The following is a 61,325-nucleotide window of genomic DNA, read 5'->3' as shown; positions in this document are numbered from 1 at the left end:
AGTGGCCCGTCCAAGTGAAAGGACTGCGTACCCGACACGAGTGTAGCCTTAGACAGCCCGCCCCACGGAAACTCCAGGGCAGCCACTGGAGTGATGCAGTGTCCACACAGGGTGTGGCCACATGAGGTACCTATATCAGCCGAATCTGGCAGAAGTGGCCCTGTGTATCCTTGTTCCTCTCCCAGCCTCAGTTCCTGCCTGCGGGATGGCGGGGCCCCTTCTCCAGTGAGGGCTGCCAGGCAGAGATGGGAAGTTGTTTCTGGGGCTCAGCCCAGGCACCCCACCAGACCTGAGCTGTGGCCCTCTTTCCCAGGAGCTGTGGGGCTGGGTCAGCAGAGTCAGCTCCCTCTGGGTTCAGTAGTCCCACGTGCACCCCCATCCTGGGGCCTTTCAGCCTCAGGGCCGTCAGCTTTGTCCAGACTGCGCTAGCCCTTTATGTGGCTGAGGCTGGAGAGGAAGGCGGGGGCAGCGACAATGAGGCCAGTGGCGGGAAACGGTCCTTAGAGACCCCATTGTGTGCCCCTGCCCACTAGAAATGGGCAACAAGCAGGACCCTGCAGAAGAGACCCCACAGCCGTCAGGATGCTGGGCACGTTGCAGGGGCCTGTGGACAGAGGGGCCCATTCTTCCCCAGGGGCAGAGTGGGGCCAGGATGATTCTGCTGGGCTTGCAGCGAACTATGCGGGGAAGTCGGTGGCCCGCCAGATTGCAGCTCCTTCCCTCAGATTGGGAGTGGTGTCGCCTGCCTCCCCCTACAAGGGCCTCCACCCACCTCAGACCTTGGGTGTTATGGCCCCCTTTCCACTCCCACTCTGAGCAGTGGAATCACCTGGCATTGGGGGCAGCAGAGCTGAGGGTGACGTGAGTGGGGGGTCCCTGCATGCCCCCACCCAGCAGCAGCCCCTCTCCAGGGCGTGGGCTGGGTAGCCTTAGACATGGCACCACTGTCCCAGAGCCTCAGTCTCTGGCTCTGTGAAGCGGGAACTGGGCAGTGCCAGGGGCTGTGGGAGGATAAAGTGAAGTGAGGCAGGCCCAGGGCTGGGCTCAGGCACGAGCACCCGATGCACATTGGCTAATGCAAGCAGCGTTCTTATTGGTTATTGCTATTACCTCGGAGGCAGTTGGTATTGTGATGCCATCTGGAGGCCACCCCCCCACCCTCCTACCCCCCTCCCGAGCACCCTGCTCCCAGGCCCCTCAGTCCAGCACCACCTCACAGGGGTGGAGGTGGTCAGCATGGGCAGCCGTGTAGGCACGGCTGAATTCCTGGAAGCGGGGTGCACAGCCCAGCCAGGCCTCACCAAAGCGGCTCCAGCCCATGAAGAGGAAGGTGCCAGGGCCAGGGTGGACGCCGCAGTGCAGTGGGGTGCGAATGGAGGCCTGCGCCTGTCCCCCAGGGCCCCCCACCCGGAACAGCGGCAATGTCTGGCGAAGGACACGGGCGGCGGCCACGGTGATAACAGACTCCTGCAGCTCTGTGTCGTGGGCAACCCCGTGGATGGTTCCATGGATCACTGTGGGGACACATGTTGGCCAGTGGCATTCAGGGGAAGGCAGGCCCCTGGCTCGCCCCACAGGGGGGACACTCACCAAAGTCGCTGGTGCACACAGCCAAGAGGAGCTCGGCATCACTGCAGGGTCTGCAGGCACCTGGCATGCAGGGGAGGTCATGAGTGGAGGCCCTGCCCTCTCCAGGACTACCTGAGCCTTCCCCCAGCTGGACACAGGATAGAGAGGGCAAGCTACCAGACCCCCCTCAGGGCCTGATGGCAACTGGGGGTCTCAGGGACCATGTGTACACACCCTGAAGACACCCTGTACTTGGAGTGACACTGCAGGCTCGTGCATGCATCACACACACGCACAGACATGAGCCTGGGGGCTGTGCCCAGCGTGCAGGCACAAAGACCCACCGAGCTGGAGCTCAAGGGTCTGGGTGCACGAGGCACACGCTCTCGCACACCCATCTCCAGGCAGCACCAGCAGGCGGTAACCCCTTGGTCTCCCAGAGCTGCTTCCTGGGGCCCAAAGTCACCGGCCCAGCCCACGTGGCAGGAGGTTATGGTGGATTCGAGGGTCAGGAGACAGAGCAGAGACCCCCATCCCCTGTGAGGTTAGGCTCCAAGCTCCAGGAGAGCAAAAAGCTGGGCCTGGTGCCCTGCCGGGAGGCGGGGCTGCATCTCCATGGTGACCGGGCTCACAGTGGACTTCTGTTGTACTGGGCTGGGGGAGGGAAGGGAGGTCACCGCTGGGCCAGGGAGCCCTGGACAGCTTTGGCCGTCATCCCCTCCCCCAACCCTTCAGGGACCACGGGCCCGGGTTGCCCTGCCCGGCCTCCCCTTCCGGGATTCTGCCCTCTGTCAGCAATTTCCCTAACCCGCAAGGTGAGGGCTTGCCCCTCCGCCCCCACCTGTCCTGGCGCTGCTACTCACTAGCTGTGTGCCTTTGACAGGCTGCCTCGGTTTTTCCCTCTATGCACTGGGGAGGACAGGCAGGTTCCCACCCAGCGAGGCCAGGGAGCGACTGCACGACTCCCACCCGTCCCCACCCAGACCTGCACTCACCATCCGCACTGAGGCCGTGGGCCTGCGGAGGCAGCTCTGGACGCCCGTCCTCCCGCAGTTCGAAACGGAAGGAGGCCACGCGACGGCTGATGTCGGGATGCGGGGTGGCCTGCAGGAAGAGGGCCCGGCGCTCGCGGGGACCCCAGCGCACGCATCGGCCCCCGGCCGGGCCTGGGCCCTCGGCCAGCAGCAGCTCCAGCACGCCGCCCGCCCGCTCCGCGAAGACTTGGGCGCCTGCGAAGGGCCGCGCCGGCCGCAGGCAGGCGATGCCGGGCCGCGCGCCGGGGTCGGAGCCGCCCAGGGTGAGGCGCAGCGCCCCGGCCGGGTACAGCCACTCGATCCCGCCCTCCGCACAGACCAGGGCGAGCTGTCCCACGCTGCCGGGCTCCTGGGTCAGGCCGCTGCGGACCGGACGGGCGGTGCTGAGGCGGGCGGCCGGCGTCCACACCCGGCCAGCCCGCTTCCCCTGCACCCTCTCCCCGCAGCCATCAACAGCTGCGTCCACTTTGTGGAGAAGGAAACTGAGGCCCAGCGTTCTGGGACTCGGCGGGGGGCGGGGAGGGCAAGGATTCGGTGCCGGGACGGAGCGCCCCCATCCCAAAGGGCTGGCGCCACATCTTCCAGCCCCCTCCTGAGGGGCGCGCAGAGTCCCAGGGGGTTGGCCCGCGCGGGGTTCCAGTGGGGCTCGTACCTGCCCCTCCAGCTGCAGCGGTCCTCCGAGTAGCCGGCGCGGGCGGCCGTGGCCAAGAGGCCGAAGCAAAGCGCGCAGAGCAGCGCCGGGGGCGGCATGGCGCGCGGGGACGCGCGGGGGCGCGCGGGGGCGCGGCGGGAGCAGCCGGGGCGTTGGCCCCAGCCCCGCGCAGCCCCCACCGCCCGCGCCTGCCGGCCGCCCACCCGGCCGGGAGCCTAGAAGCTGCCGGGAGGCAGTGGGCGGGCCGAGAGGCCAATCGCGCTGCGGTGCCCGAACTTTCCACCAATTGCAGCGGCGCTCTCGGGGGTGGGAGGACCAGCCCGTGGCCCAGGAGGCGCTGGGGAGGGGGCTCCACGGCCGGACGTGTTCCGTGTCACCTCCTCGAGGTACCCCCCTACTTCCCCCCGACCCCCGCCTCCAGCCTCGCCTTGCTTGCCGTCCTGGTCGGGCCACTGTCCTCCAAGCCGTTGGCTGGCCGGGGTGGAGGTGGTGCCCACTGGAACCTCTGGGGGAGGGGAGTTCATCTGGGTGGCTCTCTCAAAGACTGGTGCCTAGGCTTCCATCCCCCGTCTCTCCCTAACCTGGCCCTGGTGACTTCCCACAGGCCACGCGGTAACCCAGCGATGAGGGTCCAGGCACTGGGGCTGCAGGCACCGTGGAAAAGCAAGGACAGCTTTTTGTCCTTGCTCCTCCTTTTTGTCCAAGGAGCAAGGACAGCCCTGAGCCCCAGAATCAGGCCCCTAGTAGGTCGGGACAAGCTGACACGGGGCCCGCTCTCATAGAGGAAACCCCGCCCCCAATGTCAATGTGTAGGCCAGGGAGGGGGTGGGGAGTAGGTTGTCAGGTGGGGACTGGAGAGAATGCCAGACAACAGGGAGGAGCAGACAGCCTTGGCCAAGGCCCTGAGGTGTGGACCCAGTGGATGGGACCCAAGAGCCTGATGAAACCATGGGGTCAGATTACAGAGGCCTTAGGCACAAACCCAGGACTCCAACCTCACACTGGAACCCTTGGGATCACTGAAAACTTTAGGTGACATAGACTCTCTGCCGCCTGTGGGTGTGAAGTTTTTTTTTGGCTGTATTGGGTCTTTGTTGCTGTGCGCGGGCTTTCTCTAGTTGCGGCGAGCGGGAGCTACTCTTCATTGTGGTGCGTGGGCTTCTCTTGTTGCAGAGCACAGGCTCTAGGCACGCGGGCTTCAGTTGTTGTGGCACACGGGCTCAGTAGTTGTGGCTCGCGGGCTCTAGAGTGCAGGCTTAGTAGTTGTGGCGCACAGGCTTAGTTGCTCCGTGGCGTGTGGGATCTTCCCTGACCAGGGCTCAAACCCATGTCCCCTGCATTGGCAGGCAGATTCTTAACCACTGCGCCACCAGGGAAGCCCGGGTGTGAAGTCTTTACCCCACTGTCCCCCCACCCCAGCCCTCCTGCTGCCCTGGACCAGAAGTGCAGGCTGACAGATGAAGGCAGATGGCGCCAAGGGGAAGGGGGGCATTGGAGCAGCTGCCAGACTGAGCATACCACTGCCCCCTCCCCTGGCTCCAGGGCCCTTCAGGGCCAAAGAGGGTCAAGGCATCCTCAGGGCTCAGCTGGCCCCTCGCCCTGGGCAAGGTGGGGTGGGAACCAGCTATCAATCATGATAGCCCAAAGGTGGACACAAGCCAAGTATCCATTGACAGATGATGGGTAGACAAAATGGGGTCTATCCATACTGTGGAACATTATTCTGGTTAAAAAGGAAGGAAATTCTGCCACATGCTACAACATGGATGAACCTAGAAGACATTATGTTCAGTGAAATAAGCCAGTCACAAAAGGACAAATATGAGTCTATTCATTTGAAGTACCTAAAATAGCCAAATTCATAGAGAAAAAGTAGAATGAAGGTTGCCAGGGGCAGGGGGATGGGGAGTTGGTGTTTAATGAGGACAGAGTCTTCAGTTTGGGAGGATGAAAACGTTCTGGGGATGGTGGTGACGGCTGCACAACAGTGCGACTGTACTCGACACTCCTGCACACTTAAGACGTGGTTAAGATGGTAAGTTTTATGTGTATTTTACCCAATTACAAATTTTAAAAGTGGTACACAGGGCCTGGCGCTGGGCACATAGAAGGCAAAAGAGCCTCCACTAGAAGGAAGGGAGCGGGCACCCCAGTCAGCTGCCCTTGCTGAGACAGTGGGTCCACTTCTGGCGAGTCACTGGGGCCCTGACTGCCCTTGCATAGGCCTGGGAGGCCGACAGTGGGCTCCAGGCGCCCTCTGGTGGCAGTGTGAGGAGTCAGCCTCAGACCCACCTCCCACCAGTCTGGGGCCCCTGGCTCCCCACCCTCCTCCTCCCCCGGAAAATTGGCTAGTGTCCGTGGGTGCCTGGGAGGGGTTCCTAAAGGGTGACCTAGTCGAAAGGACTGAGCTGGCCCCCTCAACACCAGGCTTCCCCTGCCTTCTGCCCCAGCTGATTCTTCAAGGGGCCCAGTGGTGATGCTGTCACCCACAGAAGACCACAGAAGGCTGCCTCTCCTCACAGCTCCTGGCCCCACGCCCTGTGGGTGCTTCCCTGAAGTACCCAGTGTCATAAGCCATCAGAGGTCTGCCACCCACACGACAGGGCGCCCAGAAGGCCACGCCTGGTCTTGCTTGCTGTGGGTGCAGGAGCAGACATGCTCAGTAAATACCTGGAGAGTGAGTGCATGGATCGATGAATGATACCCCAAATCTCAGGTAACTCCCCCAACATCTGTGCTCGGTTTGGAGGCTCCTTCATGTGCCCCCAGATCCAGACCCTTCAGCGCCCTGACCCTCCAAAATGGGCCTCTCTGCATTCCCACTCAAAACCCAAGTCCTGGCAGAGGACTGGAGCAGATGCTGGGACAAGGAGCAGTCCAAGTGAGCCCTGCCCTCCAGCAGGGGAGGCAACCCCACGGGGTAAGGGGCACAGGTGAGGAGCACATGTGACCGAGGCGGGGGCTGGGCTGGTCCGGGGCCTGTGGGAGCAACACAAAGGCCAGATAGAGGCAATGGGGGTGGAGGGATGGGAAGAGTGCCCCAGGTCTGGATGGAGCTTAGGGCCAACCAGGGACAGGAAGCTGGCCAGTGGGAGGTGGAACTTGGCTTCAAGGGGACAGTGAGCCTAGCTCCTGAGGAAATGGTGAGAAAGCCCAAAAGGGTCAAGTTCTCCCAATTGCCCAAGACCTCCCACTTGGGCTCCCATTTCAGCAGAAGCGGGGGAGAGGGAGAGATGGGGGCTAAGCAGAGGCCAGCTCAGCCTTGCCCCCAGCTGAGCCTGTGGCCGCCCAGACCACTGCAGCCAGGACCTCTTGAATGTGTGCTCTAGTTGGCCCAGGGCTGGGCGCTGCACCCCTTGGAGGGGCTGGGAGCAGGGGACAACGGGGACAGTTCCCACAACTGAGAGCCAAGGGGTGCCAGGAAGCTGCCACCAAGTGACACGCTCCAGTGGTGCCCACCATGAACACTGGCCTGGAATGCTCCTGACCAGCCTGACCTACGGAGCCCTAGGGTGCTGGAGTGACCAGCCCTCCCAGAGACCCCATCAGGGAGACAGTCATATCTGCCAACTCTTCCGGGCAGCCTGAGCTGGTTCCGCTTCACCTGCACACCCCCCCACCTCCACTCCCAGGTGGAATCTGGCCTTGCCCACCTATGAGCCTGTACCTTGGGGCACATGACAAGTTTCCTCCCTTGATGAGAAATCCACCCCCCTCCCCACTCCACATACACCTTGCATCTTCTCTAGGAGCCAAAAACGCAGCTGCAGATTGATTTGCAGCTGAGCTAAAAATAACTGCCAGGTTCCAGCCAGGGCCCGGGAAAATATCCCATTGCTAGGAGACGTTACTGGGAGACCGCCATTGCTAGGCAACAGGGTTGCCATGGTGACAGCTGGGCCCTGAGTCATCCTCAGCCCCGGCTGCTCCACCCCCCTGCCCCTGGTGAGTCGGGCCTGTGTCCCGGGAGGAGGGAAGGCAGGGAGCAGAAGCTGGAAGCAGCAGAGAGGCCTGCTGCCCACCGCCCGCCACCCACAGCTGCCAGGGCCACCCCACGCTGCGAGGTTCTCACTTCTGTGGGCGCCAATCTGGCTTCGGTGGTGAGGACTGGCAAACACACTTGTGGCCTTCCCACCCCACATGGTCCCCTCCCCAGGCACTCTCGGGGCTCCTGCCTCTGGGTGGGGAGCAGAGGCAGTGAGGGGCCCAGTGTCCATGTTGCCCCACAGCTTCAGAGCAGGAAGCTTCAGAGCAGAAAGCTTCAGAGCCAGCCTAATCACTAGGGAGCACGAGGCTCTCACCACCTGTGCTGCACTAGGATCTTCAGGGCAACCCCTTGGACCCCAGACTCATTTTCCAGGCGGGGAACTACTTGTCTGAGGCCCCATCCACAGAGGGAAGATTTGGGCCCAGGCATGTGGTTCCAGGGCACACATATCACCCCAGAACTCCCAAGGAAAGGCCTGAGGACCTCCTGTGAGGAGCTTCAGGGAGTTTCAGAGCCACTGCCCCAGGCCTCCAGAGCCATGAGGGTGACCTCCATGGTAAGAAGCCCCATTCCCTGATGTGACAGTGGCTCCCTCTCTCATAGTCTTCCAAGGTCTCAGATCCTCACCCCCTCATGCTCCAGAGCTGGAAAGCCCCAGCTGCCTGGACTGGGGAGACTCCTCCATGCCTGGGCATCAAGACAAGGGGTGCTCCAGTTGAGGGGTGAAGGTACTCCAAGTGAGGGGATGCTCCAGGTGAAGGGATGCTCCAGATGAGGGGTGCTCCAGGTGAGGGGATGCTCCAGGTGAGGGGTGCTCCAGGTGAGGGCATGATCTAGGTGAGGGACATGGTGCCCTCCTGGCCCTGGAGGGAGGCCAGTGTAGCTGAGACTCCAAGAGCAAGGGGCCGGGTACAGGGCAAGGCTGTGGGCTGGCAGTGCCAGAGACTCAGGGCTTTGCAGGCTGCAGCAAAGAGCAGAGGGAGCCCTGGGAGCATGGGGACCGCATCTGCACTGTAAAGTGACCCCCCTGCACCTGGGAGAACAGGTGGGGGCAGAGGTGAGCAGGGCACAGGTGTTCAGGAGGCCCCCACAGCAGTATGCATGTCCCTCTGAGCAAGAGCTCTTCGCTCAGATTCTCCCAAGGCAGGTGGCCTCTCGGGCCCCTTTGAGGGCATAACTTGCTCTCTGCCTGGGGCCCTGGCACCTGCTGAGGGGCAAGAGCCCCTCAAAGTGCAAAGTGAAGTCCTGCCTACCAGTCAGGGCACTGTCCACATCGGGGTCCATGCCGACCCATGCCTGCTCTCACGGGGTGGAGGCTGAGCACACACTAGACGTGACCCGATGGGTCAGACAACACTCTCCCGGTCACCCCGAAGTCTTCACGCACCCCCTGCCTGTCCCACCAAGCCTCCCCCTTTGATCACTGTCAGCAGGATGGTGACTCTTCAGTCCCTGCCACACAGAAGAGCTGCCTTCACCCCCGCCAGCGTCCCACACACAGCCAGAGTGGCACCCCCCAAACCAGCCAGGGACAGGCCAGCCTGCTCCCCCTCCACTGCCCTCACCTCACACCAGCCCCACTGGGTCCCGCTTCCTGTCAAAATGTTGCAAACAACAGCTGGTTTCATTTTCTGTTAAGACTCTCAGGGGGCTGCCTCTCTGCCCTGAGGCTCTTTCCCTGGTGTGAAAACCCAGCTTTGCTCTCCCTGCACCTGGTCCTTCTGCCATCTCCACTCCCAGGAGGTCCCAGGATGGGCAATATTAGCCTCTGTCCTCTGCCCTGAGCCTGCTGGGAGGCCTGGCATCCCCACTGGCCCAGACAGAGCCCTCCACACCCTCCCGCCAGGCCCCACCACTCTCCCCGGCCCTAACCTGCCCTATAAAGCTGCCACCACCGCGGCCTCCAACCCATTCCAGAGGGAACTTGCCTGGGTCCTTAGGCCTCAGGACCTTTGCATATCCCTTCCTGAACAACTTCGTCTGCCCTCTCACCCTTGGGGGACTCAGTTTAAGCGTCTTGTTCTCAGGAGCCCCACTCCCACCACCACCCTCGCGCGGTCACCATCACGTGGCCCTCTTGAACGTTCACCGCACTCGTCACTCTCTGAAATGATCTACTGGCCTCTTGTTTCTCGGCTCTGCGGGTGTGCAACTGCGCTCCTCACTGAGGGAGGTTCCTGGGCCTGGCACCCCGCAGGTGCGCGGGAGATGCGAGGGCCGCGCAGGGTGCCTGGCCACCGGCTCCGCAAGAGGGGCCAGGAGGGGTAGGGTCGGACGGCCGGCGCCCAAGAGCTCGAGTCCTCTCCGCCCCGCAGGATTCGGGGTCCCCACAGCTCCGCAAAAGCCAGGGCTCGCTCCACCCGGCTCTCCCTTTGCGCGCCCAGCCCTTCCCTCGCCTTCCTCCCTCTCCCGCCCTCCCCTGCCCTCCTCTCCCCTCCCCGCCCCGCCGTGCGCCAGGGTTTGTTATTGTGCGGGCGCCCGTGGCGAGGGGAAGCGGGGGTGAGGTCCGGGATGGCGCGTGCCCGCGCGCGCCGCCGCGGGAGCGCGCTGTGCGCGCGGTAGGGCGCGGCGGGGCGGGGCGGGGCTCAGCATCCTCAGCGCCCCCGCCCGGGCTCGCCAACCCGGATTGGCTACCGGCGCCGGGGGCGCGCGAGGGAGCGGCGCTTAAGGCCGGGCGGGGGGCGCGCGCGGCGCCGCCGGCGGCCGGGGAGGAGCGCGGGGAGGAGGGCAGAGGAGGAGGGCGAGGAGGAGGGCGGGGAGGAGGGCGGGGAGGAGGGCGAGGGGAGGGAGGAGGCGCCCGCCCGGCTCCCTGCAAAGCGGCCTTATTTATCTGGGCACAGCCTCAGCCTCCCCGGTGGGAGGCTCGGGGCGGCCGATCCTCTCCCACCCGGGAGCTCCTCTCGAGGCGCGGCAGAGGGGGCCCGGCCAGGCCGGGCGCGGGGCGCGGCCGGGCCCTGACTGCCAGACCAGCACCTCGGCCGCCTCCCCGCTTCGCCGGTGCCCATGCCGGGCTCCCCATGACGGGAGGACGCCCGGTGGACAGCGTGGCATGAGCCAGGAGCCCGGGCCCAGGTAAGGTGTGTGTGCCGGGCCAGGCTTACAGGACGGGGAGGGGGCAGGCCACAACACCGCGGAGGCCACAATGAGGACGAGGCGGGGAGGGGGCTTGGGACAGCGCCGCCGCCACCCCCGGAGGGCTTACGTAACCGCAGCCCCTTCCCTGGCTGCTGCAGCTGGGCCTCCAGCCCTGCCAGGCCTTCTCGCAGCCCTTCACCCCAGTGGCTGGCCTGGTCGAGGCCCGATCCCCATGGCGACTGGACCAAGGCTGGGGGTCGGTGCCACTGTGCTGTTCCCCTGTGGAAGCCGAATTGCAGGACCCCAGTTGGGTTGACTGGGTGAGGTCCTGGACCCCACTGCACTCTGGGCTCCCCACCCCAGCACCATGAGCCCCTGCGCCTGTGAGACAGGTGTTATATACAATTACACTCCAGGAGGAGCTTGTGAACGCGTAGCCCGGTGGCTGATCTGCCTCTGGACACCTGAACCTGGCCCTGTTTGGAGCTGCCACAGTGGGACGACGAGGCGAAGGGAGGGGGCTGGCCACGTGCCTGGCTCTGGAGGAGGGGTTGGGCGATGTCCAAGGCTGAAGGGCCCCGGAAGGAGAACTGGGCACCCTGAGACTGCTGGGGGAGGGTCTTGTCCTTCTGGGAGTTTGAGTGGGTGGGGAAAATCCCCACCCATGACCCCAGAAGGAGAGAAGGCCTGGTTGTTGGAGCATCAGAAAACCCACAGCCCACTGGCCACTCCTCCAGCCCCTCCCAGCCTCTGCACAGGAAGCCTTCCCTCCACGGAGAGAGCAGATGGCAGATGCTGCTTCACCTGCCGCCTCCGAGGGCCCACTGACCAGGGTCAGCTCAGGCCTCCCTGGGGCCAGATGGGGCATGGGGCCCTTTCTCCCAGCAGACTCCTTTGAGGGATACTGGACAGCAGCCTTGGAGCAGAAGGCCTGAGCTGGGTCAGGACCCTGAGAGGTTTGGGGTCCCACAGGCCAGGGCAGAGGCCTGATGGAGACCCACTGGCTTGGCAGGAGGTGGCCACAGGGCTGGACCGAGTGCTATCTGGGGAGGAGGGAAATTCAAGCCCCAGTCATAAACACTGGCAGAGCAGGGAGGGCTGTTCAGCCCTCAGGGAACCCAGGATTCATCTGGCCCAGTGCCTGCCGCGTCCACGGCCTGGCCTGGCTCCCCCACCTCTACCACCCCTCACCTTGGGAGGCCTATGGGCACCTCTAACGCTGGGGAGGTTCATGGGACAGATGCCACCCTGCAGCTCACACCCGCTTCCAGGGCACTTGCATGAGTCCTGTTTCCCACTGCTCAGAAGAAAACAAGTGGCCCCGAGGTCAGGGCACCTGGGACACTCAAGACAGCTGGGCCTCAGGAAGGCTTTCTCAGCCAGGGAGACACCTCACCTAGAGGTCGGGGAAGGGGTTCCTTGGCTGGCACTGTCAGCTGTCCACAGCCCCCATCTTGTCACACGTGGGAGCTTGCTGCTGTGTCTCAGAGGGCTGGCTCAGGGGAAGAGCGACGGTGGCAGCAAATGAAGCACTATGGGGTAAGTGGGTGGCCCAGAACCTTCCCTACCAGTGGCCCGGGAGGAGCCTTAGCCAGACCAGCTGCAGAGGGTGGGCTCAGGCCACATTCCTTCCCTTGGCAGTGTTTGAGGCACTAGATGCCCCAGGCCTAGGCCCTGTGGGGCTCAGGTCCTTCAGAGCAGAGAAGCCAAGATGAGGACTGAAGCCCAACACCCACCCCCGAGGCACCCGGCCCCACATGGCTGAGCTGCCCTGAGTTTGGCCTCAGGACTTGGTCTGCTGAGCACCGACTCAGGTCTCTCCTGAGGCCCACGTGCTCCCTTCCCAGAGCCCCCAGTGCACGGGTGGGGCAGCCCGCACCCCAGAAGCATCTCCGAGCTGGGGGCGGGAGGGGAGCGCTGCTGCTAGGACGTGTGCAAAGTGGCAGGGATGTGAATGTGCCTGAGTCACAGGGCTTGTCATGGAATTTGTCAGCCTGCGCTGTGTCCCCAATCCCAAACTATCCTAGTTGTCACCCCTGCCCCTGGGGCCACCACTGCAGGTCGACCTGATGTGAGTTTTTCTGGCTACCAATGCCCTGCCCAGCTCCATGGTCTTCAGCTGGCAGGGAGAACTGGTCAGTGCAGGTTCTACTGGGGCCGGGCCCCCACAGCATCCAGAGCATACTGCATTACATGGGGGCAACAGGGATGGAGGAAGAGACCTCTGAGCTTAGGGCCATGAGGAGTGGGGCGTTTCCTGGGCATGAGCAATCTAAAAGAAGAGTGTCCCAGTGGTTGACATCAGCTTGCAGCCTCTGGAAGAAGAGCAGGGGCATGACAGGGGCACGCTGGGAGAGACCCCAGCCGAGGGACCCAGGCTGGGAGGGCACAGGGACTGAAGCAGAACAGAGCAGAGAAAGGAGGCAGCAGCAGGCTGGTGGGGGCCCGGGATTGCCCTCTGGACCACCATGCCTGGCCTGAGTCTTGGGGTCAAATCCCAGCTTTGTACAACTTCTGAAAATTCACTCTCTGAGCCTCTCTCTCCCCACTTGTGGTCAGGCAGTGTTTGATGGGCTCAGACCAGCAATGGGTGGGGGGTGGGGCACGTGGTGCTGGGAAGAGCAAAGCAGGACCAGGCTTCCCTCCCCTCTGGTGCTTCCTGTCCCCTGCCCCCTGGGTCTGGCCAGATTATGGGGAACAGGCAGCCAGCTTCCTTAACTCTGCAGCTCTCAAGGGGGGGACTCAGTCAAAAAGGAGAATGAGCCGTCCTCTTCCCAAAGGTCTGAATAAGGGCCCACACCAAGCCCCAGGGTCTTGGGAGCCTTCTCAGGGACTCTGGCACCAACCCCTCCCTCCCGTATGGACACTGGCCTCTGTCACAACCAGGACTGACAAGCTGAGCTACAGCTCTTCCACTGACTGCCTTCCATCCCGCCTCCTGGGCCTCTGTCAGCTGCACCCCTTTCTGCATGACCCTGATAAACGGACTGCCATTCTTTTCATTCAGCAAGCACTCAGAGGCCACTCAGTAGTCATGCTATCTGTCCTCAAGGAGTCCCCAGCCAAGGAGAGGCAGACAGGTAGACAGTGATGATAATCCATGTGATGGCGGAGACTCTGGAGATGCTTTCTCAGTGCTGGGGGTCCCCCAGGGAGAGGCGGGGGCAGTGCTCACACTGAAGGATGGAAGAGAAGGAGCTGGCAGGGTTAAGGAGCAGGGAGGCCTACTGAGCAAGCGGGGGGACCAGCATGTGCCCAGGCAGAGAGGGGGAGGGGAGGAGGAATGCAGGCCAGAGGGTCTGGCTGAACTGTAGGATCAGGACTGGAAAGGGGCCAGAAGTGAGGCTGTATGATGGACTTGCTGGGTCTCGGGGCCCAGTGACTTGACTTGCAGAAGAGGCAGCTCCTTATGAAGCCCCAGCATGGCAATCTGCAGACTCTTAGCCTGGAAGCCACCAAGGTCTGGAGTCCTCCCGCGAGCCCCTGGGACCCCCCCATGCTTCACATGAGTCTGCTGGGGAAACACAGAGGCATGGTTAGCTCTCCTAAGTGGCACCCTGATCCAGCTCTGGCTCAGGCTGATGAGGACAACTAAAGTAGTGACCATCATCTCCCTCCTTCTCCTGGGGTGAACCCAGGACCCTCGAGCCCCTGCAGCCTATCCCAGGAGGAGGCCTCCCCCAGAATTCCACTCCACACAGAGACACAACACACCAGGGGCTGAGGCTAAGAATAGTGCCAGCCTGACCATCTTATTTTAAAAGCCTCTTTTCCTGGCGTTAGCTCCTGGTGCTTATCCCTAAAGGGGAAGTAGTCCCCAGTGGACTGGCAGCTGCCCCTGCCCCATCCTGGCAGGAAAATCCAAGCAGGTCCTTCTAGCCCCACTGGGTGCAGCGGGGGCAGGTACCAAGAAGGTGGGAGGCTCTGCAACCCGTCTGGCTGGGGGGATGGGGCCAGGGTCAGGGCCAGGCAGAGGGGCCCTCATCCCAGCCCCCCAGGGACCTCTTGCCTAACTGGCAGGCAGACCCATTTCCGAAGTGAACAGTGAGCATTCTCCCAAAGCCCTGACGCCTGGGCTAAGGTGTGGCTGTTTCTAGTTTTGAGCTAAAGAGCCAGGGCTCAGGCTGGGTCAGAGGCTTAAGGATGAGGAGCAGCCGGAGCACAGGAAGACCATGGACAAGGTTGGGCAGCAGCAGGGCTGCCTCTGTGGGAAGGCAGCTCCAACCCAGGGCATGGGGGTGGTGCTGACCAACAGGCTGGCCAGTGCCTTCTGGCCGGGGATAGGGTGTGCGATGAGGGGCAGTCAGGCCTTGGACACTCCCCACAGGCTGCTGAGGGCCATCTTTGGCATGGCCCCTCCCTCCTGTGGACTCTTTTCCATGGGCCAGTTCCACCCTGAGGTCTGGAGGGTGGGGATGGGACTGTGGGTGTATGCAAATGTGAGCTCCTGTGGGGGACGGGAAGGGAGCCCCGCAGATGCCCGGGGCATACACGTGATCCCCCCAACTCAGGCGGTCCACGTGCACACCCATGGCTGGGAGAATTTTCAACCTAAATCGGCACTGCTCTTGAGTTATTTCTCCCCTGGTGCCGCCTCCGCCGCCTCCTCCTCCGGATCTTAGCCGAGCGGGCGTCTCCTCCCCCCGCCCCACACCCCAAGCCTCCAGGGCCCCTCCCAGCTCCAGCTGAACTGGGTTTGCCGGGTCGTACCCCTCCCTACCCAACCCCGCCGCTGTCCGTGGTGGAGCGGGCCGGGCCTGGCCTGGCCTCCTAGCCCGCGCGAGGCGGCTGGAGGGGCGCTGTCCATGGTGCTGCCGCCGGGCGTCAGGCCGGCCGCGCCTTCTCTGCAGGAAGCCGGAGTGCCCTGCTCTGGGGACACAGAAGGTATTCAGGCTGGGGCTACCCCTCTGTACCCAGCACAAACCACAGGAGGGAGTTGCCAGGATAGCCTCTCCACTGGCCCCAGGAGTGGGGCAGGGGCAATTGTGGGCTTCATCCTGTCCCTCCATGAGGCACTGCTGTCCCAGGATGGTCCCCTCCTATGTACTGGCATTAAGCGATATCGGGCAGCCCTCATGTCAGGCCACCCCTGCCACTGTGGGCAAACTGTACCTCCTGGGAACCTCCGGTTCCTAATCTGAAAACGGTGGTAACAGTAGTGCTTTCCCCTGTGCCCCCCACCCAGGCTGCTGTAAGGTTGAAATACACAATTATCCCGGTGGGCATTCAGCAAATGTTGTGAGGGATGTCGTGTATCAGCCAGTGTGAGGCTGCTACTACCTGGTCATGAGCTGTAGTGAAGGGGCAGCCAAGGTGTGGGAGCCTCCTCTGGGGAGGGAGGCCCTGGGGTGGACTGCCAGCCTGGAAGTTCATGGCTATCAGGGCAGGAAGGCCTTTGGACCCAAAACTGGTTGGCAGCCATGAGGGCCACATGTTCCAGTAAGACCCTTGGACCCAGCCCAGGATGCACCCCCTCCCCAGATGTGGAATACTGGCAAGTGTTGTCCTGTCCAGGGCTTGGACGCCAGTGGAGGGTGTGGTGCTGGGAAGAGCAGGGCAGGACCACTGGCTCCCCTCCCTCCTGGGGGCTCCTGTCCGCTCACCCTTGGGCCAGCAAGCTCACTATGAGCCATGCACTGCACGTAGTCCTTGTCACATGCTGTCCCGTGGGGCAGTGTCGTCACTTCCCAGGCTTTGAAGTGAGGAAAGTGAGGTTTGGAGAAGGAAGTGGCTCCCCAAAGCCACATAGCCAGAGTGGGGTGAGCCACTGGGTACGCTACCTCCTTGCTGAATGTCTGAGGTGGGGATGGGCAGGAGATCTGGAATGTGGGACAGATGGTAGCGCTGTGGGGGTCCTGCTGCCCCTTCTCTCCAGGGTCGTCTGTGCCCAGTGCCCTGTGCCACCCATTCACAGCCTTGGAGGCCTGAGGAGGGGAGCTTGGGGTTGGTCTCAGCCCCCACCCTGTGGGAAGCTCCCTATACATAGCCTTCCACAGCCAGCTCAGTGTCCATGTCTTGGCTCCACCACTTACTATGACCTCAGGCAAGCAACTCATGCTGCCTCAGCCATGATTTCCTCATCTGTACAGTGGGTACAGTCATCACATCATCGTCCTCAGTGGGTTGAGTGGAGGATTAAAGAAACAGTATGTGTGCAGGGCTCACTGTGCTGGCATCACGGTAAGCACCCTGGGAAGACACCTGCCCTTTCTCTGGTTAGATTCTGAGCCACAGAAACTCCTGTAGCCACTGAGATTCTCAGAGGCTGGTGTGTGAGTCTCAGATGGCGTACTCAAACCACTCCAGACAGCTACGCTGGCACCCCATAGAGGAGTGGCCAGGGAATGCCCCAAACCCTCAGTTCCCCAGCCCCTGTCCAGCAGAGGAAGGCCTGGCAGACATTGATGGTGAGCAGCAAAGGTAAAGGGAGCAGTCATGGGCGAATGTCCCTCCATCTCTGTTCTGTCATCTGTACCTAGGTATCGAAAAGCTCTGTGAGTGGTATCGAAAAGCTCTGTGAGTGGGTGGAGGTTGAGCTCAGTGCATACAGTAGGTGCTCAAAGAGTGTCATGGTCATGACCAGCCCTGCCTTCCTGTAACTGCTCAGTCAGGGAGGGAGGGACTTACACTCAGATCCTTTCTGTTGGGTGGTTCTGGGAATGGCATGGGAGGGGACGACCATGGATGGAAAGGAGTCCAGTTCTGCCCTGGCAGCAGACTCACTACCCTCTCCTGGACCCTGTCTGCAGACCGAGCGAGGAAGATGTCGAGCCCGGGTGTCGACGGCGACCCCAAGCCTCCATGCTTGCCTCGCAATGGCCTGGTGAAGCTGCCAGGCCAGCCGAACGGCCTGGGCACAGCCAGCATCACCAAGGGCACGCCGGCTGCCAAGAACCGCCCCTGCCAGCCACCCCCGCCCACCCTCCCACCACCCAGCCTGGCTGCCCCGCCGCCCCGGGCTGCTCTGGCCGGGGGCTTGTGCCCCCAGGCAGGGCTCCCCCTTGGTGGACCAGCCTTAGCCCCAGTGCCCGGGCCCCCAGTAGAGCGGCCGCCACTGGCCACAGACGAGAAGATCCTCAATGGCCTCTTCTGGTACTTCTCAGCTTGCGAGAGGTGCGTGCTGGCCCAGGTGTGCAAGGCCTGGAGGCGTGTGCTCTACCAGCCCAAATTCTGGGCGGGCCTCACGCCTGTGCTGCACGCCAAGGAGCTCTACACAGTGCTGCCTGGAGGTGAGAAGGAGTTCGTGAACCTGCAGGGCTTCGCAGCACGTGGCTTTGAGGGTTTCTGCCTGGTCGGTGTCTCCGACCTGGACATCTGTGAGTTCATCGACAACTATGCCCTCTCCAAGAAGGGTGTCAAGGCCATGAGCCTCAAGCGCTCCACCATCACTGATGCCGGCCTGGAGGTGCGCACCACCACTGGCCCAGAAGGGCAGGGATGGGGGGCAGGGCCAGGCAGCAGCCACTCAGCATATGTGGGGGGAGTAGGAAGAAGCTTGGGCACACAAGCAGCAAAGCAGCCAAGGGTGGGGTCAGTGTCCTGAGGAGGAGTGTAGCTCTGGGGTGGGGGGAGCAGGCCTGGCTACATAATTTGGGGGACTAAAATGAAAATTTGGGTTCCTTGTTCAAAGATGACTAAGAATTTCAAGACAGCAACAGCAAAGCAGTCAATTAAATGCGAGGCCATGCATGCCCAAGAAGCTCACATTGGGTAGGGAGGATGCTGGAGGAGGTGGGAGGAACAGGGGCAAAGGTCAGAGGAGCAGCTGTGGAGGCAGCCCCTTCCCCAGGACCTGGACTCTAACATCACATCATTAACACCTATGGATGGCTCTGAGCACCTGCTCTGGCCAGGCCCTGGACTCCCAGGCCCCCTGTGCCCTGCCTCCTCTTTTAGATGTTGTTCAAGTGTAACGAACACACTGTAAAGTGCACTTGTCAGAATACAGCTTGATGCATGTTTACACCATATACACGCTCAAGAACACAGCTTCCTGCCCCTTGGCGGGCTCCTTCTGCCCTGTCTCCTACCATCCTCACCACGCCCTGGGGGAAGGGGCGTGTCTGGGGAAAATGTGGTAGGGTTGCACCCTGGCGAGGGGGAGGTCGGGGCCTCCTGACCCCGCGCCTGCCCGCCCTCAGGTGATGCTGGAGCAGATGCAGGGCGTGGTGCGCCTCGAGCTGTCAGGCTGCAACGACTTCACCGAAGCTGGGCTGTGGTCCAGCCTGAGCGCGCGCATCACCTCGCTGAGTGTGAGCGACTGCATCAACGTGGCCGACGACGCCATCGCGGCCATCTCTCAGCTGCTGCCCAACCTGGCTGAGCTGAGCTTGCAGGCCTACCACGTGACGGACACAGCACTGGCCTACTTCACGGCACGCCAGGGCCACAGCACGCACACGCTGCGCCTGCTCTCCTGCTGGGAGATCACCAACCACGGCGTGGTCAACGTGGTGCACAGCCTGCCCAACCTCACCGCACTCAGCCTCTCTGGCTGCTCCAAGGTCACCGACGATGGTGTCGAGCTTGTGGCCGAGAACCTGCGCAAGCTACGCAGCCTCGACCTCTCGTGGTGCCCACGCATCACCGACATGGCGCTCGAGTACGTGGCCTGCGACCTGCACCGCCTGGAGGAGCTCGTGCTGGACAGGTGTGCGCGTCCCCCACCCCGGGGCCATGGAGGGCGGGGCTGGGCGAGGCCTGCCGGACCTCTAAGCAGGGAGCCTAGTGGACTAGTGGACAGGCCTATAGCTAGAGTAGGGCTGCAGCAAGGGGGGGCGGGGCCCTCATAAGAGGCCTGCCTAGTGTGGGCTATAACGCGAGAGCAGGGCTGAGCTGTGTCCCCCCAGTAGGGAATACCACCGAGGGTTCAGGTGGGGGCGGAGCCTGGGTGGGGCGGGGCTATGGAAAGGGCGGGGCATGTTGGGGCAGGAGGGGAGTTCACGCCCGGGACACTTCGGGAAAAGGAGGAAGGGGTCGGGTGTTTTGAAGGTGGGCAGCCTCCTTCTGTTGCGACCACAGGTGTGTACGCATTACGGACACTGGCCTCAGCTATTTGTCCACCATGTCGTCCCTTCGCAGCCTCTACCTGCGATGGTGCTGCCAGGTATCAGCCCTCCATGCCTCCAGAGATTGGGGAGTAGGCAGGGGAGGTGGGAGGCACGGGGAAAGCCCCCACCCAGACAAGCCGCTGACCTGCACCCGGCCCGCTCAGATCCTGTAAGAAAGTCTGGGATCCCTCCACACCCAAGCGGCCGACGTAAGCGAAGCGCAGGGTCCCCAGGGCCTCACCGACTCCTTGGGGAGCTGAGAACCCCCGTTTTGAACCCACCCCCTGCCCCCTATGGCCTGACCCCAGGAGTGGGGCTCCCTCGGGGCGCGAACGGAAATAGTTAACTCGCCCCGCCTTCCCGCCCAGGTGCAGGACTTCGGGCTGAAGCACCTCCTGGCCATGAGGAGTTTGCGTCTCTTGTCTCTGGCAGGTGAGATCCCCCCCGCCCCTGCCGCCCTCCTGGACAGTGACCACCCACCCGCATTAGTCCGACTCCGCCAGCCCTGCCGGGTGCCCTGTGCAGACCCATACCTGGTGCTGACTCGCTGAGTCCCAAGTCCCAGTCAGAAGGCGGAGACGCCGGGCAAAGTTTAGCCCGGCCCAGTCCTGCCCGGCCCCCGAGCTCCCTCCCCCCCAGCCCCGCCCTCCGGAGCCGTCGGGCCGCGCCCACTCAGCCGCCGCCCCGCCTCCCGCCCGACGCAGGCTGCCCGCTGCTGACCGCCACAGGGCTGTCGGGCCTGGTGCAGCTGCAGGAGCTGGAGGAGCTGGAGCTGACCAACTGCCCTGGGGCTACCCCCGAGCTCTTCAAGTACTTTTCGCAGCACCTGCCCCGCTGCCTCGTCGTCGAGTAGCGCGGGGCCTCCCCGCCTCTCGGCCCCGCGCTCTCCTCCCGGCCCCGCCTCGAGCAGGGAGGGCGGTGGGCGGGCCAGCCCCGCACACGCACGCACCCTCGGGGAATTTGTGCATGCCCCTCGCACCCGCAACTGCACGCCCGCCCTCCACCACGCCACAGCCGCCGCCATCGTTTGCCCGCCCGCTGGGTGCGGGGGGCTGGGGCTCGGTCCTGCGGGCTCTTTGAGCTCGCCAGACGGCCGCCCCTACCGCCTTCCCCGCCACACCCCACTCTGTCTCCCCGCTGTCCCCCCCACCCCTGGCAGGGCCCAGGGGGATTGAGGGGAGCTGGGTCCCCCAGGACACAGGGGCCCGGAAGAGACCCCAGGGCTTCCCGCATCTTCCACTGCACCGCGCCTGGAGCCCTCCGAGGGGTACGAGGGGAAACAGGCTGCTGCCAAAGCCATGGCCCGCCCAGGAGCCCAAGTCCCACCCGCCCTTCCCCCACCTCATACCAGCCTGACCCCAGCGACCTCCCCTCTTCCTTGCCGCTGTGTGAGACAGGCCGTGCTCGCCCCACCCCCATCCACAGGCCTAAGGTCCTTGGGCCCTGGCCAGGCTAGGGCAGAATTGGATTAGGAGAGGGACCGCTGGGCTGACAGTGACCCTGGCATAATCAACATTAGCCCAGCTGGCTCCAGTCCACCTCAACCCAGGGGTGGTACAGCTACCCTGAGAGACCTGAAGCTGGAGCAACCATCAGGGCCTGCAGGCCTTGGGAGCAGTCCTGGGTGGACCCTGCCCCGCAGCCCCTGTAGCCAGCTGGGCCCAGGCCCCTCAGCATCACACTTCACCCAGGGCAGGTATCCGTCAGGTGGAAGCTGGAAAAGGGGGCCCCAGCCAGCGGCTCCGATCTTCCAGTGGCCAGCTCACCCTCAACACCCAGAGGAGGGAGGGCTCCTTTCTAGCCTCAACCCCCTCCCCAGCTTCCCAAACTTCTACCTGCCCACATGGGTTCACCGTGTTCTGTCCAATCCCAAGATATTGGGAGGTCCCAGGGGTGCTGGCACATCTTGGCAATTACTGAGGAGGGGGCTGGGACCCCTTTCCATCCCAACCTTGAGCCCCAGGATATACAGCACCCACATCCAATCTTGGGACACTCCCCCCACCCCCCATCCGGTTGGAAGAGAGTAACCAGTTTCCAGAGAGCCAGAGAGTGAGAGAGAGAGAGAAAGAGCGAGCGAGAGATGCTGTTGAAGAGAAACAGTTCAACAGCCCAAAGATTTCCCTGCCCCTGGAGCGCTGGCCAGAGGCTCCAGGGCTAAGGTGGTCAGGAGCCAGTTTCTTCAGCCCCTCCTCCCCACAGCTCCCTAGTGGGGAGGGGCAGCCGTCCATTTGTCCAAAGTATTAATGCAACTGAAGCTGTGATATTTCCAACGACTGTAGGAGGAAAAATTAGGGGGAGAGAGGAAAACAAAACCAACCAACCCCTAAAATCATTTTCTTATTGTACATACGACCTCATTCTCCTGTATATGCGGAAGATATAACCTTATATTTGGTAAGTGTTTCTTGTGCTATTTTATCACGTGACCTGTTTATAAAAATATATATTAAAAAAGTTGTAAAAACACATGTCTGAATTGGTTTCAGGTCATGACGCCATGGTGGGGGAAAGGTGTATCTGTCCTGAGTGGCCCAAGTCTGAATTTTTGTGCACCTCTCAACTCATCAGACTTACTGGTTCTTTCAACAAACGTGCAGAGGCTGGTAACACTGTGCCAGACTGGAAACCCAGCAGCGACCAACAGAAGGTCCCTAACCTCTCACTGCTTCAGGGGGGGGAGAGACACTAAAATCATTACACATAACATTCCCTCCAAAATATCTAGGATCTAGCCCATCCTTCAAGAAGGGCAAAAATGAGGCTTGTTTCATGCACAGGGTAACTAAGACTAGGAATGGGTCAGGGATATCCTAAAACGGGTCCGCAACACCCCCCCACCCCCGGCCGCAGAGCAGGAGGTGAGCAGCAGGCAAGCAAGCAAAGCTTCATCTGCCGCTCCCCATCGATTGCAGTACCACCTGAACCATCGCTCACATTACCGCCTGAACCTCCCCAGCCCCCACACCACGTCCGTGGAAAAATTGTCTTCCACGAAACTGGTCCCTGGTACCAAAAAGGTTGGGGTCCGCTGTCCTAAAAGATCACACAGTGCAGCACGGACAGACCAGGGCTCATACCCAGGAGAGAAAGTCAGGCTCACAGAGTCACTGATTGAGCCGAGTCACTTGTGTGAACAGGTCGGGTCAGGCACTCGAGCTCTCGGAGACAGAGACAGATGTGATCCCTGCCTGGTTGAGTTCACACTCGTGTGCAACAGATGATAACCAGTATACAAAGGAATGGGTTGTGACAAGCGCTGTGGAGGTGACAGTGACTGGAGAGGCCACGTTAGTTGGGGTGGCCAGGGAAGGCCTCTAAGAACGTGACATTTAAGCTGAACTCTGAAGGAGAAGAAGCCTTCTGGAGAGGACAGCGGGCGAAAACGTGCAATGGCCATGAGGCAGGCAAGAGCTTGCCCAGCTGGAAGAAGGGCTAGAAGCCGCCGTGGCTGGAGGTGCGCGGAGAGAGGAAGAGGCCGGGAGTCTGGGATTTACTCACAGCGCGGTGGGGACTTATGCGGGACCTTAGGCCGAAGAGTGGTACCTGACTGCTGTGCGGGGTTCAGATCAGGGGGAACGAGGAACTGAGGGAGAGCCGTTAGAAGGCTGCTCTTGGAGTCCCGGGGAGGGCGAGAAAGGAGGCGGAGACGATGGAGGGATTCAGGACTAGTTTAGGGATGCCTGGACTTGCTGATGGACCTTGGGGCAGAGATGAGCACTAGCATTAAAATACTACGATAAAAAAAAAAACACCACTCGAGGCGGAACCGGGGGAGCCCCTCGACCCTAGTTCTGGTCAACCCCTCCGCCTCCACCAGCGCAGCTCCCTGATCCGGAACTTTTGTGGTGTGGGCACCCGCCTCCGGCGACGGGCTGGCAGGAAAAGGACCACGTCCGGCGGGGGACGGGAAAGAGACGGGCTGCTTCCGGCGCGGCGGTTCCTCCCCGGCCCGGCAATTTTAGGAAATGGTTCGGGTGCTCTCGGAAGGAGAGACTTCTCCGTTCGGCTGGCTCTGTTCCCGCTGCCTCCGCTCCCCCGCAACCTCCGCGCCGCCATCCTCTCCTGCCTCCGGTCCCGCCAGACCCCCCCAGGCTCCTTAAACAGCTCGGTCCTTGAAGTCCCTCTGTGTCCCTCGCGCCTCTATAGCCTGTGTTCTCCGGGCTCCTCTATCCTGCCCCCCTTCCAGAGGCCGACTTGGCGGACGGTGGGGACCATCTGGCTTCCAGGGCGGGATTGACTGACCGAACGTCCAGTGACTATCCTAATCTGGCAGTTGTGGGGTTGGAGAGGTGGCCTGGCCTGGGACTGACCAGGTAGGGTCTTCCCCAGAAGTCAGACATGGGACTTACTGGCCTCAGGGCAGCTATGGCGCCTTCTGACTGCCCAGCCAGGGTGATGGAATTTGCCTGTCAGACTGACTGACTAATGGTGGACTGCCGTGGACTAAGCAGTTTTGGAGGAACCACCCAGGGTAAAGGCTCTGAACTGACAGGCCCCTACCCCCAGGTTGACCAGCCCTGCCAACTTCACTGACCTATCCCCACCACCCGTGCAGCCATGGAGAAGATGTCCCGCGTGACTACAGCCCTGGGTGGCAGCACGCTGACGGGCCGCACCATGCACTGCCACCTGGATGCACCAGCCAACGCCATCAGTGTGTGCCGTGACGCGGCCCAGGTGGTCGTGGCAGGCCGCAGCATCTTCAAGATCTATGCCATTGAGGAGGAGCAGTTTGTGGAGAAGCTGAACCTGCGTGTGGGCCGCAAGCCCTCACTCAACCTGAGCTGTGCAGATGTTGTTTGGCACCAGATGGACGAGAACCTGCTTGCCACGGCGGCGACCAATGGCGTCGTGGTCACCTGGAACCTGGGCCGGCCGTCCCGCAACAAGCAGGACCAGCTGTTTACGGAGCACAAACGCACGGTGAACAAAGTCTGCTTCCACCCCACTGAGGCCCACGTGCTGCTCAGTGGCTCCCAGGATGGCTTCATGAAGTGCTTCGACCTTCGCAGGAAGGACTCTGTCAGCACCTTCTCGGGTGAGGCCCTTGGAGGCGGGTCGGGCAGGTGTGCATCTCTGCAGGTGGCTGGCCTGTCTAGGCGGGTTGAGAAATGCTGTGTGCATCAAAGGCCCTCAGATGTGCTCTCAGAGGGCTTCCTGGAGGAGGAGCCAGCCGAGCTGGCACTGGAAGAGTGGGTGGAGGTGAGCAGGGAAGGGGCAGGGCAGGGGTAGGCCTGGTGGAAGTGTGAGGGGTACCTGGAGTGTGGTCACAGCTCTGATGCACTGATGGAGTCAGCAGGAGTCAAGGCTGGGTGTGGGATCAGGGAGAGAGCAGGGCCTGAGCAGATCCACAGCCCACCTGGGCAGCTGAGCAGAGGGTTTGTTTTGCTGTCTCCTCTTTCCGTGCCTCAGAGCTCCAGGCCACCTCACTGCACAAAGTCTACCTCCAGGGTCCTCAGCCCAGGGAAGCAGTGGGGAGTGGTGCACTGCCTGGTCTCCCCCCAGTTCTCTTCCCAGCAGGCCCAGCTCCCTGACAACCCCCCTTGAGCCAGCTCTCCCTTTTCACCTCGATGAGACCAAGTGAAGCACAGGGCAGAACCCAGAGAGAATCTGAGGGCCTCTTAAGACAGACCTTGAGCTACCTCTTCTGGGGAAAAGATGGATACTGCACTCAGAGGCTCTTGGTGCGGTGGTCCACAGGGGTGGACATGTACCTCAAGGTGTTCAGTGCTCTGGGGCTGACCTGGCGGCTCCAGCTCAAGGTGTAGGGACTGGGCAGATCCTGGGGCATCCCATCCATGCCTCCGTGGGCCTGAGGCCCCCGAAGGATCGTATTCGGCCCACTGAGGCCTCTGTTCACTCAGTGCTCTGATACCTGGTCCTGAAGCCGACCACAGCTTCGCCCAAGGACTGATGTCAGGTGCAGAATCCAGGGAAAATCGAGGTTCAGGGGTCTGTGTCAAAAACCACCCAATGTCTTGTGTCCCTCTCACCAGCCCAGGCTATTGTGTCTGCTCTGCCAGGCCTCTCCTCGCCCCTGTCCACCCTGGGCAGGCCTTGGCAGTATCTACTCCACCCTCTAGGCCTCCTGGCCTGTGCCACGGGCAGGCATGTGACACCAGTCCACATCCATTCCGAGGGATCCCCCTTGGTTGCTCTCCCTCCTGGAGTCCCTGTAGGCTACCCACCCCCCCACCCCCAACTCTCCCTCCACTGACGTCCTGTCCACAGGCCAGTCTGAGAGTGTGCGTGACGTCCAGTTCAGCATCCGGGACTACTTCACCTTCGCCTCCACCTTTGAGAACGGCAACGTGCAGCTCTGGGACATTCGGCGGCCCGACCGCTGTGAGAGAATGTTCACGGCCCACAATGGGCCTGTCTTCTGCTGCGACTGGCACCCCGAGGACAGGTGTGGGGTGGGGTGGGGGCCGGGGCAATGGGGCAAGATGGGTGGGGCTTATGGAAGGGCTCCCTCACTGCCTCAAGACCTGTGAGACAGAGTGGGGAGCCCTCCCACCCCAAAAGAGGTCACTGAGGACCTCACGGGCCTTCCACAGGGGCTGGTTGGCCACAGGTGGGCGTGACAAGATGGTAAAGGTCTGGGACATGACCACACACCGCGCTAAGGAGGTGCACTGCGTGCAAACCATTGCATCCGTGGCCAGAGTCAAGTGGCGGCCTGAGTGCCGCCACCACCTAGCTACGTGCTCCATGATGGTGGACCACAACATCTACGTGTGGGACGTGCGCCGGCCTTTTGTGCCAGCTGCCATGTTTGAGGAGCACCGCGATGTCACAACAGGCATTGCCTGGCGCCACCCGCACGATCCCTCCTTCCTGCTCTCCGGCTCCAAGGACAGCACCCTATGCCAGCACCTGTTCCGTGATGCCAGCCAGCCTGTTGAGCGCGCCAACCCTGAGGGCCTCTGCTATGGCCTCTTTGGGGATCTGGCCTTCGCAGCCAAGGAGAGCCTAGTGGCCACTGAGTCGGGGCGCAAGCCCTACACTGGGGATCGGCGCCACCCAATTTTCTTCAAGCGCAAGTTGGACCCTGCCGAGCCCTTCTCAGGCCTCGCCTCCAGTGCCCTCAGTGTCTTTGAGATGGAGCCTGGCAGCAGTAGCATGAGCTGGTTCGTGGACACGGCTGAGCGTTATGCCCTGGCTGGCCGGCCACTGGCCGAGCTTTGTGACCACAATGCGAAAGTGGCTCGGGACCTTGGCCGCAACCAGGTACATAGGGCTGGGCTGAGGGCCATGACCTTGGTGCAGGGTCAGGGAGCTCCTCTGACTGCTGCGCCCAGACCCTGCCCTGAGTTCAGTGCTCAGTTCTGGTTGAGGTCACCACCGGCTCTTGCCCCAGTAACTAAGGGTGTCCAGAGCCCCAAGTGGGCCAGATGCCAGTGCCATTCCTGGGATGCAGGTCTGGGGTGCTGTGGGGCTGGAGCTCCCTCTTCTGGCTTATCCTTGCTTTTAGACTTTCTGAGGTGTCCAGCCCTACAGAGAAGACCCACGTTGCCTCGCTTATCATCTCCCGGGGACCCCAGGCTCATTTCCATGTTTCTTTCTGTGCCTCTACAGGATCGAGGCTAGGGTTTTTGTCTTTCCATGGGCATCGGTTTCCCACCTGGGGCGGGCCAGGACATTGGGTCCCTGGGGCAGCTGAAAGCTGAGGGTTTGTGGTTCCATCCAGGCAGAGGGGGGCCTGCACGGGGCGCCAGGGACCCAGGACCCCCGTGAGTGACCAGTGCCCACCCCTAGGTGGCGCAGACGTGGACCATGCTACGGATCATCTACTGTAGTCCTGGCCTGGTGCCCACCACCAGCCTCAACCACAGCGTGGGCAAGGGCAGCTCCTGTGGCCTGCCACTCATGAACAGGTAGACACCTGGGGGTGGCTTTCCCCAGAGGGTGGGATTGTTGGGGCCCACCCATCCATCGGCCTTCCCTGTCTCCAGTTTCAATCTAAAGGATATGGCCCCAGGGCTGGGCAGTGAGACTCGGCTGGACCGCAGCAAGGGTGACGCACGGAGTGACACAGTGTTGCTGGACTCCTCAGCCACGCTTATCACCAACGAAGGTAGGCTGGGAGCAGACGCAGGGCATTCATGGGAGTGGGACTGGGGCCTCCCAGAGTGAGCTGGCCCTGCAACGCTCTCCCTCCCTCGGGCAGATAACGAGGAGACCGAGGGCAGCGACGTGCCTGCCGATTACTTGCTGGGCGATGTGGAAGGTGAGGATGACGAGCTGTACCTGCTGGACCCGGAACACGCTCACTGTAAGTGGGGGCTTGGGGAGGGGTGGGGCCAGGAGGCGGGGCCAGAGGCTCATACCCTGCCTACCCCCCCCTTCCCTGCATCGCAGCCGAGGAGCCCGAGTATGTGCTGCCCCAGGAAGCCTTCCCACTGCGCCACGAGATTGTGGACACCCCACCCGGGCCTGAGCACCTGCAAGACAAGGCCGACTCGCCCCATGTGAGTGGCAATGAGGCAGATGCAGCCTCCCTGGTGCCTGTGGACTCTTCCTTCTCACTCATCTCCGTCTCACACGCACTGTACGACAGCCGCCTGCCGCCTGACTTCTTCAGTGCCCTGGTGTGCGACATGCTGCGCTTCTACGCGGAGCAGGGCGACGTGCAGATGGCCGTGTCCGTGCTCATTGTGCTGGGTGAACGCGTGCGCAAAGACATCGACGAGCAGACCCAGGTGGGTGACAGGGTCTGGGGGGTCTCCCTGGAGCAGCTGCCACCCCCAGGACTACCCCTGCACGCCCCACCTGCACCCGCCCCTCTGTCTGTGCCCAGCACACTTGGGGGAAGCTCCTCAGTGTGCCGGAAACCCTGGTCTCTTACCTCCTTCCTCCCCTCCCTGCACCACCAGGAGCACTGGTACACGTCCTACATCGATCTGCTGCAGCGCTTCTGCCTCTGGAATGTGTCCAACCAGGTGGTCAAGCTCAGCACGAGCCGTGCCATCAGCTGCCTCAACCAGGCCTCCACCACCCTGCACGTCAACTGCAGTCACTGCAAGCGGCCCATGAGCAGCCGGGGCTGGGTCTGCGACAGGTGCCACCACTGTGCCAGCATGTGTGCCGTCTGCCACCACGTGGTCAAGGGTCTGTTCGTGTGGTGCCAGGGCTGCAGTCACGGCGGCCACCTGCAGCACATCATGAAGTGGCTGGAGGGCAGCTCCCACTGCCCCGCCGGCTGCGGCCACCTGTGCGAGTACTCCTGACCCGCCTGCCGGACCCGGATGGGTGTGCGGGGCTTGTGAACCAAATAAAGGAAGCGGGAGACGTATTCTGAGGCTGCCTGTCACCCGGTCGCGTCGCTTACGGTTCAGTCCCCGCGCGGGCGACTCTGGTGGGCGGGTGGCAGTGTGTCCACGGGAGCTGGCAGCAGCCAATAGCAGCTCTTGGTGCGACCTTCGTCCCGCCTTCCGGAAGTGCCCCCTCTTTCCAGGACGGGCCAAAGGAAGCCGCTTCCGGGAGCCGGCCTGTTGCCACGACGACGGAGCTCCCGGCATGCCTCGCGGCGGCGGGCTATGGCGTTGGGGGTGCGGCTACTCCTGTTGCTCGCGCTCTGGAGGCTGGCGGTTTCGGCCCGGAGTCTCCGGGAGGCAGGCGACGGAGGGTGGTGAGCGGCGCCGGGCGGCAGGGCGGAGCGGGGCGCGCGGCGGGGCGGCCAAGGGCACTGACCAGCTGTGTCGGCAGGCGGCGGCCCGGGCCAGGGGCGCCGGCGGCCGTGGCAGAGGAGGAACGCTGCACCGTAGAGCGCCGGGCCGACCTCAGCTACGCCGAGTTCGTGCAGCGGTAAGTGCGTCCTCTTGTGTGGCCACACCTCCCACGCCCGAAAACCCTGGGGCTCCGTCACCCTGCATCGCTGAGGCCGCACACTGGTCGCCGGCCCGTCCTCCCGGACCTCCTTAGGCCGCTTCCCCTTGAGCTCGTGAGAACGCGCGTGGGCGGGAGCGGAGGATGGGCGCGGGTCAGACTGAGGCCGTGATTCCGCCTTTTCTTCTAGCTACGCCTTTTCCAGACCTGTCATTCTGCAGGGGCTCACAGACAACTCGGTGAGTGCTCACGCCCCTCGCGACCACCACTCGCCCGTGCTGAGCTTGGCCCCTGAGTATTTTCCCCGCCCCCGCAGAGGTTCCGGGACCTGTGCTCCCGTCAAAGGCTGCTGGCCTTGTTTGGGGACAGCGTGGTCCGGTTGAGCACTGCCAACACCTACTCCTACCAGAAAGGTGAGCTGCCCCACCCTGCAGCCCAGCCTGCTTGCCAGCATCCTGAAGGCAGCACCAACCAGTCCTGACCAACCCCTTTCAAACTGCAGTGGACCTGCCCTTTCAGGAGTATGTGGAGCAGATGCTGCACCCCCAGGACCCCTTCTCCATGGGCAATGGTGAGCCAGACGGGTGGCCATGGGGTGGGGTGGGGTGATTTAGGAGTACCCAGGTGCCAAGATCTCTGCATTCTCCTGTGTTTTCTGCTGTCAGACACCCTGTACTTCTTTGGGGACAATAACTTCACCGAATGGGCATCACTCTTTCGGCACTACTCTCCACCTCCATTCAGCCTGCTAGGTACCATTCCTGCTTATAGTTTTGGAATTGCAGGTGGGTGCCCTGCAGGACCAGGGGACTTGGGAACTGGGTGGGGGAGGATTAGGCTTGGTAACCAGCTGTTCATAACTCACCCCACAGGTGCCGGCTCTGGGGTGCCCTTCCACTGGCACGGGCCCGGGTTCTCAGAGGTGATCTATGGCCGAAAGGTCAGCACAGGGTGGGGCTGAGACTTTGGGTTCACTGACCACAGCACAAAGAGTGACCTTGTTGCTCCCACCCTCAGCGCTGGTTCCTGTACCCTCCCGCAAAGACACCTGAATTCCACCCCAACAAGACCACACTGGCCTGGCTCCGGGACACATACCCGGCCCTGGCACTATCTGCACGGCCCCTGGAATGCACCATCCACGCTGGTGAGGTCAGTGGCTGGCAGACAGGGGCCAGGTTGGGCTGGGCCAAGGGCCCCCAACCAATCCCTGTGTCCCCCCCCACTCCCAGGTGCTGTATTTCCCTGACCGATGGTGGCACGCCACACTCAACCTCGACACCAGTGTCTTCATCTCTACCTTTCTCAGCTAGCCAAAGGGGGTGGCTGGGGAGCCCGTCGCACACCAGCACATGCCCCTATAGTGCTCACAGATTTTATTACAGGGACAGAGGTGGCAGTGGCAGCCTCAGCCCAGCCCACTCTCACCCGCTGTTTCTGGCCCAGAAGGGGGATGGGGGAGGCTCATGACCCAGCAGAACTGATGGGGGTGGGCTTGGGGACACCAGGATAGGGATCTAGGGACACAAACTATGTACAGCGGCTAGAGACTACTGCCCAAGGCCCTCCTGAGCCAGGGTACCGGGCAAGGCGGGTGAGTGGCTCACACACCCGCCCTGCCTTAGTAGTCCTCCACCCAGCCATTCTCGGAGATGAATGCGTCAATGACCTCTTTCATGGCCAGGTTGGGGATGAGCTGTTCCTGGGTCAGGGGGCTCCGAGTCACAGGGTCAAAATGGCCCACACGCTGCAGTGACAACAGAATCAGAATTAGGAGGTGCTCAGTGGGTGTGGGTCCTGCTCCCAACTCCCATGGGCCCTCACCTGCAGGTGCTCCTCAATGTCCTTGCGGTCGTAGGTGATACCACTGGGTGTGATGCAGGGCTCCCGCATCAGCTCAAAGCTGATCTTGCCACACAGGTAGTCGGGTATATCTCGCTTCTGCAGCACACAGGGTCAGGTCAGGGGCTGGGAAGGGGCACTGCTCCGACTCCTGCCACCCACAGGCCCCAGAAGACAGACAGCTCACCTTTCTCTTCTCGTCTACCTGGGAGAAGAGCTCATCCATGTCTGCCAAGTACTTGTCCTGCAAAGAACCAAGCAGCTATATGTGGGCCTGACACCCCATCTCCCTTCCCCAGGCACCGAAACACACAGACCCAGCAGGAGCCAGGGGCACCTCACGTCCGTCACACGCATGCAAATACACACAGGACCCACACTTGGGCTGGGGCACCCTCACATGCTTGGCCTCAATGCAGGCCTGCTGGGCCCGGAGGTGGCCATCGTCCTCGTCACCCTCATGGTTCCGCTGACACTCTTCCAGCTCCCTGGAGGTTGACCAAAAGCTGATCAGAGATGGGTCTGGCCAGGAGGTCAGACTCCACTCCAATCTTAGGCTCATTCAGGCCTTACTTCCCTCCATCTCCTGCGTGCCAGAGTTGGCCTTCAATAAATGGTTGTGTTCACGACTCAGAGTTAACCTAAAGGTGGTGACTTCCGGGGGGCACCTATCATCACCACAGCCCACCTCTCACGCTCGGCCACAATGAGCTGTGTGAGGTAAGAGTGCAGCTCGTTCTCCTGGTGGATGCGCCGCTCCTCAATGCTGTTCCAGCGCTTCTTCTTCGCGATGCGCAGGGCACTGGGGATGTCATCCCCAAAGTTGAGCCGCTGCTCCTTGGCCAGGTTGTAAGCTGGAGGAATAGAGGATTCGGATAAACCTCCAGCCAGTCCACCCGCCTGGTCCCAGGCACCCTGGCACCAGCCAGCCTGTGAGCCCACCTCGCTGCAGGTTGGCAATAGCCTCATCATAGCTCTCCATCTCCAACTGGCATTGCCCCAGGAAGAAGTGTGCCTTCACAGACTGCCCGTCCAGCTCCAGGGCGCGCCGGCAGTCAGCCAGGGCTTGCTCATGCTGCTGCATCTTCAGGTAGCACAGTGCTCGGTTGGTGTAATACACCGCCACCAAGGGATTCCGGGTCTGGAGAACAAGGGCAGACCAGCCAGCATGAGGGAGTGAGCTCAGCCTACCCCCTCTGTCCCAGCTTGAAGCCCATAGCTGGAATCAAGGCACTACAGGTTTCTCAGCTTCCAAGCCTCTGGGTTCTGAGAGAGGGTGGAGCCTACCTGAGCCCACCCTCTGGACTCCAGTGAGTCTTGTGAAGGTAGCTTTTCCAGATCTGTGGAAATCACCAGCTTTGGGCTTGGACTCCTCAAGGGGCAAGGGTCCCTGGCCCCCAGCCGAGTGGGCCTCAAGCACGCTGAAGCTCCCACCCGCCACAGTTCTCTGGCAACCAGCACTGGCTCGGGAGCCGTGGCCTTGGCCTCTTTGGAATAAGATCATCACTGAGTTCTCAGAGCCCAAGCACCACCCCCTCCGAAAGTCGGGCGGGGCGGCCAGACAGGGGCTCCGGGGAGGACGCGGAGGCGAAGCCGCAGCCCGGCCCCTCCCCTGGCTCGGACGCCGGCCCCCTCCCGCGGCGCGGGCGCACTCACGATGGCGCGGCCATAGCAGGCCGCCGCCTCCGGGTACTTGCGGCCCACGAAGAGCCGGTTGCCCTGCTCCTTGAGCTCCTGCGCGCTCGGGCTCTTTTCCGGGCTGCCGCCGCCGGCGCTCAGCCGCGCGCCGCCCTCCTTCTCCTCCTTGCCCTTCATGGCGCCGCGCGGCACGGCCTGGGCTCCGCTCCCAGGCTCCGCGCCGGGCCCGCCCTACGCCCGCAGCCCGAGCCCGCGATCCGCTCGGGCCCGGTCCAGCGCTCCGCCACCGGAACTTCCGGCCGTGCAGGTGGGCGGGGCCAGCGGGAAGGACGGCCTGCGGGCGGGCGGGGCCGCGCGTGCACCAGACGCGAGGCGGGGGCGGAGGCGGGGGCGGAGGCGGGGGCGGAGGCGGGGGCGGAGCAGGCGGGAGAGCATGCGCTCGCGGCGACGCGACGCGCGGCGTTTGAGGCCTGAGAAGCGCTGAGGTCGTCGGGGCAGGAGCCCGCTCGGGCGCTCCGACGCCCCGGCCCCGAGGCTCCGCCCCGGCGCGTGGGGATGGCGGCTGCCCGCGAGCTCTGGGGCTGTGAGGACCCGAGCAGCTGAGCCGCTGTCCTGGGGTGCCACCGGGAAGTGCTGCGGGCGCGCGCGAGCCTCCAGGGGCGGCTGGAAACCCTGGAGCGATGGTAGGGCGGTGGGGACATCGGGCGGGCGGGCCGACCCCCGTGGCTCGGACTCCCCGTCACCGCCCTTCCCCAGGTATCGAGAGGAGTTGCCCGCGGCCATCGAGGGCCGGGCGGAGAAGCACGTGACACGCGACGAGCTGGAGCAGCTGTTGGCGTGGAAACTGGCGGTGAGGAGCTTTCCACGTGGGGGACGGAGCCTTCCGGGGCGGGACGTAGCGCCGTGGGCGTGGCTTCCTCCTGGGGGCGGGCCCTCGCGCCTTGGGGCGGGGCCCCTAGCGAGGTCCACCAGCCGTGACCCCAGACCCGACCTGGCCACCGAGGGGCCGCTTTCGGCCGCGCCTGCAGCGGCTCGTGACTGCCAACTCCCCGGAGCTGGTGGTGCAGCGCTCGGCTGCCGCCTTCCGCCTCCTGCCAGTCGTGAACGCAGCGGTCACGGAATTGTGCGCCCTCCGGGGCGTGGGCCCGGCTATCGCCTCGCGTTAGTAGGGAGAGCTGGGCGTCCCCCCGGCGAGGTCGTGGGCGGGACCTGGCGTGTTAGTGGCCTTATCTGTGAAATGGCCAAATGGCCAGATACGTGACACCGAGAGTTGTTGGGAATGGCAGCCCCACGCCAAGGTGGGGCTGAGTGCTGTCCATTTACTTCCCGCGGCGGTCCTGGCTGCCAGAGCTCTCGAGGTAGCAGCCTTCATGTCTGAGGAGGCAGTGGCCGCAGTGCCCGGTCTGCCAGCCCTGCAGTACACCCTGAAGCACTAACTCCTCTACCTGGGCCGGGTGCAGGAGCGTGCCACAGCCTGGAGCCAAGGTGCAGTCTGTTGGCGGCCAGGGAGGGCATCCAGGACTCTGGTCAGGGTGATGAGCAGAGTTATCCAGCAGGGTAGGGTGACTGGTGCCCCTGAGCCCCAGACTCCCTCTGCCCCTCCCCAGGCAGTGCCTCAGGCTGTGGACCCCTTAACCGTGTGGAGACAGCACTGTGGATCTGGGCTGTAGGGCAGAAGCTGTGCCCTGACCTGCTGCCTGACCTCGGTCCCAGCCTGGCCACCCCTGAGGACACCAGGCCAGCCAAGAAGCACAGGACCCACACCTACTGACTTGGTTGTGGCCCAGGGCTTGCACACCTATCCTGTGATCTCAGGCCACAAGTCTTTGGACAGGGGGCTGGCTGCTGTAGGAGCTCAATAAATGCTTGCTGAACTCAAACCTGACTATGAGGCCCATGACCCCTCCCCAGGGGCTCCCGTCTCCCATACAGAGACAGCTCATGCTGGGTGCAGAAAAGCAAGGGGGAAGCCCAGGCTGCTGCTTGTGTGGAGGGAAGGGCCCTCACAGTTTGATCAGTGAGTTGGGGGGAGACCAGCCCAGCCCGCAGTGCCCCAGTACAGCCACCTGGTGCTGTGTAAAATATTTATTCATTCTCCAAAAAGGCTCAGACTGCAAGTCTCATGGGAGAGGCCAGGGCAGGGTCTCCTCTGGGGCCACCCTTGGGGACCTCCACCACTCAGCCCAGTCCAGCAGTCCTATCCCTCCAGGCCTGGGAGGGGGCGGCCAGGGCTGGTGTAAGGCTTGGCCTGGAGTCAGTGGGCCACAGGGGCCACCTGCCCCCACCAGGAAGAAGCAGTCTCAAGACATACATTCATAGAGGACGAACATGCAGGCCTGCCTAGTGGCTGGCCCACAGATGCTGCGCCCTGGCTGGTGTGGCCCTGGGAACTCTTGTCAGGGTGGCGGGGGAATGTGGGCACCCAGCAGGTCGTAGGCAAAGATGTTCCAGAAGATGGCGAAGAGCAAGAAGGTGCCATAGGCAAGCAGCACCACCCACCAGCCACACTGGTCTCGCAGGCGCTCCTCGTAGCTGCGCAGGATGGTCAGGCCCATGCTGACACCCACCACTGCGCCCGCCAGGTGTGCCATGAAGCTGGGCTGTGGGCCCGAGGCAGGCAGTGGCGGGGAGAAGCGCAGCCACACGGCCCGGCCCACCTCGGAGCTCACTACAGAGGGAGGCAGCAGGTGAGAGGCACCCTAGCCATAGGCTGAGGCCCCTCCACCCTGGCTCCCTACTTACTGCACACCAGGGCCAGCACCATCCTCAGCAGCTTGTAGGGACATCTCATCCCAGCCCAGTTCTGATGGGGTGTGAATAAAAAAGGCTGTGAGGGAGGCCTTATGCGCCCCTCCCCGCACCCCGCCACAGGGGCTGCCCCGTTACCATGACGACATTGGCCAGGTGTGCAGAGCACAGGGCGTAGACCCCGCCGGAGCCCCCCACCACAGGGGCCCGCATGTCAGTAATGGAGACGGTCAGGGAGCCTGTGTGAGCAAGGGGAGAGCCGTGAGGGTGAGGCCCACCAGTGAGGTGGCCAGGGCGCACGCACCTGCCTCACCTGCCAGCACACCAGCCAGGTAGAGCAGGCTGATGCGGAGCAGGCCATGCACCATCTCCAGGGGCACCCCGATCATCAGCTGCAGGAGTGCGTTGAACCCCAGCTGCTCCAGCCTGGCCGTATGGGGCAAATGGGTGTGAAGGGTGAGGTCCGCCAGGGGGCTACCAGCCCCCTGCCCCCACCTCGAGAGGCTGAGCCCTCCCGATCCAATCTGAGGGGTGCCAGAGGTGGGCCCACTCACCCAACGTGCATGAACATGTAGGTGAGAAAGCGCCAGGCCCGAGCACGGTGGCCGGGGTGGTATACAAGGGGGCTTTTCATGTACTCAGGGTGGTAGGTCTGCAGCACCCACTTGTTGAGACGGGCTCCGTAGCACAGGAACACGATGATCTGGGAGGGACAAGCGTTGGGGCCAGGCAAGACCAGGGATGAGGGAGGCTCCCGGGGTGGTGGGCAGTGGACGGGCAGGCCCACCTGGGCGAGGGTGACCGAAGCCATAAACACGGGGGGTGGGCAGCTGCGGTGCCGGTAGAAGTACCAGTGGCGGTCCACCTCTCGGGGCAGGATCTCGTAGGCCACGTAGCGCACGAACCGCTTGTAGACACCCAGGCCTGGCTCGTCCAGCAGCCCATCCTGGGGCAGTGCCCGCTGTCCATTGGCGATGGCCCGCTTGAAGCTGCTTGAGCGCTTGCTGCTGATCTGGGGGGCGGGGCCTAGGCATAGGCCACCATACTCCCCCCATGGCCGCCCCTCCTGAGTGGTCCACCCAGCTCGTCACAGGGTCTGAGGCCCTGCCCCATGGCTATAGCCCTCCCCGATGGGAAGGGCAGGGAGGAGGGGCCGCCTGCCCAACCCACTCCAGCCAGGGCACTGCGCCCACACCCCAGCTGCCCACCCACTGTGGCACTGACCAGGTCCACCAGCTCCTGGTAGCAGACCTGCCCCTGCTCGTTGCTCTGGGCCAGGGCCACCAGCATGTCCAGTTTGGCCGGGTCCAGGGGCAGCTCATGGCGGTGCACCAGGCCAGTGAAGGTGTCCGCACCGATGAAGCCTGTGTTCTCAGGGTCCAGCTGCTGGGGTCGGGGGGGGCCAGCGGCCAAGGTCTGAGGGTGGGCCGAGCCCCACGACCACAGGGCTGAGCCACGTCAGGAGGGAGAGGCAGGCTCCGAGCATCCTGGGTCTAGGCCCCTGTGCCCACATGGTCCCAGGAGCTAGCTGTAGGCACCGGTACCTAGGTCCCCGGCCTCCAGCTCCGCTAGCTCTCCAAGCGGTCTCCCCACCTCATTTCTGCCTTGCCCATCCTGGAAGGGTAGGGCCAAGGTCTGAGGGCAATCACCAACCCTCTTGCCCCTCCCCAAGCGCCCTAGTCTGGCTCGCCCTTCCCTGGGGTCTCGTGCAGGGGACCAAGGTCGTGCAGGGAAGGGGCTGCGCTGAGGGTCTCAGAGCTCCGTCCCCCCGGCCCACCCAAGGGCGGAGGGCCGGCAACGGGGGCGGTGCCGGCGCCCCGCACCTCTCCACGCACCTGCTCCTGGATAAGCTGCAGCAGCGAGCTCCTGTCCATAGAGCCAGGCCGGGCCGGGGGCCGGGGGCCGGGGGCCGGGGTCGGCGGCCGCGGCCGGGAGGGGCTTCTCTGCGGACTACTCCGCTCCGCCCCGGCCCTCCGGCTCCGCCCACTCCGCTCGGCGCCGCGTCACGGAGCCGCCCGCCCCCGCCGCACACGCCGCCGCTGCCAGCCCAGCCACTCGCGGTCGGGACACGCGCGCGCCCCGCACGCGGACGTGCCCGGGCAAGAACGGCGCGGGGCGCTTGGCTCCAGTGCCGGCGCCCCCGCCCCCCACGGGCTGCAGCTGTTCGTACCGCGGGGCAGCAGCCGGGAAACTGAGTCACGCGCGGCACGCAAGCCGCTTCTGCGCGCACCCCTTTGCCCCGGGCTGGGCCTCAGCGCCGATGCCACCTCCTCGGGGAAGGCTTCAGGGAACAACCCACTGCTGGGGACTCCCCCCGCCGGGCTCCCTGAAGTCACCTCCCTCCCTGCGAGACATGCTTGCCCGTCCTGGCAACAAGAAGGCTCCACGGCCCCAGGGGCGAGCACTGAAGCCAACAGGGCAACTAGCAGGGTTGAGGGAGGTCCCTGCAGCAGGCCCTGCTCAGTGGGTGGGGACCAACACAACTTGGGCTGGAGGTTCCTGACTACTCCTGTGGCCACAGTGCTAAACTGACCCATGGACATGGGGGTGGGGAGAGCCCCCAATGGACAAGGCCGCAGCTGGGATGGAGAGGAGCCCTACTTCCCAGGGAGGACAGGTAGACCCCCTACAATAAGGAAGGTGACAGGCTATGGGAATGTGCAACCATAGCAACCCCTGACAGCACCACTCAGAACACCTGTGCAGCTGAGCCTCAGGACAGATGCAGCAACTAGAAGTAGCATCCTGCCCTGCCCAGCTTTAGTAAGAACTGCACCAGGGGTCCTCAGGTCACTGGAGCTGGGGGGCCAGCGGGATGTTTGAGACAACTTCAGAGTGTGACCCCCAGCCCCTATTGGGTCAGGCCTGAGCATCCCCTGCCGAGAAGGCAGCTCCCCCGCCTCTAGAAACAGCTTGTCAGGGCTGGGGGAGGGGCCCTGGCCTAAAGGCCTGCCTTGCACAGAATGATTAATTACAGGAAGTAGAGGGGGTACTTGTGTGGCCAAGGTCCTCCACCCAAGCACACCACATACTGCCTCTGCTCCACGCCCAGAATGCATGCCAGAGTGAGCACCTGAACTCCAAGCTGAGCCCCCTCCTCAGCCCAAGAAAGGTTCTCTGTCCCCTTGTCCTTAGGCTGGAGCTCTGGCTGTCTCCTGCCCAGTGGGAGGGGCAGAGGCCTCTGGGTGGGATGTGAGAAACAGGGCAGCTCCCCTAGACCAGAGCCACCTCGCACACCAGGACATTTCAGCACATCCCAGAACCCCAGATCCTCAGCACACCTCAGCCAACCTGACAGGATGCTGAGGCTTGGGTAGTGGATACACCTGGCTGTGGGGAGGGGTCACATCAGGGGGTCCTCAGGTATCAGGTCCCCTCCAGCCTCTCACCCTCAGGCCAGCATGGACCTCAATGGACCTAAAGGCTCTGAGGCTGCGGCTGGGCCATAATTGGTCCTTACCCTGGCCTGAGACCCCAGGATGGTGACCCAGAGAGGAGGCGAGGGGGTCAGGAGTAACATTCCCAGCCCACACCCAGACCAAGGACACGTTTTAGTTAATTCAAGAAGTCATCCTCAGAAAGCAGGACCCAATATGGAAAAGACACAAGTGAAGTTTAATCAGGAAACCCAATCTCATACGTCTTCTGGGAGAGGCACAGCCCTGGACCTGTCTTCAGATTGGGGGGTGGGGGCGCGCACAATGGTCCAGCCATTTCTTGCCTCCATGCCCCTGCTTTTGGCCCAAAGCTCTGCCTTCTTACCCCCTTCATACCCTCTGGCCACATGGGACCAAGAAGGAGGAGTGGAGCCCTGAGAATTCGGGTCTGGGGTCACTGACTTCCTCACCCACACCTCCCGGTCCCTCCAACACATGATGCCCACAGAAGAGGGTCATGCCCGGCACCTGCAGCAAGGCCGGACACAGGCTGCTGGGAGCTGGGGCCACCCTCGGGGCTGAGGCAGGGGTGGGGCAGCAGGTAGACTGTCCTCAGGAGGAAAGTTGAGAGGGTCTCCATCCCCCCCCCCAAGCAAGTGGCCCCACACCAGCACCCTGAGATCAGACTGCGGGGTCCAGGGCCTCATCGGCTCTTCACCAGGACCCTGTAGAGTGAGAAGCTGAGAATGGCAGCGACGGCAGCCCCGACGGCCCCCAGCGCCACCCGGAGCCAGAAGGAGGTGGCGTGCAGCTCCCCGTGGACAAGGTGTCTGCAGGAGAGAGGGGAGTCTTGCTGCTGTACCCCCACCTCCGTCTCCTACAAAGTCCCAGAGCCCCACTCAGCTGCTCCGTGTCAGTGCCCAGCATGGCAGGACCCCCCAGATGAGAGGGCAGCTTGTGAGGCCAGGCCCCGAGGGCCCCGCCTGGGCATCGGCACGGGCACCAAGGCCCACCCTGCAACCTTGACTGACTCCAGTCCTGACACCACAGCTGTGCCACTCTCCTGGGACAGGGAGGGGTCTCCCACACAGGGGCTTCGATCCTGGTACCCACGGGAAGGCGGCCATGGTGGCAAGCCGGGTGAAGATGGCCGCGCGGGGCTCGGCTGGGCCGGCACAAGAGAACAGGGCGGGGGCGGGCAGCCGGTGCCTACGGCAGAACTCAGTCGGAGACAGACCAGGCAGCAAGATGCCTTCGGGCAAGTCAGCCTTGGAGGAGACGAAGAGGCAGGGGGTCTGCCTGTCCATGTAGTGGCGCTGCAGGGGGAGGGGCCATGTGAGTGTGCTGGGGGACACCTGCCCACAGCCCTGCTACCCAGCAGGGCCCCCAGGGTGGGCGGGACCTTGCCTTGTAGACACTGGCGCACAGCGAGAAGGACCTGGGGTGGCTACTGTCAAACATCAAGCAGGCGATGTCACAGGTGGCGTCGGCCGAGGCGGTCAGGAGGCTGTCTGCACCCACCTCACACAGCTGAACAGAGAGGGTGGCCTCAGAGGGGCACAGGCTAGGTCTCCCAGGGCCGCGTTGGGCGGCTCCCTCAGCGTGCACGCTCTAGGCCTACCCTGGGGACCCCCGCACTCACGATCAGGTACTTCTCCTGCCCGTTGACCTGTACGGTGTCGATGGTGTAGGCAGAGGGCTCCCCGGCAGGCTCCCCAGCATCCTGGTGCAGAGGGACGCCCCTGAAGCTCGCTGTTCGGACTCTTTCCAGAACCCCTGCCCCCCAGGTCCACGCACGGCACACACGGACACTCACCCCCAGGCCACGGCCGAGGAAAGCCTGCAGGAAGGAGGACTTGCCCACTCCGTGGGCCCCCACCACCTTGCACAAGAAAACGTTTCTCTGCGTTTGTCCCTTCTCCTGGTCCAGCCTCTTCTCCCGGGTGACTGTGGGCAGGGGGCAAGGATGAACGTGAGGGAGGGGCTGCCGGGGAGGCACTGGCTGGGGGCCGGTGTGAAAGCGGGCACCCACCTGTGATGGCGTGGGCCTGGGAATCCTGCTCGCAGAGGGTGGGGAAGCCCAGGTAGCCAAGGTGCTCAAGACAGTGCTGGACGTCCAAGTAGGTCACCAGACTGGGGACGGGGAAGTGGGGATGTGGCGTTACAGCAGGGCAGAGGATGAGGCCATCTCAGTGGGTGAGGGCTGCACTTACGTCCACTGGCAGAGATACCCGTGCAGGGGCAACCGACCGGCCTCGGTGCGGACCGTGCGAGGGAGCTGGGGCCCCCAGGGAGCAGCAGGAAACACGCTGAAGAGGCTCTGCAGCTCTGCTGGCGAGAGGGCGCCATCCCGGTCCTGCAGGCAGAGGAGCTGCGGTGACATGTGCAGGCGGGAGGCCGAGGGGGGGCTCAGTGGGGCCCAGCGCCCTCACCTGGTCATGCTTCTCGAACATTCTCTGCACAAACTGGTAGCCGCGGTGGTTGAGCTCGGTGCTGCATCCGGGGGGCACACGGAGCCTGCGGGTGCCGGGATGGGGGTGGGGATGTGCACACCTCCTTGTGCTCCACAGGGCACCTCCTCCGAACACAGGCCATCCAGGCAGGCAGTGAGTCCCCCCGCCAGGGAGAGACGCCCCGATGGCCCCCAGCACAGGGTCCAGGAGCCCCAGGCCCCATCCGACACAGATGGGAGGCGAGCCCTGAGCCCGAACGCCACTCACGGTGGACAGAGGTAGTTGGCCGTCAGCTCAAGCGAGTCGCCATAGCCAAAGCGCCTCAGGATGGTCCACGTGGTCTCGTGGCGGCCTCGCTGGATGAAGAGCATGTTCAAGAAAAGGAAGCCTGCTCAAGAGAAGCAGAGAAGGGAGTAACACCAGGCACAGCCTGGCCTTGCCCCACACCCCACGCCCGGGGTAGGCAGGGCGTCGGGCCTCACCGTCCAGGGTCAGCCGGTCATCCCGCACGCCTCCTGCCACATTCTTGCTCACCACCATCTTCACGTCCTCCAGGGCCTGCGGGGCAAGAGGGTGCCCAAAGCAGGACATCTGCTTCCGAGAGAAAGTGGCCGTTAGTCAGCCAGCTGCCCTCTCCATCCGTCACAAGGGCAGCCGAGGCGTGGGGTGCGGCTGCAGCTGGGAGGGTGGGTACCGCCAGGAGACAGAAGAGGGCGCACCTGGAAAGCGTTGAGCTCCTGGTCACTGAGCACCTGGTCCATGTCCTGGTCTGAGAGCCTGAAGATGCGTGTGAGGGCCTGGGCGCACTTGGGCATCAGCTGTGGGGACAGTGGCTCAGCACCCCCACCGCTCCCTCCTGCTCGCCCTCCCCACCAGCGCCTTCAGCCCACCTGCTTGGCCTCAGGGTCATAGAGGGGAGCAGTGGGGTGTAGCACGGCCTTCTGTGCGTAGTAGAACAGCTCTGAGATGTTTTTCAGGTTCTTCGCCGAGCACTGGGACACGTGGGAACAGACTCAGAGGGGGAGGCAGGGAGGACCCCTGTCCTCGCCTCTGCGGTCCTGGCACCCCCGGGGCCCTGCCCGCTCACCTCCACACAGGTCTCGATCTCGGGGAACTGGCTCATGATGGGCAGCACAGCCTCCATGGAGCCCCCCGGCCGCAGGTCCGACTTGTTGCCCACCAGGATAATGGGGACCCTTGGGGGAGAGACCCACGGTCACCAGGGATCAGGGAGCTGGCGGGGCCCAGTCCCCCTCCCCGAGCCCTGCCTATTACCTGGGCCCCCTCTTGGTATCCCCATTCACCAGTGGGATCCATTTGGTTCGGATCTGAAAGGTAAGACCTGGCCATGAGAATGGGGGCCTGCCCGGCCCACAGCTCCCGTGTGGAACTCTCACTTGGCTCGAGGAGAGAGGGGGGAGATTGAGGGCCACTGAGAGTCAAAGTCACGGCCACTGGCAACAAAACCAGTGGGGAAGAGCAGCGGGCAGGTAGGACCTCATCTGATCCTAGCAGTTCCCAAACACCCACAAAGGGCCTGAGATCAGCAACTCCTCCCGCAGGCCTGAGATTCAGACGCAAGGCCATCCACGCTCTCGGCGGGAGACAGGGTCATGGGAACTCGGGGGAAGCTTTGGGGGCCCTAGCCAGGGTGGCTCCGTGAAGCTCCCCAGTGGGGCCAGCCACGGGTGCAAGTTGCCCAGAACCCGGGTCAACTGAGCGTCCGCCTGTGGTGTGTGCAGAGAACAGAGAACAGGTGGATGACCAGGCTGGGCGCCAGTGACAGAAAGCTGGGATGGACAGAGAGTTCCCTTGCTCACCTTCTCAATGGTGGCCTCCTCAGACATGTCATACACCACGCACACCACATTTGCCTGTTGGGGGCAGGGAGAGGGATTGTATGGTGGGATCTGAAGCTCCCTGCTCCACTCACAAGCTGGACAGGACAGGGCTCAGAGATGGGGGAGCCCACCCTTCCAGCTGCTCCCAGGCCGAGTCACTGGCTGTTGGCCACTCACCCCTCAGGCCAGCCCTTCCCTACCCACTTCTGCTGCAGATGCCAGGCCCCAGTACTGCAGCTCTGGTCAGCGAGTCCCCTGAGGGCTCAGGACACAGCCACCCTTAAACTTGACGCCCCAGCCTCAGCCCTTCGCTCCCTGGGCACTACAGGCAACAGCAGACAGAGGACAACAGCACAAGGGGGGGGGGGGGATGACGGCAACACAGTGGCTGTGGCCTGTACCCTTGCCCAGTGGCACCCCCAGGACACAGCAGATGCTGCAGGGGCAGCACCCCCACCAGGAGCTTGGTCCAGGCACAGGTCCTCCTGTGCAGAGGAGAGCAGAGAGCTAGCTGTGCAGCCCACAGCACTGGTCATGACACCCGGTGCAACCCAGAGGCCCAGGACAGTGGACTGGACTAAGGAGTGGGGAATGGGGGTGCTGGGCACAGAGCTGTCCAAGGGATCACTTTCAAGGACTTGGAGACTGCTCCCCAGGGTCCACCAGAAGAGGGAAGGCTAGGCACGGAGGGCTGTGGGCTGGCCAACCACGCATGCAGGAGGAAGGAATGGGCCTTCCTCCCGGCTCCCAGCAGAGTGCATCACAGGGACCCCAAAGACTCTCAGTGCTAACAAGTCACAACAGAATTAGCGAGGCTGCGGACACTCTGGGCACCTTAATCCAATCCCTCAGAGAATGAAGCCGATCAAGCCAGGGCGGCCATACCCCCAAGGCCTGAGCCCTGACCCCCATGCCCAGCACCCCCTTCCCCAGGACCCACTGTACCTTGTGAATCTCGTCCTGGAGCTCCTCGACTGTCTGCTCAGCCTCTGGGTGGAAAAAGAGACCCCACTGCAGACCTGCCGGAGACGCCCGCTCCTGGGCGCAACCGCGGGCGGGCGGCCCCTCTACCTGAGTAATCCACGATGTGGGTGGGCACCTTCTCTGGGGTGACGTCCGCGGGAATGGTGATCTCTTCTGCCCGGGGGGGGACCTGGGGCAGACGCTGCCGTGAGGACAGCCGGGAAGGGCGGAGGGCAGCGGCGCCCGGACCCGGGCCCTTCTTGGGCGCGGGGACGCGCTCGGCCTTACCTCCTCGGGGAACTCCTCGCCCACCAGCGACAGGATCAGCGACGTCTTCCCCACCTGGGCTGCGCGGGGCGGCGCGGTCAGCGCGGCGGCCAAGGTCGCGGCGCCTCTCCCCACCCCGGCCCCAAGACCCCCGACCAGGCTCGACCCCCGCCCGATCCAGGCCCAGGCGCCTACCTACCCTCGCCCAGCAGCAAGATGCGCACGTCCCGCTTCATGCTGGCCGCCGGGAGCTGCAGCCCAACCCCGGTGCAGGCCCGGCCCCCGCCCACGACCGCGGTCCCGACCCGCGCTGTAGCTGCGCCCGCACTTCCGGCCCCCACCCGCGCAGCCGCACTAGCGAGGCGGGCGGGCCAGACCGGCCTAGCTGCCCGGCGGCGCCACCGCGTGGGCGCGCCGGGCACTGCCGGCCAGGGGGCGGGGCCTTTGCCCAGTGCCGCCCCGCCCCGCAGCTCCTGCTCAGGCTCCCGCGGCTCTTGCAGGGGTCAGGATCCCTGGCAGGGAGCAGGAGGTCTGGAGGTTGGGCAGAAACTGAGCTCAGGCAGCCTGGAGTGACCAGGAGACAATGCCTCAATGCAACACCCACATTTATTTGAACTGTACAAGGTAGAAACAAAAGCCCAAAGGAAAAGAGGCAATAAGCACTTCATACATGTTCAAGGTCTTGATGATTTGCACACGCTCCTGGGCAGCCGGGTGTGGAGGCGTGAAGCCCACCCAGCCATCCTGGCCCAGCACAAGGCCCCTGGCCAACCCAGCTTCTCAGCCAAGCCTCTGACCAGGCCAGGTGCCCGGCTGACCAGCAGGGCAACACCTGACCCCGCACTCCCCACTGGCGGTCAGTGACCTGTGACTTCCCACACCAGTATCTCACTGTGGGCCGCCGTGAAGAGCAGCCGAGCAGACGGGGCAAACCTGCACAGCTGCACCGAGTCATCATGGCCAGCAAAGTCCTGCACGGCCCCCGACGCACAGTCCACCAGCCTCAGCACACGCTCTGCCGGGGGACAGCATAGGGTGGGCTGGGGCAGGTAGGGTGCCGTGGGCCCTGTGCCTGTGTCTGTATAGTTCCAGGACCCAGGGTTCCTCCAACCCACCCTGGCTCTGTCTCCAGCTGGGACCAGTGCCTCATTGGGGGAACCTGGCACCCCACCCCCCTCATTTCCTGACCCTATCTAAGACTCCCCTGGAGCAGGTGTCCTCACCCCACTTTCAGGGATGAGGGGTACGGCTCAGTGTGGGGGCACAGGTGTACCCACTGAGCCCCACTCAAAACACCAGCACTCACCAGAGAAGCCAATGGCCATAAGGTGGGCCCCAGGGGACAGGCTCATGGACACAGCAAAGAAAGGCAGTGGGATCTTCTCCATCACCTGCAAAGAGCAAGCGTGAGGCACTGGGCAGGGGTTCCCGTGGCCCCGAGACCTGCCCCTCCCCAGCCCTGGGTCCCTCAGAACCACATGGAGGGGTGCACATGCCTGCTTCTGGCGGAGGCTGTAGAAGACCACCTCATGGTGCACACCGAGGCCCGCACACACCAGCAGCGCCTCATCCCAGGGGCAGAAGGCGGCGAGGGAGGGCGGCAGGCAGCCGGGAACCTATGGAGGGCACAGCACATTGTGGCAGGGTGGGGGGCACCCCGCCCACAGGGCCACCGGGACTCTTACCTCCGTGAGGGCGGGCGCTGGGAAGCTTAGCCAGTCCACGAGCTCACAGCGGTCCTGCAGCCAGTTGGAGGCCCAAACGCTGACCTGCTGGTCCCCGCTGGCAGCCAGCCACAGGTCCACACCCTCTGCCCCGAAGTCTTCATACTGGGGGCATAAAGGCTGGTGGGTGCCGCCTGCCCTGCTCTCCCATCCCCTTCCCTGCCAGCACCCTCGGCTCAGGCCGGACCCTGCAGGCTCACGAGGCTACTTCACCTCTCTTCTCGTGCTCTGGATGGTGCAGATCGGGGCTCCCCAATGGTCACTCAGCACACGGAAGGTCATCCCCGTGCGAGGGCGACTCACAGCCACGAGCCCATCCTTGTCTCCGGAGAGGATGGTCTGACCTGGGCGAGGCAGAGACCACGCTGTTACTTGTGAGCCCCTAGCCCTCAGCCCAAAGGTGTGACCTGGGCCAGGCAGAAGCCGTGCTGTCACCATGAGCCCGGCCTCACCGTCAGCAGAGAAGGCGATGGCCGTCAGTGCAGCCGAGTGGGGATGCATCTTGAGCTCCATCGCTATGCGGGGGATGCTGAAGAGCCGCAGCGTGCCGTCACTGTAGCCCGCTGCCACCCACTGCTGTTCTGGGCGTTCACAGGATGGGGGGCTCCAAGACAGGCAGAGGCAGCTCTGGGGACCCACGGTGGGAAAACATCAGAACTCCCCTGGGGAGGGGGGAAGGGGCCCGGGCCCAAGGCCACAGACAGACACCAAGGCTGGAGGGAGGACGAGGCTGCCGGAGCCCCGGGCGTGCACCCCAGCCCCAGGCGCCCCCCCGAGTACCTGGCTGAGCACCTGGAACTGGATCAGCAGCTCCATGCTGGCCACGCTCCACACCCTCACGCTCCCATCGTCACTGCACGTGGCACAGTGGGACTCGCTGGGGCTGAAGACCACCTCGTTCACCTGTGAGGAGCCACCACCTTACCTGAGGCTCATGGCCCTCAAGCAGAGAGGGAACACAGCATGGCCAGGTCATTCATGAGAGCATCGATCTCCCCCTCGAGCCTACCTGGCCCCGGCCCCCCATGTGGCACAAAGAAACTGTCCTGACCTCCCTCCCTCCCAAGTGTCCCCGCACTAGACCTGGGTGGAATCCAAATTGCAAGAAGCCCACCAGTCAGTTGAACTTGACCATCCACTTGCTGGGACGTCACAGAAGGAACTGTCCTGACAGAACCTAGAACACGGGACTCCCAGGGGGCCACTCCTGGGCCTCATCACAGCAGGGGGGGTGGGGCTGAGATTGTAGTGTGTGTGTGTGTGTGTGTGTGTGTCATGTGTATCGAGGGAGAAAGCAGTTGTGTGATTACACAGAGTCAGGATCTCTGGTGTAAAAAAAAGGAGACAGGCCGTGCACCAATGAGGTAAAAAAAATAGCTGAGTCCTGAATGTGAATTTCAAGCGTAAGTATAAACTCCTGATGCATTTTATCTTAGAAAAATAATAATTTAGGTCTGTTTGGCTGAGACGTGATGGGCCCCTCTGGGCCTCAGACCGTGACCTCTAAGCCCATTTCCCACTGGAGGGGCCACAGGCTCTGGAACAGCCAAGTCCGGTCTTGGGCGGAGTTGCAGAGGGAGAGGCTGGAGCACCTGTGGTCCACAGAAGAGGGGGGACCACCAGTGACCACCAGCTCAGGTCAAGAACTCAGCACCCTCAAGCTCATGCCCTGGTGGGTGGATAAACTCATCCTATCTGTACCACAGAAGCGTATTTAGCAGTAAATAGGAGTGAAGCACTGACCCTCGCTACAACTCGGATGGACTTTGAAAACACGATGCTCAGTGAGAGAAGCAGATAGAAAGCACCACAGAGTGTGTTTCTGCTCACAGGGACCATCCAGAACAGGCAAACTGACGGAGACAGAGTCAGTGAGCGCCTGCCAGGGGCTGGGCGGTGAGTGCTTAATGGGTGGGGGGTTTCCTTCCGGGATGAAAGTGACTGCGGTGATGGTTGTACAGTTCTGCAAATGTTTCAAAAACTATTGACGTTACATGGGTGTGTGGCCCACAGATTATACCTCAACATAAAGCCATTACCAAAGAAAAAGGAAACATGTAACCCTCACTACCTCACACAAGAGTTTCTTTGTTGGCTACTGTTACACCTGAACAAATGAACGTAGAATTTTTTTAAAAAAGACTCAGGAGCCAACTTGAAGACCCTGCCACCAGCCGAGGCCAGGACTCCATGAGCATCAAGAGAAAGTGACGGTGGGGAAGCCAGACCCATGTTTCCACCCACCAGCCCCTAATAGCTCTCAGAAAGTAACACATTGGCTGCTGCTGGGGAACTTGGTCCACGAGGGAGACTCATCTACCTGTGCCCTGTCCCAGCCCCGGGAAATCTGAGAGCTCTCGAGGCCACTTCCCTCCTGAAGGAACGAGGGATCTGACTACTGCCACCTGCAACTCCTGCCGCCAGACAAGGGCATCACTGGTGGGAGACACAGCGCTACCAGAAGGAAGTGACGTTGGGACTGGCTGGCCCTGACTAGACCCTGGCCCGGCTTCCAGACCCCTCGGACCCCAGGGAAGCATGTCCAACAACGGTGGTGGAAGACTCCAGGGTGGATGACCAGTTTTCTTCAACACGTAAATTACAAGAGAATAAAGTGGCGGGAAAGAGGAAGGGTCAAGAAGGCCACAGGGCCTGGGGCTGCTGCACGCGGACACGGCATGGACCCCATGCCCATGGGGAGGGGCGCGTGGTTCCGGGGGTGCAGCTGGTCCTGGGAACGCCTGGACGCTCGCAGCTGCGCTTGGGCTGGGAGCACCCTGGGGGCGGGGACGGAGGGAGCGCGTGGCAGCTGCCCGGCCTGTGCCGGGCTGGGATCCCTTCAGACATCCTCGGCAGCAAGCCGGTGGCCCAGCGGCCTCACCTTGCTCCGGTGGCCGCTGATGAGGCGGGTGCTGGTGCCCTCAGCCCAGCTGACGTACCAGAGCGTGCCCGCCGTGGTGCCCACCACACCCATGTCCATGCTTTCGTGGAAGACTGCACTCACGACGGCCCCGTCAAGGGTCAGCTCACGCTCCATAAACACAGAGCTAGACCTGGAGGGGCAGGGGGTCAAAGGGGTGGCAGCGAGAGCCGAGGGAGCCAGGTGCTTTGGCCCACGGGCCCTGGCCTTGCCCGAGCATGTCCCCTGGGGGACGGGCCCAGCTGGCAACAGAGTGCCGGCTCCCAGACACACTGTGGATGCTCACCTGGCCCCGGAGCCCTTGCGTCTCAGCTCCGGCACGGCCCCCACGGCCCATAGGCGCAGCCGCCTGGTGTTGCTGCCACTGACCAGACGCGCGCCCGAGCACAGCAGCACTCCTGGGGGACAGGAGATGCCGTGAGCCACGTCCCCAGATGCCTGGGACTCAAGATGGTGTCCACCGCCCCAGCACTGGGACTCCCAGGGAGAACCGAGCCCCAAGCTGTCAAGGGCCACAGGGGCTCCGTCAGACACCCACCGATCTCACCGTCGTCCGCGTCCCAGGCCAGGAAGCAGCGGCCGGCACACATGTCCCAAACACACACCTGGCCAGCATTGGAGCCACAGTAGAGCAGGGGTGTGGTCCCGTAGCAGAGCGAGGTCAGCTCGCACCCCCCCACCTCCTCAGGGATGGGCTCTCGGTGGACCTGGAGGAACACGAGCGCAGTGTGGGTCAGCGATGCCCTGGGGCCCAGCCAGACCCCATCCTCCAAAACCTCCTCTGAACCCTGGCACCTGGAGGCTGACGTCGCCCCCACGCTGCTGCAGGAGCCACAGGGTGACGGCACCCTGGCCCACGCAGGCGAGCTCGCCGGTGTCCCAGGGGTTGAAGGCCACGCCGTGTACTGGCTCCGGAAGGCACGTGGAGGACACAAGCTCGTAGGTGGCCGTGCTCCACAGGGCCAGGGTGCGGTCGCCATAGTCCCCTGGGGGAGATGCACAGTGACCACGTCAGCTGCCCAGGGTTCCCAGGACAGGCAGGGGAGTCCGGAGACCACTTTCCTCCGCCCCCGCCCTGCTGACCCAGCGTGACGAGGAGCCTGTCGTCTGGCGAGAAAGCCAGGGCCTGGACAGCAGTGTCGTGGTGAGAAAGGAGCTGCCGACAGAAGCCCCCCGGCACGTCCCAGACACGGATCTGGCAGCGGGAGGCAGTGCTGCTTCGGCCTGAGGCAGAGGCCAGCACCTGGCGGGCAGGCGGGTGGGTGGTCAGCAGGAAGGGTGCAGTCCACGGGCCCGTTCCCGCTCTGGGTAAAGGGCTGCTCTGGAAGCGAGAGCCAGCCGCACGCAGTTCAAGGAGCCAAGCTCCGAGGCACACCTCGGCCCTGGGCGTTCAAGGCGGGCTGCAGGACAGGCACCTGGGCATCATGGCTGAGGGCCAGCGTGGAGATCTCCTCAGGGTGGCCAAGCCAGTGCTGCTGGACACCAGAGTGCAGGTCCTCCACCACCACCAGGCGACCACACGTGTAGGCGAAGAAGCCTGTGGGGAGGGAGGAAGCGCCTGCCCCATCAGCCCCACAGCCCCAGGCACTCGTGCCCACACCCCCCAACCCCACCCCAAGGAGAACTCCTGCTCACAGCAGGAAGTGCCACCAGGAGGACACGCCCGCCCTGCAGTCCAAACCACCTGCGGGCCCCTCCCTGGGGCCTGGCCTAGGGGTGGAAAGAGCTGAGCCCGCCCTGCAGCGTCTGGGCCATGGCCCCCACCTGTGTCCGGCCTCCAGACCAGGTTGGCGCGCCCATTCCCGTTGTAACCCATGACGGCTTTCAGGTGCAGCTGCTCATCGCCGACAGCAGGGAAGGAGAGGCCCTGTGAGGAAGTGGACCCAGGACGCTGGCGCTGGCCCACCCGGCCCAGCCCCCCACCCTCAAGCTCTGCCTATCAGGCCGGGCGTGGGACTGAGCCTTGGGAGATGCATGCTCCCGGGAGGAGGCAAACGGCAGGAACATGGGCACCAAAGTCTGCACGCAGTGGCCAGCGGGGCTGGGAGCCTGGCATGCAGCATGCAGACAGGGAGGCAGGAGGAGGAGATGGGGAGGCACCTGCTGGGGGGGAGGTGAACGGGAGCCAGGACCATGGAGTGAAGCGAGTGTGTGGGCTCAGCAGGACACGCCTGGGTCCAGTCATCGTGTGACAGTGAGAACCTTAACCAGCCCGGTGAGAGCATGGGGCTCAGGGCAGAGGGGTGACCCGTGGGGCGACTGCCACCAAGGCCTGGGCTGCTGTCAGCTCTGGGAGCTGCCCCAGGGAAACGCCAGGGAGCCTGTGTCTACCGGGGAGCAGGAGTACCCCCAGACACCACAGGGCCATGCCGCCCGGACCCCTGGGCTTCCAGGATATCCATTGGCAGCAGGGGCTATGAGGACGCCCCACCCGGCCAACCTTGGCCAGCAGGGAGGCCTTGTAGCGAGCTGTGAAATGCCGATAGGAGTCCGGGCGAGTGGGGGGCTGGGCCCTGGCTCTTCCAGTGCTGTAGGCACCTGTCAGGGAAGGGAATGAGGCTGTGAACCCCAAGGGACCACACAGTGACCCTCCTTGCAGTCACCCTGCCCTGGCTGGTCAGACTCTTGGGTTCAAAGGGCACAGATGAGCCACGTCCCATCACCCACCTGGCCCAACAGGGGCCTTGGGCTCTCCATTTGCCCTGTAGGTGACCATCCCTTGTCTGCCAGGGGCAGCCGGGTCTGTCCTTAGGCCACCTGGAGTCCACGTGGTACATGCACCTGGGCCCTGGTCCAGTTATGAGTGACCCTGCCCCACCCTGCTGCCCCTCCCCTGCTTACTGGGCCAACCACGGGGGTGGGGAGGCCTGCCAAGGTCCCAGGGGCCCCCCGTGGCCCCCCAGGCCCCATCACCAGCCCTGCCAGCCTCCTTCTGCACCAGCACAGGTGGGCCTGAGGCCTGGCGGAGACCCTCAGGGCCACGGCTCTCATCTGACATGGAGAAAGCGCCTGAGGAGGGTGGGGAGACAGTGAGACGAGGGAGCAGAGCGCCCCCATGCCCTTGCCCCTCCCCCAGGCCAGGAGCAGCAAAGCATGTCAGGATGGCAGCCAGACGCACATCCCCTCCAGGCCCTCCCAGGACCCCTGCCCTCACCATCATGGTCCTTGGGGGGCCCGGCACAGATGTCCAGCCAGGGTGGGGACGCCTGGGATGGCATGGGCACCTGCTGCCGGGGAAGCCCATTGGCCCCAGACACCATGTCCTCCAGTTGTCTTGTACCCAGGCCTGAGGACGGAAGGAGCTCGGCTGAGCTCAGGGTCCGGGGAGGGCAGAGCAGGAGGCGTGCCCAGCCCCTCACCCCCAACCAGCTCTGCATCGGGACTCCCAGGAAAAGAACAGCGCTGTGCACCCACAGCATTTACAGTGCCAGCACCAGACATCACCATGGAGCCTGCCAGTGTGGTGGGACCACTCACCAGCTTCGCAGGTTGGGGGGGCCCCGGGAGAGCCTTGGACACTGCAGAGGTGACAAGAGAGATGGTCGGGTGGGGCGGAGGGGTGCAGAGGGAGGCCTGGCAGATGCATGTCGAGGGCAGGAACTTGCCTTCCTGGAGGGGACTTCTCAGAGGGGACCAGAACGTCCCAGAGAAAGATGGCGTCTCCCACACTAAGGAGTTGCTGCTGGTCGGGGGTGAAAGCCACGGCTCGCACAGGCTCTGAGTGGCCGATGTACACCTGAGGGCAGCAGTGTGGCATGTAGAGACCACTGAGGCACAGCTGGAGACACCTGGCCACCAGACTGCAGACTGACCAAGAGGACCTCGTGCAGCATCAGGCCCCAGCAGGCACGGGGGAACCTCGGGGACTGTCGTCCACCCTCCTTCCTACCCACTGTGCGCCCGCCCAGGGCACACACCTGGCAGCCAGGGCCGGCCTGTGCTGAGTAGTCCCACACCTTGATGGCCCGGTCGGCGGCCGTGAGCAGAAAACGGCCATCCCCGCTGAGAGCTAGGACAGAGCAGGCCGCAGGGGGGACACAGGACAGCTGTGAGAGAGGGTGCTTGCTGAGGGAAAAGGTCGGAGCACACAGGACCACCAGTTGGGGGAGCCCCCTTCTCACAGAACACAACCTCTAGGGAGCAGCAAGCGGCCCAGGGCCTCCCCTCCTCTGGGCACTGCGGGCACCAAGGCCGGAGCCGAGAAGGCGGGGGAGGCCAGGCCGCCAGCCGCAGTCTTGGGCTCACCTCCCGGACCAAGCGGCCCGACGTGGCATCTAGCACTGCAACCATGTTAGAGGACGTGGACACCAGCAAGTGGCCAGGGGGTGCGGGGCCAAAGCAGACGGCCACAGCTGAGTCCAGGCGGCTGCCAGCCAGGTCCAGAGTGCTGATGTCAACCCTCAGCAGCTGAGGGAGAGCAGCAAGTGTCCTCACCATGACCTCCAGCCAGAGCTCGAGCCCCAAGAGCTGGGCCCGGGCTGTGGGCAGCCTTGGGCACCCATCCGGCAGGCTGCCCACAGCTCACATGTCCTCTGTGCCATGAGGGGCGCAGGGCCCAGGTCCTTTCTGAAATGAGCATGGCCTCCCACCCAGGGAAACACGCAGCCACCAGGGTCAGGGTGCCCACGGGGTCTGTGGGCCAGACTGGCGTGGCTCCGCCCTCACTGCACACAGGGAGGGTTCCAGTTGACCCACCTCATCCAGTGAGGTTGTGTCCATGACGGTCACCGTGTACTTGGAGGGACCCACAAAGGCCAGCAGGCGGCTGTCCCCACTGACCACCAGGGCACTGGGGCTCGGGCAGGCCTCCTGGCACACCACGTTAGCTGCCGGCACATGGGGACAGGCAGTCAGCTGGGTCGGGGTGGTGGGGGGCGCACCAGAACAGACACTGGTCAGAGACCTACTGGTGCGGAAAACACCAGCCTGGGCTGGGCAGATCCCACAGCAGCCAGCCCATGGGGCCTGGATGTGAGGGCACCAAGACACCAGTGGGCACCACGGACTGCCAGGAAAGCTGGGGGCTCTCCCAGAGTGACCACCAAGTGACCATCTGGCTGGCCCGAGTTACAGTGGCCATGGGAGGGGGCCGACCCCCCTGCTGGCCTGGTGCTCAGGCTTCAGGTACTCACTTCCTCTTGGGGAAGGGTGGGCACAGACTCTCACTGACCTTCAATCTCGGGAGGCTGGTGAGTCCTAAAACCACACTTGGCTCTGGGGGTCTCAGTAGTGCGACTGTGGAACGCAGTACCACGGTCGGGGGCGCCACATACCCCCACCCCCGCAGGGACCTGACCAGGGGATGGCTGGGAGGCCAGAGCAAGGCTGGGGCTGGGCCTGGGGGCCTGACCTGCCACACGAAGGATGCGGCACCGGAGTGCGCCGCTATGGTACTGGGCCAGGGAGCCCCGAGAGCAGGAGCTGAACAGGAGGCTGCCGTCGGGGCTGGCAGCCAGGCCGGTGATGGCTCCGCGGTGACACCTGCACACACGAGACGCCGCTGCCTTGCCCCTGAGCTGCACTGTCCCAGACCTCCTGCGGAATCCCCGAGGGGCAGCAGAGGGCGGGGCTTCCTGTAGACAGCCCTCCCCTGCACTGCTCGGTCTCCCACACTCCCCAGGGAACCCACAAACCACTGGAGCTTCCACCTCGATCGTCTGTGAGGCCAGGGCCGGCTGGCCACCCACCTGTGCTCCACTAGGACCTCGGTGGCCTCCAGGCTGAAGGAGCGGACGGCCCCGCTGCTGAAGCCACAGAAGAAGGTGGGCTGGGTAGGGTGGAAGGCAACAGCACACGGGGCCTCCTCCGGAGACGCGAAGTCGTACAGCTGGAGGACGGGGCCGTGTGAGGGCGGACAGGCTGGGGCAACCAGCTGGCCGCAAGGCCCGAGAGCCAGTCTCTCTCCAAGTGCCTTGAACCTTCAGGCCCCAAACACAGGCAGAAGGACCCAGGGCCCCACCCACCGGGCCTCAGTGAGGCCTGCGGCCCTCCAGTCCCTCCCTCCTGGCTGGCTTCCCTCCTGCCACACCCCACCTGCTGCAGGGTCGCTAGGTCCCAGATGCGGACAGTGTGATCCTGGGACACAGTGGCCAGCTGTCCCCGGCGGCACTCAGTGGCAAGGGCCAACACCGGGGCGGCGTGGGAGCGCACCAGCACACTGTACTCCCGGGACAGGATGTCCAGGAAACCCAGGTGGCCCGAGGAGGTGGTGGACAGCACACGCAGGCCGTCAGGGCTGATGCGGACGGAGCTGATGGGGCCCTCGTGCTCTGCGGGCAGGGTGGGTTGGTGACCACCCAGGCCTGTAGTGGGGTGGGCCCGGCACCTGGGCCAACCGGGACAGGCTGACCATATCCATGCTGTGCCCGTGCCCAGCCCCCCTGCCCAGGACACTGAGAAATGCGCTTCCCTGCTGCCTGGAGCCCCATCTCCCTGTGAGCTACAACAGGCACCTCCCCTGTGACCACCCACTCCTGGGCTCAGTGACGGTGGACCCCGGCTCAGGACACAGCCCCTTGGAGCCCCATGACTGCCATCCAGCCCGGGGACACGGCCCTCCTGCGGCAACCCTGGTGGCAAGGTGATGTCGAGGCCCCACCTGCCTCCAAGAGCACAGAGGAGAAGTCCAGGGGCCAGAGGCGCAGGTAGCCGTCCTCGGAGCCCACGGCACACTTGGCCTGGGAGACGCTGAGGCTGCTGATGGCGATGCCGGGGCCTGGGTGGGGGGAGGCACGGTCAGCCCAAAGCGTCAGGGCCACTCCTCCCAGCACAGCAGGGCCCACCTACCTGAACTGAAGGCCTGCTTCTGTGGGAGGGGGCCACCGGGGGTCTGTGTGGGCAGGAGGCGGCGAGCGCGCCGCACAGCCATGCTCTGGTGGTCAATCTCCAGGATGTGGCCGCTGCGGCTGCAGACGTAGCTGCCCAGAAAGGCAAAGGTAACAGGTGAAGGCGGAGGGGCCGAGGGGCGGGGCAGGGAATGGGCGGGCCCTGGCCATTAGGGGAGGGAGGGTGGGGCTCACAGTGTGTGGCCGTCCTGGGCCTGCCTGAAGGCCAGGTCAGTGAACTCCAGCGCGTGGTGCTCCCCCAGGTCCACAGGGCAGGAGCGCAGCCCCCCACCTCGCAGCCGCCACAGCCGCACGCTGCCCCGCCCGCACGATGCCATCCTGCGAGGAGTAGGAGGTGAGCCAGGGAGGAGGGGCCAGCTCACAACTCGCTGGTCCCAGCACGGAGGGTGGGCAGGCAGGCGGCCAATCACCTGGTTTCATCGAAAAAGGCCACCTCGAATGCCTGGATGTCAACGTCGCTGTGCACCTTCGTGAGGATGATGGCCTCTCCGCCTCGCCCCACCTGGGCCGTGCCCCACACCACCACCGTCTGCAACAAGTCTGCGCTGAGCACCCAGCGCCCGCCTGGCCCCTCCCACAGAAGCAGGCGTGTTGGGCTGCAGGGGGTGGGGAAGTTGGCCCCTGCAGCCCGGAGGAACCTACATGTGCCCACCCGGGGCTTCCACAGACATGTGTGTGCAGAAAGGAGCAGAAGACACAACCACGAGTGGAGGAGAGGCCCCGGGTGAAACACCCAACTTCAGAGATGCTGGCACGTTAAACACGCCCAGCTCAGGCGTGGGGGACTTGCCACTGAAGAAGGTGAGGCCAGTCAATCAAAGGTCAGCTCCATCCACGAGGGAGTGAAACAGACATTCTGTGGCAAGTATGGCGCAGGGGTGCCCGGCGAGGCTGGGGGAGGCCTGCAGGGGACCCTTGCTGCCTGCCTGCACCCCAGGATGGGCTGCCCCACCTCCCCGGCCTGGCCCGCTTACCATCCGCCCGTGGCGGTCCTTGCCAACACCACAGAGCACCTCCCCGCTGTCAGAGAAGCTGCGGACGGAGAGGTGGAGGTCAGTGTTGCAGGCGCAGCCCCCACCCGCCTCGGAGACCCTGCACCCACCTGAGGGAGCAAACGGTGTGGACTGGGCTCTGGAACAGGGACAGGCACTCCCCGGTCTGGAAGTCCCAGAGACGCAGCATACTGTGGGGCTGTGCCTGGGCTGAGGCCAGCAGGGAACCGCTCCCGTCCAGCGCCAGGGCAGAGACCTGGGGGGGCAGCAGGGTGAGGGAGGGTGTGTGCCTGCAGAACAAGCCACTCCTGGGCCAGGGTGCCCACCTTGTCTGTGTGGCCAAGGAAGAGACGCTGCTCCCGGGTGTTGACACACAGGACGACGATGACCGCATGGCAAGGATACACGACGGCGGCCCCATCCCGGGTCCACAGGGCCTGTGCACAGGGGCCGGAGGCTGAGGTCACAGGCTGGTCGACTTCGTCCCCCCACCCCAGCACTCCCCCGAGTCCCACGCACAGGAGTCAATGGGATGCACGCGCCAAAAGAACAGAAAGAGCTCGGGTGCACGTGTGCATGGGCAGGGCTTCCTCTAAGCCCTGTCTGCAACACAAGAAACTTTGGGATTCAGGTGGCAAAAGGCCAGAGAGCCCACAAAGACTCGGAGTTCGTGTCCAGGAAGGCCTGGCGAGCACATAGCCTCCTCTCCTGCTGCTGTCCCTGCAGGGTCCCACAAGTCTCGCCCATACCCGGCCCCACTTGGCTGGACGACACGCATCAAAGCTTTAAAGGGTGAGCAAGGGCTCTCAGGTCTCTGGAAGCTTGAGCGATTGGACCAGCACCGACCCGGCTGGTGTTCACGACACAAAGGGACGCCTGCGACAGGATGTCATCACGTCAAGGAAGCACCGAGCATGTGAGGATGCGGGCAGGGCTGGGCGTCCACAGCAGTGAAGGGACCCGACGCCTGGGGGAGCTCAGCTGTCCACACAGCCACCTCAGGGAAACACGGGGTGTGCCCACTGTCCCCTCTGTGTATCTGACACTTGCACGACCCAGCAAGAACAGAGAACCCCTCACCCATTTGGTGCTGTGACCCCCAAAGCCGATGACCCCTTTGAGCCTCAGGACCGGATCCGGGAGGAAGCTCTGAAACAGACAGACTCACAGTGAGACCCCGAAGTGGCGAGGCTTCTGTCCCACCAGGGCTGCCCCACACAAAGCTGGTGCCTGCCTCCCAAGAAAGCCACCTGGTTCTAGTGCCTTCTGCCAGCTGCTGGCCGGAAACCAGGATTCCAATCACATTGCTAGACCCTCCAGGTACCCCAGTCCTGCGCCTGCCTGGAGCCTGAGCGCCCCCCCACCAAACCACTGGGGCTGGGGTCAGGGCACCAGCCCCCCTCCTTACTCTTTGTTGAAAACGATCCTTGCCCAAAGCCGCCTCCTGTTGGTTCTGCTTTCTGCCAGGAGACTAGATGGGAAGGGACCATCTGCCCCACGCATGTTCCCAGTGGGCAGAGGCCCAGCAGCCCTCCACCCACACCTCGTCCACATCCCACCCCCCTCGGTGGCACAGTCCAGCCCCACCTTCCTTGGGAAAAGCACTCACTTCTTGTGGGGATGCATCCTCTGGGGCCGTGGGCTCCACAGTCGTCTGACGCGCAGACACGTGAAGGCTGTCACTGACCACGTGCTTGTCAGTGGCCTTCACCCAGGCCAAGGGCTCCTGGCTACGGCCACTGGGGCCACCCACACTACAGACCTCGGAGCGCTCACAAGACACGCTGACTTCTGGAAGGGGCCTGGGCGCAGAGGGGGCCTGGCAGGACTTCGGGAGGACAAGTGCCTGTTAGCACCCTGTGGCCACCACCCTCAGCCCCAACTCCGAGGGCACAGGGCACTCACGGCTGTGGGGCCATGCTTCTGGACCATGAGGGCCAGGCTGTCCTGAACAGGCTTGCTGAAGGCCGCTGGGTGAGGGAGAAGCTGCGGCACAGGCCCCGCTAAGACTGCAATTGAGAAGAACCCACTGAGCAGAGTGCAGACAAACTTGTGAGGACATGACCACAAGGCACTGGGCAGGGGGCAGCAGTGGGCCCTGGCCTTGCCCACTCTGCAGGAGGGAAGCCACAACAACAGCTGCAGCCCACCCTACCGTGGGCCCCGGCACCCCTTCCCAGTTGGAAAGCTTTAAGCCACCAGGCACCCTAATCGGAACCTCCCACACTGGGTCTGGGGCCTTGAGACAGCCTCCCCTCACCCTTGCAGGCATCATGCTGCTGCATTCACCTCCCCAGATGCAGCATCAGGCCCCCCTCTCCCGCCGAGCTCCATGGGCCCTTCAGGCCTGAACCTGGGTCACCGCTGGCCCCACAGGCCCACCTGCCTCAGAAGGGGAACAGCTCTTCTGAACTGCCTCGGAGGATGTTTTTGAGCTGTCGCTTGGAAACCTCGGCGGGGTGGAAGGACAGTCAGCTTCCAGGGGCGGCCCTGCCGTCCCTCCACCCGGCTGCCCTCCCTCCACCCGGCCGCCCTCAGGACAGGCAGAGCCGCTCACCGGATGTGGACATAGTGGTCGTGCCAGCTCTCCCCTTTCGGTACTGGGAATGCCATTTCTCGAGGTATGGGGGTGATGGGCAGTTTTGCACACCGGGCTTCAGCAACAGTGACAGCTACGAAGAGCAAAGTCCAGGGAAGCCCACCCAGCTCCCTCTCCCAGCCCAGACAAGACAACACCAGGTGCCAGCCAGCAGGGTACTGCCTGGCCACCAGCCCAGCCACCACCTCCCCCAGCGGCTGCCTTGGGAGCTGGGAGGCTCAAAGATGGTACAGCATGGGCATTTTCACCAAGTGCCAGGGAGGGTGTGGAGGCCAGCACACAGGGAGTTAGAGCAGGTGGGCTGCAGGCTAAGCACACCTTTAGCCCTCACCAGGATCGAAGCACAGGTCACTGGTGTAGAGGTTCCTGACCAGCAGGCTAGCACACAGCCTGATGCTCCTGAGCTGACTGTAGCGTCGGTTCAGGTAGACCAGGAGAATGTCGTGTAGGTCGAGCTGCAGGCAGGTCCACCGGGCACCAGGGGAGCCCACACCTGCCAGGTGTGCAGGACAGGAGCAAAGGTCAGAGCCTACCCCCTCACCAACCGGCCCACAGCATTCTCTGTCCTCGGCCTGTCCCCACTCTCATGGCCACAGCCACGTGCCCCTCCATCCAGGCTGTCCCTGGCCTGCCTCCCCCCTGAGCCTTCTGGCTGGCTGCCTCTCCCAGACCATCTGTGCCCCGTTCACACCTCATCTACATGTTACCTTTCCTGGGTGTCCCAGTCTCACAGATGAAAGGGAACTGAAGCCATGTGGCTGTGGACTTGAACTCCTTGAAGAAGTTGGAAAATGACACTCGGATGACCTGGCTGTCCTGTGGGTATACAGCATGGCCGTGGAGAGGAGACTGCAGCAGGAGTGCAAGGCCCCCACCGGCAGCTCCCGCTCTCCAGCTTGTAACCTCGGTACACAGGTCCAGGTGAATGACGAAATGCTTGGCGGGCAGGGGCCGAAAGAGCACGTACAGGTAGCGTCCGGTCAGCCCCAGGGACTGGGTGCTGGTTTTGGGGAGCTGGATGTAATTGCCAGCAGAGACAGGGCCCCGCACGCGGTACACGGTGCACTTGAGGGTCTTGTCCTGCAGAGAGACACGGGAGGCGTGGCGTCCCGCTCAGCCCCACGGAGCGCCAGGAGCGCTGCAGCAAAGCGGCCCAGGAGACAGAGGAGAGGCCGCCGCTCCTGCTGCCAGGCGCCCCGGCCCACTTACCGTCACAACGGCCACGTCGCCCTCCTTAGAGGACCGCTTCCACTCGTCCACCTTGAAGTGTCTGAAGACGTTGAGGAACGGCTGCTGCCACACTGGGGGACACGGGGGCGTGAGGTGCCAGACCCACCGCGAGTCTAGGGAGGGGGCCGTGGCAGGGTCTGCTAGCTCCCCAGCTGTGACAGCCAGCGCAGCGCGCGGACTGGGCTCCGGGCAAGTCTCAGCACCAACCCGTCCGCGGCGGCGCCGCATCTCGGGCCCCAGACCCCGGCACCCGGCCCCGGGCCCCCAGCCCCCGGCCCTCCCGCCGCGCGCCGCTACCTCGGGCCATGGCGCCGCCGCTCGCGCTTCCCGCCTCGGCCGCCGCGCCCCACGCAGGGCACGCAGTGCGCGCCTAGCAACGGCCGCCTGGCAACGGCGCCACTTCCGCCGTCACGGCGGCAGGGCACGTGATCGCGCTTCAGGGTCCGTGCCTGACACGTGACCGCGCGACGGGGCGGGGACTGGTGAGTGACCGCGCTGGGGGTCTGGACTCCCACCTCACCGGCTGTTTCTCGGGGCGCCCCCAAACCCTGCCCGACCACTTACTCTTCTCTGCTGTCGTGCCCCGGGGCATGAGGAGCCTCCGCCCCCAGGCCTCTGCGGCCACTGCCAAGCCGGGACCCCCTGGGGGTACTCTAGCGCCACCAGCTGTGGGATCCGGGGAGGTTC

The 61,325-nt window shown here is 63.7% G+C and overlaps 8 protein-coding genes and 1 pseudogene across 20 annotated transcripts; 4 read left to right on the top strand and 5 right to left on the bottom strand.

Moving 5' to 3' along the window:
* Positions 1–1,173: 1,173 nt before the first annotated feature.
* METRN (meteorin, glial cell differentiation regulator) lies at positions 1,174–3,353 on the bottom strand. Its single transcript, XM_061209486.1, has 4 exons — positions 3,256–3,353; positions 2,565–2,965; positions 1,591–1,650; positions 1,174–1,514 (listed from the first exon to the last, which is right to left on the bottom strand). Exons 1-4 carry the CDS (start codon positions 3,351–3,353, stop codon positions 1,198–1,200), a joined length of 876 nt encoding a protein of 291 aa, XP_061065469.1. The 3' UTR covers positions 1,174–1,197.
* Positions 3,354–17,081: 13,728 nt separating this feature from the next.
* Positions 17,082–20,221, top strand: FBXL16 (F-box and leucine rich repeat protein 16). The gene is made up of 5 exons (XM_061209450.1): positions 17,082–17,723; positions 18,460–18,968; positions 19,340–19,424; positions 19,737–19,800; positions 20,073–20,221. Exons 1-5 carry the CDS (start codon positions 17,082–17,084, stop codon positions 20,219–20,221), a joined length of 1,449 nt encoding a protein of 482 aa, XP_061065433.1.
* Positions 20,222–23,298: 3,077 nt separating this feature from the next.
* WDR24 (WD repeat domain 24) lies at positions 23,299–28,658 on the top strand. The gene is made up of 8 exons (XM_061208046.1): positions 23,299–24,409; positions 25,603–25,780; positions 25,929–26,601; positions 27,130–27,248; positions 27,327–27,448; positions 27,542–27,646; positions 27,733–28,073; positions 28,248–28,658. Exons 1-8 carry the CDS (start codon positions 23,929–23,931, stop codon positions 28,599–28,601), a joined length of 2,373 nt encoding a protein of 790 aa, XP_061064029.1. The 5' UTR covers positions 23,299–23,928; the 3' UTR covers positions 28,602–28,658.
* A 239-nt stretch (positions 28,659–28,897) lies between these two features.
* On the top strand, positions 28,898–31,670 carry JMJD8 (jumonji domain containing 8). Of its 6 annotated transcripts, none has more exons than XM_061208404.1 (9): positions 28,898–29,002; positions 29,080–29,178; positions 29,390–29,438; positions 29,516–29,612; positions 29,702–29,770; positions 29,865–29,951; positions 30,072–30,121; positions 30,217–30,351; positions 30,432–31,670. In XM_061208404.1, exons 1-9 carry the CDS (start codon positions 28,911–28,913, stop codon positions 30,510–30,512), a joined length of 759 nt encoding a protein of 252 aa, XP_061064387.1. In that variant the 5' UTR covers positions 28,898–28,910; the 3' UTR covers positions 30,513–31,670. The 6 variants fall into 6 exon arrangements, with proteins under 6 accessions (XP_061064387.1, XP_061064386.1, XP_061064385.1 ...); XM_061208403.1 differs by having other exon boundaries at positions 30,072–30,139; XM_061208402.1 differs by having other exon boundaries at positions 29,865–29,984.
* Positions 30,561–32,975, bottom strand: STUB1 (STIP1 homology and U-box containing protein 1). Its single transcript, XM_061208400.1, has 7 exons — positions 32,698–32,975; positions 31,984–32,182; positions 31,730–31,895; positions 31,442–31,529; positions 31,229–31,285; positions 31,024–31,140; positions 30,561–30,946 (listed from the first exon to the last, which is right to left on the bottom strand). The coding sequence occupies exons 1-7, from the start codon at positions 32,854–32,856 to the stop codon at positions 30,821–30,823; spliced, it is 912 nt and encodes a 303-aa protein (XP_061064383.1). The 5' UTR covers positions 32,857–32,975; the 3' UTR covers positions 30,561–30,820.
* Positions 32,976–33,102: 127 nt separating this feature from the next.
* Positions 33,103–34,559, top strand: LOC133103675 (uncharacterized; annotated as a pseudogene).
* A 516-nt stretch (positions 34,560–35,075) lies between these two features.
* RHBDL1 (rhomboid like 1) lies at positions 35,076–37,350 on the bottom strand. Of its 3 annotated transcripts, none has more exons than XM_061209057.1 (8): positions 37,263–37,350; positions 36,652–36,813; positions 36,215–36,439; positions 35,982–36,130; positions 35,741–35,853; positions 35,566–35,666; positions 35,422–35,482; positions 35,076–35,347 (listed from the first exon to the last, which is right to left on the bottom strand). In XM_061209057.1, the coding sequence occupies exons 1-8, from the start codon at positions 37,299–37,301 to the stop codon at positions 35,076–35,078; spliced, it is 1,122 nt and encodes a 373-aa protein (XP_061065040.1). In that variant the 5' UTR covers positions 37,302–37,350. The 3 variants fall into 3 exon arrangements, with proteins under 3 accessions (XP_061065040.1, XP_061065041.1, XP_061065042.1); XM_061209058.1 differs by having other exon boundaries at positions 36,652–36,810; XM_061209059.1 differs by lacking the exon at positions 36,215–36,439.
* Positions 37,351–39,023: 1,673 nt separating this feature from the next.
* RHOT2 (ras homolog family member T2) lies at positions 39,024–44,675 on the bottom strand. Of its 5 annotated transcripts, XM_061209511.1 has the most exons (19): positions 44,528–44,654; positions 44,350–44,408; positions 44,170–44,251; positions 44,044–44,087; positions 43,078–43,131; positions 42,533–42,585; positions 42,345–42,453; positions 42,148–42,249; positions 41,977–42,075; positions 41,740–41,848; positions 41,525–41,645; positions 41,237–41,321; positions 41,018–41,160; positions 40,837–40,937; positions 40,621–40,751; positions 40,447–40,527; positions 40,212–40,334; positions 39,918–40,120; positions 39,024–39,634 (listed from the first exon to the last, which is right to left on the bottom strand). In XM_061209511.1, the coding sequence occupies exons 1-19, from the start codon at positions 44,562–44,564 to the stop codon at positions 39,508–39,510; spliced, it is 1,863 nt and encodes a 620-aa protein (XP_061065494.1). In that variant the 5' UTR covers positions 44,565–44,654; the 3' UTR covers positions 39,024–39,507. The 5 variants fall into 5 exon arrangements, with proteins under 5 accessions (XP_061065494.1, XP_061065496.1, XP_061065497.1 ...); XM_061209513.1 differs by having other exon boundaries at positions 39,543–40,120; positions 44,528–44,675; XM_061209514.1 differs by having other exon boundaries at positions 39,543–40,120; positions 44,524–44,557.
* A 114-nt stretch (positions 44,676–44,789) lies between these two features.
* Positions 44,790–60,965, bottom strand: WDR90 (WD repeat domain 90). Of its 2 annotated transcripts, none has more exons than XM_061209510.1 (44): positions 60,936–60,965; positions 60,618–60,751; positions 60,312–60,488; positions 60,116–60,224; positions 59,740–59,901; positions 59,367–59,481; positions 59,192–59,259; positions 58,715–58,818; positions 58,419–58,637; positions 58,218–58,280; positions 57,890–57,958; positions 57,136–57,246; positions 56,920–57,065; positions 56,792–56,849; positions 56,228–56,346; positions 55,992–56,135; positions 55,759–55,889; positions 55,571–55,687; positions 55,006–55,241; positions 54,660–54,799; positions 54,323–54,507; positions 53,668–53,798; positions 53,218–53,379; positions 52,890–53,018; positions 52,578–52,708; positions 52,450–52,490; positions 52,127–52,258; positions 51,814–51,981; positions 51,640–51,729; positions 51,413–51,510; positions 50,737–50,839; positions 50,388–50,509; positions 50,056–50,215; positions 49,768–49,958; positions 49,511–49,679; positions 49,259–49,370; positions 48,934–49,105; positions 46,833–46,955; positions 46,505–46,679; positions 46,266–46,396; positions 46,014–46,157; positions 45,825–45,944; positions 45,635–45,719; positions 44,790–45,343 (listed from the first exon to the last, which is right to left on the bottom strand). In XM_061209510.1, exons 1-44 carry the CDS (start codon positions 60,943–60,945, stop codon positions 45,186–45,188), a joined length of 5,664 nt encoding a protein of 1,887 aa, XP_061065493.1. In that variant the 5' UTR covers positions 60,946–60,965; the 3' UTR covers positions 44,790–45,185. The 2 variants fall into 2 exon arrangements, with proteins under 2 accessions (XP_061065493.1, XP_061065492.1); XM_061209509.1 differs by having other exon boundaries at positions 51,320–51,510; positions 54,323–54,453.
* Between the last annotated feature and the right edge of the window lie 360 nt (positions 60,966–61,325).

This window comes from Eubalaena glacialis, chromosome 13 (assembly GCF_028564815.1).
Source record: "Eubalaena glacialis isolate mEubGla1 chromosome 13, mEubGla1.1.hap2.+ XY, whole genome shotgun sequence".
NCBI classification, from domain to species: Eukaryota; Metazoa; Chordata; class Mammalia; order Artiodactyla; family Balaenidae; genus Eubalaena; species Eubalaena glacialis.
This window is presented reverse-complemented; position numbering and strand designations above follow the sequence as displayed.

Excerpts from the sequence above, each read along its gene's own strand:
- JMJD8 (XM_061208401.1), top strand. The coding sequence starts at position 28,911 with ATGGCGTTGGGGGTGCGGCTACTCCTGTTGCTCGCGCTCTGGAGGCTG. Across the intron at positions 29,003-29,079 it reads GAGGCAGGCGACGGAGGGTG|GCGGCGGCCCGGGCCAGGGG; the intron begins GTGAGCGGCGCC and ends CTGTGTCGGCAG. Across the intron at positions 29,771-29,864 it reads CCCCTTCTCCATGGGCAATG|ACACCCTGTACTTCTTTGGG; the intron begins GTGAGCCAGACG and ends TTCTGCTGTCAG.
- WDR90 (XM_061209509.1), bottom strand. Across the intron at positions 52,259-52,449 it reads CCCCCCAACCTGCGAAGCTG|GCCTGGGTACAAGACAACTG; the intron begins GTGAGTGGTCCC and ends TTCCGTCCTCAG. Across the intron at positions 46,680-46,832 it reads AGTTCCAGGTGCTCAGCCAG|AGCTGCCTCTGCCTGTCTTG; the intron begins GTACTCGGGGGG and ends GTGGGTCCCCAG.
- METRN (XM_061209486.1), bottom strand. The coding sequence starts at position 3,353 with ATGCCGCCCCCGGCGCTGCTCTGCGCGCTTTGCTTCGGCCTCTTGGCC. Across the intron at positions 2,966-3,255 it reads CGCTGCAGCTGGAGGGGCAG|CGGCCTGACCCAGGAGCCCG; the intron begins GTACGAGCCCCA and ends TCCGGTCCGCAG. Across the intron at positions 1,515-1,590 it reads TGTGTGCACCAGCGACTTTG|TGATCCATGGAACCATCCAC; the intron begins GTGAGTGTCCCC and ends GTGTCCCCACAG.
- FBXL16 (XM_061209450.1), top strand. The coding sequence starts at position 17,082 with ATGTCGAGCCCGGGTGTCGACGGCGACCCCAAGCCTCCATGCTTGCCT. Across the intron at positions 17,724-18,459 it reads TCACTGATGCCGGCCTGGAG|GTGATGCTGGAGCAGATGCA; the intron begins GTGCGCACCACC and ends GCCCGCCCTCAG. Across the intron at positions 19,425-19,736 it reads ACCTGCGATGGTGCTGCCAG|GTGCAGGACTTCGGGCTGAA; the intron begins GTATCAGCCCTC and ends CTTCCCGCCCAG.
- RHOT2 (XM_061209513.1), bottom strand. The coding sequence starts at position 44,564 with ATGAAGCGGGACGTGCGCATCTTGCTGCTGGGCGAGG. Across the intron at positions 42,454-42,532 it reads GATACCAAGAGGGGGCCCAG|GGTCCCCATTATCCTGGTGG; the intron begins GTAATAGGCAGG and ends CTCTCCCCCAAG. Across the intron at positions 40,938-41,017 it reads GGGTATCTCTGCCAGTGGAC|TCTGGTGACCTACTTGGACG; the intron begins GTAAGTGCAGCC and ends CCCCGTCCCCAG.
- RHBDL1 (XM_061209057.1), bottom strand. The coding sequence starts at position 37,301 with ATGGACAGGAGCTCGCTGCTGCAGCTTATCCAGGAGCAG. Across the intron at positions 36,131-36,214 it reads CTTCGGTCACCCTCGCCCAG|ATCATCGTGTTCCTGTGCTA; the intron begins GTGGGCCTGCCC and ends TGTCCCTCCCAG. Across the intron at positions 35,348-35,421 it reads GGTGCTGGCCCTGGTGTGCA|TGAGCTCCGAGGTGGGCCGG; the intron begins GTAAGTAGGGAG and ends CTCCCTCTGTAG.
- STUB1 (XM_061208400.1), bottom strand. The coding sequence starts at position 32,856 with ATGAAGGGCAAGGAGGAGAAGGAGGGCGGCGCGCGGCTGAGCGCCGGC. Across the intron at positions 31,530-31,729 it reads ATTGTGGCCGAGCGTGAGAG|GGAGCTGGAAGAGTGTCAGC; the intron begins GTGGGCTGTGGT and ends GTCAACCTCCAG. Across the intron at positions 31,141-31,228 it reads AGGTAGACGAGAAGAGAAAG|AAGCGAGATATACCCGACTA; the intron begins GTGAGCTGTCTG and ends TGTGTGCTGCAG.
- WDR24 (XM_061208046.1), top strand. The coding sequence starts at position 23,929 with ATGGAGAAGATGTCCCGCGTGACTACAGCCCTGGGTGGCAGCACGCTG. Across the intron at positions 27,647-27,732 it reads GGACCCGGAACACGCTCACT|CCGAGGAGCCCGAGTATGTG; the intron begins GTAAGTGGGGGC and ends CCTGCATCGCAG. Across the intron at positions 28,074-28,247 it reads ACATCGACGAGCAGACCCAG|GAGCACTGGTACACGTCCTA; the intron begins GTGGGTGACAGG and ends CTGCACCACCAG.